The 70,540-nt window shown below is 39.0% G+C and overlaps 6 protein-coding genes and 2 long non-coding RNA genes across 11 annotated transcripts; 7 read left to right on the top strand and 1 right to left on the bottom strand.

The window, feature by feature from the left end:
* Window positions 1-3,320: 3,320 nt before the first annotated feature.
* On the top strand, window positions 3,321-17,794 carry LOC122001586 (RRP12-like protein). The gene is made up of 18 exons (XM_042556417.1): window positions 3,321-3,906; window positions 5,323-5,869; window positions 7,242-7,523; window positions 7,832-7,923; window positions 10,271-10,478; window positions 10,561-10,742; window positions 10,823-11,059; window positions 11,607-11,797; window positions 12,816-12,909; window positions 13,002-13,058; window positions 13,143-13,277; window positions 13,614-13,679; window positions 14,645-14,758; window positions 15,896-16,057; window positions 16,131-16,259; window positions 16,356-16,457; window positions 16,968-17,047; window positions 17,131-17,794. The coding sequence occupies exons 1-18, from the start codon at window positions 3,382-3,384 to the stop codon at window positions 17,399-17,401; spliced, it is 3,474 nt and encodes a 1,157-aa protein (XP_042412351.1). The 5' UTR covers window positions 3,321-3,381; the 3' UTR covers window positions 17,402-17,794.
* Window positions 17,795-22,589: 4,795 nt separating this feature from the next.
* LOC122001591 lies at window positions 22,590-25,673 on the bottom strand. 2 transcript variants are annotated; one of them, XM_042556424.1, is made up of 3 exons: window positions 25,535-25,643; window positions 25,398-25,475; window positions 22,590-22,883 (listed from the first exon to the last, which is right to left on the bottom strand). In XM_042556424.1, exons 1-3 carry the CDS (start codon window positions 25,623-25,625, stop codon window positions 22,729-22,731), a joined length of 324 nt encoding a protein of 107 aa, XP_042412358.1. In that variant the 5' UTR covers window positions 25,626-25,643; the 3' UTR covers window positions 22,590-22,728. The 2 variants fall into 2 exon arrangements, 1 of the variants encoding a protein (XP_042412358.1); XR_006117404.1 differs by lacking the exon at window positions 22,590-22,883 and having other exon boundaries at window positions 24,589-25,450; window positions 25,535-25,673.
* Window positions 25,674-25,751: 78 nt separating this feature from the next.
* Window positions 25,752-30,319, top strand: LOC122001590 (protein N-terminal glutamine amidohydrolase-like). Of its 2 annotated transcripts, XM_042556421.1 has the most exons (6): window positions 25,752-25,884; window positions 26,824-26,929; window positions 29,152-29,229; window positions 29,344-29,462; window positions 29,737-29,861; window positions 29,930-30,319. In XM_042556421.1, the coding sequence occupies exons 1-6, from the start codon at window positions 25,775-25,777 to the stop codon at window positions 30,085-30,087; spliced, it is 696 nt and encodes a 231-aa protein (XP_042412355.1). In that variant the 5' UTR covers window positions 25,752-25,774; the 3' UTR covers window positions 30,088-30,319. The 2 variants fall into 2 exon arrangements, with proteins under 2 accessions (XP_042412355.1, XP_042412357.1); XM_042556423.1 differs by lacking the exon at window positions 26,824-26,929 and having other exon boundaries at window positions 25,771-25,891.
* A 103-nt stretch (window positions 30,320-30,422) lies between these two features.
* On the top strand, window positions 30,423-32,802 carry LOC122001589. Of its 2 annotated transcripts, none has more exons than XM_042556420.1 (2): window positions 30,423-31,290; window positions 32,669-32,802. In XM_042556420.1, exons 1-2 carry the CDS (start codon window positions 30,690-30,692, stop codon window positions 32,701-32,703), a joined length of 636 nt encoding a protein of 211 aa, XP_042412354.1. In that variant the 5' UTR covers window positions 30,423-30,689; the 3' UTR covers window positions 32,704-32,802. The 2 variants fall into 2 exon arrangements, with proteins under 2 accessions (XP_042412354.1, XP_042412353.1); XM_042556419.1 differs by lacking the exon at window positions 32,669-32,802 and adding an exon at window positions 31,634-32,656 and having other exon boundaries at window positions 30,443-31,290.
* A 138-nt stretch (window positions 32,803-32,940) lies between these two features.
* On the top strand, window positions 32,941-33,972 carry LOC121999448 (protein spotted leaf 11-like). The gene has a single exon (XM_042554132.1). It carries the CDS (start codon window positions 32,941-32,943, stop codon window positions 33,970-33,972), a length of 1,032 nt encoding a protein of 343 aa, XP_042410066.1.
* A 329-nt stretch (window positions 33,973-34,301) lies between these two features.
* LOC122001588 (AT-hook motif nuclear-localized protein 17-like) lies at window positions 34,302-36,087 on the top strand. The gene is made up of 2 exons (XM_042556418.1): window positions 34,302-34,910; window positions 34,985-36,087. Exons 1-2 carry the CDS (start codon window positions 34,888-34,890, stop codon window positions 35,868-35,870), a joined length of 909 nt encoding a protein of 302 aa, XP_042412352.1. The 5' UTR covers window positions 34,302-34,887; the 3' UTR covers window positions 35,871-36,087.
* Window positions 36,088-48,546: 12,459 nt separating this feature from the next.
* LOC122001592 lies at window positions 48,547-50,068 on the top strand. Its single transcript, XR_006117405.1, has 4 exons — window positions 48,547-48,621; window positions 49,251-49,357; window positions 49,429-49,499; window positions 49,688-50,068. It is a non-coding gene; the product is annotated as an uncharacterized LOC122001592 (long non-coding RNA).
* Window positions 50,069-50,764: 696 nt separating this feature from the next.
* LOC122001593 lies at window positions 50,765-51,910 on the top strand. The gene is made up of 3 exons (XR_006117406.1): window positions 50,765-51,133; window positions 51,289-51,617; window positions 51,808-51,910. It is a non-coding gene; the product is annotated as an uncharacterized LOC122001593 (long non-coding RNA).
* Window positions 51,911-70,540: the final 18,630 nt, after the last annotated feature.

The raw sequence follows: 70,540 nt of genomic DNA on the forward strand, positions 1-70,540 counted from the left end.
AAATAATTCCAAGATTTATTAGTAATTCCACAAGCGAAACAATCAGTGATCTAGAGTTCGAGACTCAGCTGCGACGTATTATTATGAATTTTTCTCCTCATTAATTTTCTCTGGTTGTTTTATATATAATAATATAGTTCTTTTTAGTCCCACATCTTAGAATTGACAACACTATGATTAAAGAATTTTCTATAAATATTTTAGACACACAATATTAAAAAATATACTTTTCTTAGTTTTTTTACTAAGATAAGTATAATATTAAATTAAATTAAATTTTTTCATAGGAAGCCGACACTCGAAAATCCAAATAATTCAAATTTTCAAAGACCCAAATAATTAAAATTTTTATCCTAATGAGTCTACTAATGACTCTACTTTAGTATTTTAATGTTAAAATATTTTAATTAATATAATTTCATTATAGCATATGCAAGAAAATAGTTTTTATATAAATCCGAAAACTTATCTTTTGACTCTGCCTAAATTTTTAAATGTTTTTTAAAAAATTTAAAATTATTTTAAAATTATTTTTGGAAAATCAGAGACTTAATTCTTAAAAATTATTTTATTTGTGAATTAATTTCAATAAAAATCCACAACTTTAAAATGTCTGTGTACAACCCTAAAGTTTAGGGGGAGGTTTTATTTTAAATTGTCATACTTTTTTTTTTGTAATTTAATTAAATCAGTTTAAATGCAATATTAAATTTTAATTGTATTTTATTGATTTGTTTAATCCTAGTCTTTACTCATGTTGATGTACAATAAAAAGAGAGAAATTGTAAGTATCCCAGGTTAGTTTTAATGTGATCAATCGAGTTAAGTTATGTTATGTATTATTTTGATATCTTGTGTCTAAGTGTACAGGAACTTAGAAACACAGGAAGTCGAACGGAAGATGTAACAAGCGAGAAGGGTGACACAGAAAATAAGTTGACATACTCAATGTATTTGAGGGAGGAAAAGCGGTGGAAGAGTACACCAGTGGACAAAAAGGACGCGTGTAGAGCGTTTGAGGGATGAGAAGAAACCACCTGCTCGAGAAGAAGGTCGGAGTTGGGTTCAGGTAATCTCAACTTTGGATAACTAGAGCATCACCCAAAGAAGTGCGAGGAAGTGTTAACTGATTGGAAGTTAATTGGGATGCCCTAAAAGAGCTTGGAGGTGCCCTAAAGATTTCAATTATTACTTTTATATTAATTATTTGTGCTCAATTATTATTGTATCCTTGCTAAGTTAAAAAACAAGAGATTCTTCTAATTTATTTTCAGAGTTATTCATCCCCCTCTAGCCGGCCTACACGAAACCTGCAAAATGTGTACTCAAATGGTGAATATTTATTTATCCAATAAATAGTACATTTCATAAGGCGATTGTCTTGCAACACCTCTCAAATATAATATCCTGGGAGGTCAACTCTTAACTTTAACTATTCAAGACAGTTACGATTTATGGTTTGGAACCATCGGTTCACGATTAGTACACATTTCGCCACGATTCACGGTTCGCCATAGTTTAAGATTATTATATTAAAAAAATTATATATATATATATTTTAAAAAGATTTATACTTATTTAAGTTGTTTACATATTCTCTTAGGGTATAAGAAAATCAAAGTCGATATAGTTCTCTTATATTTTTATCCTTTTACCTTATGAAGTGACGTTGTTAATAAGTTATTAGCTAGATTTTTTTTTTTGTTAATAAAGATTGTGTGGAAATAATGAAATAAACTCCTTGTTTATAGAATTATAGTATCCATACAAAAAATGATCTCAACTGTTAAAAAAATTATTTACTTTCTTCTCTTATAAAAGAAAATTATAGTTAATTATTAAATAATTAACTAATACATATAAATATTAATTTGATGTAGTCTAGTTGAGTAGGGTACTTTACCATTTAAGTGAAGATCGGGGTTTAATATCCCACCAATACAATTCTTTTAAATTTATTAAAAATATTCATCTATAAATAAATAAATAAGAAAAACCAGTTAACCGACAGTTCACGGTTAATTGGACCATTAAATTGTAATCGATTCGGTTGGGGGGTTGGTTGGTTACGATTCAAGCTCAACAACCGGGTCAATGAATAACCAACCCATTGACTCAATTTAGGCACGACAACCAAGTCAATGGGTCACCGATCCGTTGACCTGGTTACAAGCTCGAGTCGGATTTGATTCAGACCTAGCCCTAGGGCAGATCTACCTTTCCCTCCCCTCCCAAATTATTTACTTCTTTTATCTATTTTCTTTCGCCTTTCTCTTCCCTTCTTTGGAGGAAAGTTTTACACAATTGTTTTATTTTCCATTTTCAATAAGTCTTTAGAGTACACATAGAGTTAGTCTTTGTTTCAATTTAAGAATGCTTGTGAGAGCATCCATATTAACTTCCTTAAACATAAAATTTACTTTAAATTTTACATTTTATGTAAAAAAAATCTTTGCATGTACTATATCCATTTTCTAAATTTAGATTTTATGAATAGTAATTATCTAAATTTAAATAATGAAATTCATTCCATAAATATTAAAATATCATTTAATTTGAGAAAGAAAAAATATAATGAATGAATTGAGTAATAAAAAATAGATATTACATAGAGAGAACAAAATAATAAAAAAAAGGGAAGAAAGAAGAAAATATAAAAAATAAAGATAATGAAAATTTTTGGATAGTTGATTTAGTGTGTAATGAAAAATGATTATCTAATTTTAATAAAGTGGATGATTTACTCTAAATTTTAGAGATATTATAGAGAAATTAATATGGATACTCTAATGGACCTCGTTTTGGATTGCCAAGTGTAGCTCAATAATATTTGGGGTCGTGCTGGGTTTGGTTTGAACTCAATAAAATTTTATCATTTAAATTTTTTATAAAATGTTTAAAAGTAAATATTATCTTATTATTTTATTAAGAATCTAGATCTTTTAATAATTAATTTTGATAATATTTAAAATTAAATTATGTTAATATTTTTTTTTATATTGTAAATAATTTGAAGGCTTAGTAATTTTTCTATTTATTTTATATAAAAAATATATATTATTATGATTCTCTTTAATTCCATCTTTTAGGATTTGTAACACGAAGAATACCTTGGGACTTACAACATTAAAAAGCATACTTTTTTTATTTTTTTTATTTAAGATAAATTATTTTTTTTTTTATAAGCGAGAGTACGTTGCTATTAAGATAAATATTTAATTTATTATTTGATTTAAAAAAAAACAAATAATGAAATAAGCTAAAAAAAAATAAATAAATTTGAACACATTAACGAGAACGTCGTTAGGTTTAAACCCTAGTCCGTTGCCGCCGTATTGCCTTGTTTCGTTTCTCGTCGTCGTTCCTCTTCCCGCTACAGCGATGCCGAAGCATGCGGCGGAGGAGGGCGGTGAAGAAGAGGAGTCATCGCAACCAGCCCTCAGGTTCACACCGGGATCTGACGTGTGCAAGGCTCTCATGGATCGCTACGGCAAGTCCTCCGCCCCGCAGCACCGCCACCTCTGCGCCTCCGCCGCCGCCATCCGTTCAATTCTCCAAGAGGAGGGACTTCCCCTCACCCCTACGCTCTACTTCGCCGCCGTCATCACGGCCATGCGCGATGCCGACGCATCGGACCATGGCGCTGTCGCTACTTTCTCTGCGTTCCTCGCTATCCTTCTCCCGTTCGTGCCTTCCGAGTCCCTTCCACCGTGTAAGACCAAAGACGCCGCCGGTGTCCTTGCTGCTCGCCTTCAGGATTCGGCTACTGAGCTTCCCACTGGGGCTGTGCGGTCAATAGTCAAGTCTCTGGGTGTTTTGGTGCTTCAGATGGATTTGGAGGACTGGTTTTCTTTCAAATTGCCTTTGCAAGTGCTTGTGGCGCTCACTGTCGATAAACGGCCAAAGGTACCTTTTTTTTCGAGTATTTTAGACGCCTGAGCTAATTTCAGTCCAAGAAACAACTGCTTAATTATTATTCCGCTCCCATTCTTGCAAAAACCTTTATCCAACAGCTGACTTGGAATCCCTCTCTTGCTTTCTCTTACTTTTCCTTCTCCTCAATTCAAACATGGCTTAAGGAGTTTTTATGCAATCATTCCAGATTTTCCAAGTTGATTTCCCAAATTAACTTCTACAGCTATTTTCTATTGTTTGTGGAGTTGAATATGTTTCAATTCTGAGAGTAGTATGAATTTTATACTTATTCAAAAAGAAAGGTGAATGACAAAAATGCACATTGATATTATCATTAAAATTAAAAAAGGAATTTTGATTTTTCACTAGGTATCTGAAGTGAGTAGCATGTTTCCTAGGAGGTATCATACTGATATAAGTTTGCCTAATGCAAGCAATTTATGATGTTACCATACTCTATTGTTTATAATATCAAATTAGCATGGGCGACACATCTTGTTGCAGCTGTTGATTGGCATGTAGAACTCTCCGAGACAAACGAAACTTGTATGCAATGACTCAAAGGGTTCACACAAGGATGATAACTACTGCAGGAGGTTTCTGCAAAATTTAGATTATGCGGAGGAATGGAGGAAGGGAAATAGGCTGTGCCAAAGTTTTGATTTTTTTGTGTGTGTGTGTGTTGGGGAGAGGTACTTTGATCAATCTGTGAGTTCTTTCATGGGTACACTATAGACACAGCTCCTCCTTCTCCGCCTAGTTCTCTTTTTTCCCTGCTTACTGTTGGCACTCAGCTGAAACACCACCATTGGCTCCTGATGTCTTGTTCCGTCTAGGGATTGAAACCCAGCTAGGAATGAGATTTCAAACACCATATTCTACAATTGTGACTTTCATATAAGACGAATTTGGTTTGTATTGGGATTATTTAAACTCAACTGTGTTTGTAATTTAGCTCTTCTTCTGTACTCATGCTAATTGGATCCATATATAAGCCACTAAAATGATTTTATGATCACGTTCAGTGATGTTTGAGGGCTCTAGATGGATATTGTAAACAAATGTCAGTTATGTATTAATCATGTAATTAATGTAACTATACTAGTTTGAATTTATATAATCGATGGTCCTTGATATACATTTTGCAAAATAATTGTCCTTTATAGGCAGAGTAAAATTTTAATGTTTATATTGCTGAACTCATCATCCCTCCAGTGATTTTAGATGCTTTCAATTAAGTCTGAAGAAATAAATTGAGCTCATGATCAATCATGCTTCATTGCTTGCTTAATTCTGCTTTTTTGCTTGAGTTATATTTGTATATTTTGTCATTTTGATTTTTACATGAATTATTTGTAAGTGACTATTCTTGTTTGCCAAGAGATATGCCTTTTCTTTATGATCTAGGTGCGGAGATCTGCCCAAGTATCTGTTGAGAAGGTATTTGAAGTATTCAAGAGCTTTGGCATCATCAAAAAGTCGAGCAAGGTTATGTTATCTTTGTACAAGAAATACATATCTTTGGCTGCAGAAATGTGTACTACTGAAATGTCTGGTGTGACTGATTTGAAAGAGCTACCCAAAAGTGAACATCCGGAAATCATCCATATGCTTATAGTCCTTAAACTTATTGTCCCGTACCTATCTGAGAAAGTAAGGATGGAGATCTTTTCTGATGCTCAGAGGTTCTTGAGTTGTGCTTCCTCGTCGCTTACAAGACATGTCATTGAACTTGTTGATTCTTTAATACAACAAACAGAAGCTAATATTCTTTTGACTGAATCAGACAAAATCATATTTGCTTTTACATCTTATTTATCTTCTACTGAGAAGAATCCTGACGAGACAATAGTTTCTCGATTGAAGTTGTTGAGAAATTTGTTGAACAAGCTCCATACTTTTCAACCCACCATATGGATCAGCAAACTTCCTCTGGTCTTCATGTCAGTTAAAGGTACACTTATTCACAATTGTAATTTCCACTCCTTATTCTGGTTTTGATTTGTAGTTCAATCATGATCTAACATCAAAATTAGATAATTAAGGGTGTGCTGAGGAAGATAGTTATTGCATTTTCTACTTTATAGTTCATATTAAGGGCATTCAAATTTAATTTAATTTAATGTTTTTACCTTTTCCTTGTTCCTTTATTGTGATCGTGTTGAAAGCATCAGCTTCACTTGTTAGCAATTTTGGATCATTATGATATTTGAACTGTTAGTTTTCTGGTAACCCTTTCTTCCATTATACTTATATTACGGAGCTTCTCGATCTCTATTATGCTCGGGGTAAATAGCCATAAAATGCATCAATCATTTATGTGCTAATTCACTAGATATTTTTGTTAGTTGAAGATGTTTCTACAATATTTAGCTTCATTTTGTGGTTCAATTGGGATTTATATTTCTCATTGTGATTGATGTAAAACCTTGATCCTTGTATAAGTGATTAGACAATAGTTTCAATTTGGATTAAAGTTTCAGTATGTGGTAAGCCTCTGCCCAATGTGAATCATGATATATAGATTGATAAAGTGTCATTCAAGTTCAAGAGGGGTCCGCTGAGTGGATACTGACTTGTAAAGATAATTGGGGTACATGGTGGGTGCATGCTTGTACCTTAAAAGTTGGACGGAGTTTCTTTCTCATTTTTCACTGGGTTGCTTTCAAAACTCCAGTTTTTCCTGCCTTTTTGTGGTATATAATCATGATGATTTCATTGAATGCCTATTCGAGTATGATACTATGGAAAGCAATATTTTATTTCTGTTTCATTAAAAGGTATTTAATAATACTTCATCATGATGCAATATAAGTAATGCAAAACATTATATTGGCAATCTTGCCCATCGGTTATACTCTTGATTATATTATTCATTGTTCATACTTGATAACTAATTACCCCTCTCAGGGTTTCTAAAGTCAAATTTATTGACTATTGCATGTGTCTTAAATTTTAAGGGCTGGGCCATCTCTTGTCTTAATATAGAAAAGTCTCTTATACACCATTGGATCTTTTTAATTCTGATTTGCATGTTCACAATTTTAGTATTCATAGCTCATAGCACTGAATTACCCACCGACAATCACCTAAAGTCAAATTTATTGACTATCACTTTTTATTATAAACATTAATCGTTGGGCAAAAATCTCATATAAACCATTCTCTTTTTTATCCTGATTTGCATGCACATAGTATTGGTGAGGTTTCATTGTATACTTGCTTAATCAACTTTCTATGGATTTTTTGTCTATATATAACTTTTGCAGGAAGTTCCTTTTTTTTTCTCTTAAACTTATTTTCAATCCTTTTTGGAGCCTTTGCAGAATATCTGGATGCTGATGACGATATATCAGAAGTTGTTGCTGAAATCTTGAAAGACTTGATTAATGTTCAGATTGATTTAAGCCTTTCATTGCCTACTGCAAACCAATCATGTGATAATATTGAACATAGCAATTATCAAAAAAAGAAAAGAATTGAACATAGCAGCCCGGAGATAAGTGCAATTGTAAATATCATTTCAAGCATAAAAAGTTTGCTTGATGCTTGCACTTCTCCCACTGGACATATGCTTGGTGTAATTTCAGTTTTGTTTCTTAAACTTGGTATGTTCTTTTATTGATTTTCCCCAACACTTTCATTCAAATTCATGGCTCCTGCTTTTGACTACAAATTAATTGGTTAAAGTTTATTCATTTATATTTCCTTCTGACTACTGATAATAATTTTCAACACACGTAAATTAAACTGTTCATGATTATATGAAGACATTGTCCTCTATATTCATTTTGACCCTATGTTGTTTGTATCACATGCATTACAATGATTTTCCTTCCATTTTAACTGATAATGCATAAATAGATAATTGTGTCAAACAATATTCATGCTAATTGTTTTCCATGATTCACTATAGGTAAGATGTCAAACCTATTTATGACGGATATATTGCTTAAATTATCACGGTATGCAAGGAAAGCTGATGCAAACTCACCTTCAATGGAATCTGTAAGTTCAAATGATGCTTCCCTAAATTCAATATTAAGTTTCAAATTGCTGCTTCAGACAAACAATTTCCTTTTTAAAGTATATTCTCTTTTCATTCAGGCAGCCACTAGTAAACATGTTAGTTTTCATTTTTTGATGTTGAAAAATAGATGTGAGATGTATGCATATTCATGTTTATCTTTACCCGTAAACAGGTCATCTTATAAGAAGTCTTAATGCACGGGTGTTTCCTCTTGGTTAAGATAGATATTAAACATCTTTGATGGTATGGTTTTGATATTAGCATTTCATGAATTTGAATCATATATGATTATTGTTTACATTGAAACCCTGGGCTAGATGTTTCAGGGCAGTAAGCACATTATATCAAACAATCATCTAGTCACTCCACTTCATTGTATTTCATGTGATAATTTAACACCCATGCAAAGGGCCATTGTGCTGGGTGAAAGCTCCCATGATTTACCTTTCTTCCGCATGGGGTAGTCCTGGATGGGCGCCCGGGGTGAGGGTTATCACCTTTGCTGCAATGTGATAATTTGGCAGATTGCATGACACCTTTGATTGAATGACCTAGATGTTGTGAACTGCAAGAATTTTACAGATCAGATTGATGGAAAATTAATTTAACAAAGTTAAGACTGGTGGATCATTTGATTTACGCTGAAGTTACAGAAACTTCTATTCTTTTTTAGCAATTTTTGTTTTTTGCTTTTTTACTGTTGGTAGGTCATGTGTAGCTTAATTTAATAGAACCAGAAACTTCCAGAGTTAATAAATCTCAAGGGGTACTGAAAAAATTTAGCGGAAAAAGGAAAATTAATGTCATGCATTCATGGGTGCACTTTTTCTAGGCACCCTCTTTTGGTGGAGCCAGAAGCCTCCATGATTGGTACGGGAAGCACTTTTGAATTTAACTAGGTCAACACTCTCTTTCTGTTAGAAACTAATCATGCTTATTTTCGCATTTAAAGTTATTTTGAATTGACTTGAATAATGATGTCAAAAATCATCTCAGAAAATAGATCAACAAGCCAAGTTTCAACTTATATCATGAATCAGAGATATAAGCAAATCATAATTCTTGAATCAACAACGCAAATCATAAATCAAGTAATCTAGATTCAAATTAATAACGATAACTCAAGTTATAAAGCACAAATCATCAACTCATCTCCTGGCCAAAATACAGATTATCAACAAATAACTTACACAGATTCAATCAACTCACATTTCATCTATGGACCAAGAAATCAATCATTAAAGAATTTAACAAAACATGAAACTCATGGATAAGTCCAATATTGACAGCAAAAGAATGCAGATTCATATTCAAATGATCGCCATCACTGCATAAAAATAATGCTCACCATCTAGCTTTCAAATGCTCCTGTCTTTCGCTTTGACTCATCCAATCATCCGCAGAAATACAAAGTATTATGTTTTTCAACAAGAGGCAAACACTAGAGGCTCACAGTATTTCAAGGCTCTATACTTTGTGACAGTTACTGCTGCAGGCAGTTCTGATGAATAAGAGCTCGCATGCTCCTACTTGCTATGAACACATTGACTACAGTACTGAATTTTCTAGTTTTAGCTGAACACACTAATCAAATTGACAGGCACAAGGCACAAGCTCATATCCATCAATGTTTATTAAACACTGTCAGTTAATGCCAAAATGAGAGTTTGTCAACGAATCAACCAACACCTCCACAAGTCAAGATGACACCTTGTTCACACAATTTCACATGACTAAGGAATGCACCTCAACAATTATTTGATGCCTCAACCATTCAAACAAAATAGTTATGAGATCAATCAACAAGCAATGCTTTACAGGATAAAAGTAAAACATTAACTCACGTCCCAAATATCTCAAGATTCATAGGACATTACCTCTTCCTAATGAAGCAACAGGTCTTCTTTCTCAAGCCACCCTGGTAGTGCTGCTGTTTCAAAGAGCAAGAAATGGAGCTTTGTTGGTGGTTTTGCCAGTAGTTCATCTGTTTCAAAGCTTGTGTTGATGATCTTCAGAACAGTTTGGTATTGCCTGTTTCGTGCAATACAGATTGCAGATTTTGATATATGCACTTGTCCAAAACTGTGCACATTTTGTACTCCTTTTTTTTCTCTCATATCGTCTCTGATGCCGAAAATAATAAGACTTTTTCACATCTCAAATTAATCTGTCGTAATAAGTTTAATTGTAGTTAAGTGGAGATTTGTTTTGAGTTGTTCTTGATTAAAATTTAATCTACAATACTTTAGAATAATTTTCTGCTAATTGTAAGGTCTTGTGTAAATTTCAGCGCTGCTTAATCTGTTTTCTTTATTTTGAATTCAGCTTTGCGAATGTATTGGATCTGCTGTGACTGCTTTAGGTCACGAGGTGTTTATATCAATTCCATTATCTTTCAATGAAAATAAATTTACAATTTCAAATATTTGGATGATACCTATACTAAAGAAAAATATGCGTGGAGCATCATTACAGTTCTTCATGGAACACATATTCCCACTTGTTAAATGTGTGCAACAAGCTTGTGCTGAAGGTATTTACTAAACCTATACTAATTAACTCCAATACTTACACTTCACAATTGTTTTACCTTGCCTTCTGTTTTTATTCTTTAGTCACCAGTACAAGATTACAACAGAGGCTCAAAACATATGTACGCCAATTGTGGGATTTGCTTCCTGCTTTTTGTCATTATCCAACTGATACTTCTGAAAGCTTTGATTCCCTTGCCAAGACACTTCTAGATCTTATAAAAAATGATTCCTCTTTGCATGAAGTCATATCAATAAGCCTGCAGGTACAGCTATTATCGATATTGTTTGATTGCTTGACCTTTTAGCTAATTACTGCCTTTCCTTCACTGTTGTGCTAATGCAGACACTTGTGATGGAGAATTTAGGTGTTCTTCAGGCAAAGCAAGATATGAATCAGCATGCCATGGTGGATAGTCTTGGATTGAAAAGTTCCAACAAGTCACAAAGCTTCGCTATTGAGTATACAAAGGAAACTGCATCGAAAAACATAGAGGCTTTGACATCCAATTCTATGGTTTTGATTCAGACTCTTGCAGATGTTTTCTTTGGTGCTCCTCCTGAAAAGCATGCTGTTCTGAAGGTGTTCAATCCATCTTAACAATACTATTTCTTGGGTTTCAAAGTTTTTGCCAGGAAGACACAATGTTTCATTTATACAGGGATGGCTTTTTAAATTCTGTGATCTAATTACTTCTATTGTCTTCAAGTTTGACAGCCTTTTTGTTCTCATTTGTCATTTAATTTTGTGGGAGAAAGAAAATGATAACGGTTTTGTTGTTAGGGTAAAGGAGATAGGTAAGCTAGAGGAGGTAGATGGTAACGCGTTCCTAAGTGGCCTGTGAGAACTAATAATCTTGTGTGAGAAATTTATTTATCTATATAACTGAGGGATGACAAGAAAATTATGCTGTCAGAAAAAAAAGTTATCTTCACATATACTTGTAACTTTATATATGTTTCTTCAATACAAATCTGTAGTTCTATTTTTTTTTTAAGTTGTGTTTGATATTGAAATAGACTTTAAAATATGTTGCACGGGTTATATGCTCCTTCAGCAGCCTTATGCATTTGTTTCACTTTTTTATAGAGTTATATGCACTGAGTTATCCTGGGTTTATTTTTTGCAGGATGCGATAGAGTCATTGTCTTCACTTGTCAGGAGTGATGATCTTCATAAATTTTTCCTATCATTGTTGAAAAAGTTTGATCAATTTAATACATTAGAGAAATCTAATAAACTCTGTGAGAATGACACTGAAAATGCTGACAAAAAGGAAGAGAATAAGGAAACAAGTACAACAGAGAAAATCCAAGAAAGGTATCTGTCTATATTTTAATATATTAACAAATTTATCTAACATTTTATTTTTCTTTTCATTTCATTTTTTTTCAATTTTTTTTTATGTTTGTGAATGAGCATTGAAACTTCTAACAACGAGATGTCATTGATAACATGATTAATGTCAATGGTAGGGATGTTTATGTTTGTAATGAACAATCTAAGGTTATGCCAATTCAATGATTATTGTGGTGGAACTTTGTTTTCATAGCTGAGAACCACCAAATTGAACCATATTGTGCTGGGCTTGAGTTTATATTGGATTATGTAAATGGCTTGAAGGTATGTGTGCTAACACATACGCATGACAATCTCTTTGGCACTTTATGTGCCATTAATCTCCAAGTGACAGAGTTATGCTGCAACGTTCATGCTGTTATTTACATAATACAAGAATCATATATATAGAATGGAAACACCAGTGCATCTACAACATACAAATCTGCCTTGAGAGTATACATATTGCATATTGAAAGTGGAAATGTAAATAACTATCCGTATACTTTTCACAGGGCTCAAAACCATTTTGAAATGCATATGTAAACACCAATGACGAAGTAATATCATGTGTTGTACCAGGTAAATGGTGGCATAGAAGTAAATCCATGTATCTATAAATTCTTAAAGTGTGTTGTATCCATAAATCACGGTCTAGCACACCGATCAACTTTCAAAGATATAGAAACTCTTAAGCATTCTCCTCCCACAATCATGGAGGTAAGAGAAAGAATTCAACAAAAAATTGAGTAAATGCTGCAAATATGATTATATCTATGTAAGAGAAATAGAGAATACAACATTGATCAGTTAGTCATTGACAACCATAGAAGTATTGCAATGCAGCCAGTGTTCTGGAATTTCAATCGGGCATGAACGTTTTAAGAAAAACTATATGTTATTTGTTAACGAAGCTAACAATTTATTTCTACAATTTTTTATCATGCAGCTACTAATTTGGAAAGCGTTGTTATTACTGATAAACCTGTTTTTGTTGCAGGTGCTTGGTAGTTAAACTTGTGTCCTCGTTCATTCAAGCCTCTAATGGGGATCTGGTTAACTTGATATTTGATTTTATCAAGTCATCGTTATTGGTATAGTCAAGCAACTTGTCTATTTTGGGCGACAAATTAATAACCTTCTGTGCATAGTGCAGTTTAAATTTATAAATTGCCTTTGTTCTCAGGCTACAGATACCACAAATAAAGCAGATGAGCTTTTTGCTTTGAGAAAAATTATTGAGGTCAGCAGATATAGTGATGTCAATTGACATTCTTGCATTGGTCTCTCTTTCCTTATTTACCTGCTTGTTTCTCTTTTCATGCAGAAGCATAATTGGTTTTGTGCTGCTCGGACTGATGATTTGATTCATCTACTCCACAGTTTAGAAAACCTTGGAGATTATAAGGCTGAAACATGTCGAATATCTTGCTACCATTTATTATTGGTTCACATAATAAAAGTGAGAACTCCTCCAAGACCCTTCTGGTTTTTTGTTTCAATTTGGTTTTTCCATTTAGTATTTTAACTGTTAGTTTTTTTTATTATTTTTTTGCATCATATAAAATTTGAATGAATAATTAGAGACTAGAGTTTATCATATGCTGAAACTGCTGAAACCAGTCCCTATTATACGACCAACTTTTACATTTTGTCATACTTTGCGATGATTTCTGTTCTTATAAGATCAAGTGTAACAAAGACCAATCTTTTGTGGGAAAAAACTTCATATGTCAACTTGTATAATTTTTTTTTGACTTATCAGCTTATCCTCTTTTGTTTTTAAATTCTTTTGCAGATGAATGTGGAGGAAAGTAATGCAAAAGCCTTTCTAATTTTGAATGATATCATACTCATCCTAAAGGTTGTTTACTGTCTTTGCCTCAATCACTTCCTATTTGCCCATTTTTTTATTTCTTGGCTTTAGGGGTTGACATGGGTTTTCCTCATTTTCATTAATATTGGGGAAGTGTGATCATGCTTGGTTGGCTTCGCCTCTGTGAATTGAATAACTCTCTACATTGTATTCCTTAACTTTTAGCCTATGGAAAAGGCAATGTTTAATTCTGATATCATATTTTGTAGCATATGAAAAATGGTGTTTTAAAACTGTTAGGATGAGGAACAGTGAGCTTTATTAACAAAATGGTGAACAGTTGTGATATTGATGATTTCTCTTTACTATTTTTTTTGTCACAAGATATAGTAGTTCATAAAATTTTTGTCTTAACCAAGCACTTGTTAATTGGAATTATTGATTTATAATATATTGTTATATACACACTGGGTTTTTTCCATCTGTATATTGATTATTTGATTGTCATATGCCTCATCAGTTACAAGCAATTCAAACAGATTCAAATCATTTCATGACTTCTAGATGAAACTTTTTGTGCTGCAGGAAGTACTATTTACATAAAGCTAGAGTATAATAGATTATAATGTTGAGGGTATATTCTCCAATAATTAGGAGATTCAATAGAGGGTACAGTGCCAGGAAATTACTAAGGGTTTTCAAAGGCGTTCAAAGAAGATAGGTAGATGCTATACTGATAACTTTGTTCAATTATAACAAATATAGGTAGGAAGCATAGAGGGAGCTCAAAGAAGGATTTCAGTTAATGCAATAAGAAGCAGTTTATGTGGCTTGTTAATACTGAAGGTCTTAAATAGCTCTAATCTCTATTAATGAAAATCATTTATTTAAGCTAACATCATATAGTGTGAAATATGGCTGCTTGTTGTTGCAAAAATACATTGAGCTATTAGTTATTAGTATAGTTGTTTTTAGTCTTTTTCTGGGCTCATTGATTTACATATGTCATGCAGTCAAAGAAAGCATCCAGAAAACTAGCATACGATGTGTTATTGGCAACTAGTAGTAGCCTGAAGGATTGCCATTCTGATAATTCACAATCAGATCTTAGGCGGCTATTTGTCATGGTAAGTTTGCAAACAATAGGTACTCTGTTCTAATGATAATGCTTACATCCAAGATCACTAATGTCTTTTATATTCATTTTGCATGATTGTATAGATCTTAAATAATCCATTTATTTTTGGTCAATCTAAATTGTTTGGTTGTCAACTTCTATAAGAATTTTCCTCTGTGGTTCTAGGACATATGATCAGCTCACTACACTGATATAATTTAGACCAGTTGAAAAACCTTGCAAAAGTTCATATTCTTTTACTCGCTGTGTATTATCCAAGATCACACTTGCATTTTTTTTTAACTATCTTTATTTTGTACAACTTTTTAAAGCACTTCTTTATGAGAAATCATTATAAAGGAGAATTTCTATACTATAATCTGGGTGGGGAGCATGTTTTGATTTTGTAACAAACTGAACAATAATACATCATCTAAAATCTAAAGTCTTCTACTGTAGGAAGTTAAACTTCGAAAATTTAAGCTTATGCTTGTTCCAGCTTTGGATTAATCTGCATCAGTTCTTCCCTGATTACTAGTCATAAATACCCAATAGCTTGGGCTAATAACAGTTTGAAAGTACTATTTTATATTGAATTAGTTGTGGTGCATGTAGATTCTGGCTCAGCGCACAAAATGGAATGTCATTTAAGGGTTAACATCTTTATTTTTTTTCTGAGTTCCAAAGCACTTTAGATGGACCGCTTAATTGCATTTCACCATATGGGTCCCATTTCGATCTTTTGCCCTTGGATCATGAGCCAGGCTGTTTACTACAGAATGAATTGAGGATTGTATCTATTGTTTGCTCTTTACTGAACTCTTGCAATTTCACAAGCATAGTAATTCGATCTAGGATCTGCACCATCTAATTATCCGTTTTAAATTATCCATGTGACACTCTTTAAATTGTCCATGCAGTAATTGCATACATGCCAAAAAAAAATCAGAACTTAACAATATTCAGTCTAGAAAAATTATGTTTATATTTGAGCTTATCAGAAATTAAAGGTCACAGGGAAATTTTATCAAACACTATTAAGAGCTTGTCTTCTTATTGCATGCTCAGTGGCATATAAGAGTAATATCTCGTTACTTTAATACTTTTACATGGTTAATTTAACTCTGCCTGATAAAATTGTTTTCAGGTAATGGGCTATCTCTCTAGTGAATCTACTCACATCATGAGTGGTGCAGTATCTGCTCTTTCATTGCTTATATACAACGATGCTGAGTTTTGTCTGTCTGTGCCGAACCTGATACCTTCTGTTCTGTTCTTGCTTCAAAGCAACTCAAATGAAGTTATTAAAGTAAGTTTTTAGCTTCTTGGTCCCTTGTTTGCTAAATGTTTTTGATCTCTGCTTCTATGCATGACATATACAGGCAGCGTTAGGCTTTGTCAAAGTGTTGGTTTCGTCTGTGAAATTAGAGAACCTTAATAATTTAGTTCCTGATATCCTGAAAGGAATATTGCCATGGTCAGAAGTTACTAAATATCATTTCAGATCAAAGGTATGTTTTCAGTACTATTTTACATATTAAATTTCTTTTCTCCTTTGGTGTTCTCTGGGTGATTAACAGATTCAGCGTCTCTTCAAATGATCACAGGTTGTAGTTATACTTGACATTCTCATCAGAAAGTGTGGTCTTGAGGCAGTTGATCGTAACTCACCCAAAAAATATAAGATTTTCTTGAAATCCATTCATCAGGTAAATTAGCTGGCATATTAATATCTAGGAAGTCATAATTGTTTTTCAGCTCTTTAATTCTAGCAAGGTGACAATGAATTTTTTAGTATAATTCTGAAAACGTCCATGGATACATTAATAAAACCAGATAACATCCTTTGTCTAGGCTTAGTGCGATCGTCTACCTTTTTCAGTTGGGCTTTGGCAGTTTTTTATGATAAAAAAAGAGAATATAGGTACGGATGATAGTGTAAAGTGGAAGGTATTTAGAGGTAGAGAAAGAACAAATTGAACGTTACTAGCGATATCACCTATCATAGAGCTCAATGGACGGAGAAGATTTATAGATGGTTCTACCATAGATGGTTTATAAGATGAAATGGGATCGTCTGTATTCAATATCATTACTGCATGAAGTGTTAATTGTTTTTGAAAGTAATCTAAAGCTTTTCATAGGGGTAATGCCTAAATATATTGAAGTAGGCTGTGTTCAAAGTTGTGTGCATCATCTCATTTTGCGTGTAATTACAGGCCCGTAAGAACAAGAAGAAACATAGTGGTTCAGCTAAAGATGAAGCTAAATCTAATTCGAAAGATCTTGCCTACAAACGGTTTGAACTTTCTCTGCCTTGAGAATCTCTAGATTTTCTTTACTTGATTGTATACTTGTTCATGGTGTGTTGATTTCATTCAGAGGAAAGAAAAGGACTCGTAATGAAATAGAAGAGAAGGGTCCTGGGTTAGGTAGCAAGAGCGAAAGAGGAAGGGAGAAGAAACAAAGGACTAATGCTTACATTGCAAACAGGGCTCAGAAGCCTGTAGATAGAAGTAGACATCGACATGCTCCTGACCGCACGACAATGGACAAGAACAGGACGATTAGTAAGAAAAATTTCAATCAGAAAACAAAGGAAGTTCCTAGAGTACAGGCCAAAAGAAAATCACAAATACGAAGAACAGGATAATGTAGCAGAGGCAGTAGCTCTGTACATCTATCTGTTAGTGTCCATGGACGCAAAAGATGAATCGAACCAAACACAAATGTGACAAAAGGGTGAGTTAGATTTCTCAATCGAAGGGTTGAGACTATGGATGCCATGTCAAGTGCTTTTGGTATAGTTCACTGAAACTATGCCAGTTTTATTATGTTACATTGTTCATGTTGGGTACAAATGTTTCGTTCGTGGATCCACCGTATCCATCTCTGAAGAATCAGAAGCATGCCAAATCTGTAACGGAAGCAAGGATTGTAGTGTTTTGGCTCCCAGATGTATAAACTGAATTTAGTTTATTTACTCTGTTTATGTATTCGTTGAATGGATAATTTAAATATTCATTCTTTATAATTTGCACCTTAAAAACATGAAAAGCTAATTATATTTTGTTAATTCTAAAAAATTAACAAACAGTCCCCTTCCATCCTGTTTTCAAAACATCGCTTTAAAGTGCACCGGCGTCAAAATAAGGTGCAAAAGAATGCTGCAATTCCAAGATGAACAAACGAGAACTGTAACAGCATAATAACATGGAACAAGCACTCAAGCTGCATTTTGGCTCAATCCTCGAACTTACAACGTAGTACGTAGTTGAGAACAATAATCATCTAAATGTTCACTTCATTTTCAATAATACCCACCCATAAAGGCTCGGTGTAGGTTGTCTTCAAGTTATTCTGTAGTGCTTGCCATGAAGTTGTTAGGGTTTTGGTTAGCAAGGTAAATTATGCTATGAAGTTGTTTGAAGTGTCAATCGTGAGATGAGTTTCTACACCACAACGGGTTTGTAATCCAGAGCTTTTCTTATGTTCAGCCGAATAGAAGACTCCTTGATGATCAAATATGCACACTCTTCCAGTATACTCTTGATCAATTAACAATCAGATATCTTTAATGGAGAAGAGAGCATTTAGTCCCCCCCAAAAAAACAATATTGACTCTGATCCCTCAATGATCAATTTTTGCAATAAATTCTGATTTAAAATACTTTCCGACATAAAGTGAAGACTTTAAACGATTAAACATCTCATAACCAGAACTGATGGAGCATGTTTCGTGGTTTGTAAAGTTCTTTGTTAGCACTGCTGACATGAACAACCATTTGCATGCTGCTAATTAGTTCACTGGTTTGCGTTTGCATAAACCTTGTAATTAGCGTGAGCAGAAGTTCCGAGTAGATTAATCAAAAGCATCGTAGTGATTTAAAGGTAGCAAGTCAATCAGTTTATCTGTGATTATTGTGAAGAAATCAAATCCTACTAGAGAAAAAGGGCAAAACCGAATAACTGGGTCTCATTGCTAAAGGAATTGCACAAAATAAAAAGAAGTTGAACATCTTTTTGATAATTCATTTATGGCTATTTGGATTACTGTTACTTGTGTCAAGGATATTACTGTCACTTGGACCTTATTTTTAGGAAAACAACTTATAATCTAATCAACTTGTTCATTCTCCAGGAGTTTTAATTCCAAGATCATAGTAATTCATTTATCTAAAACCTGTAAACCCTTCTAGTAGTACACATGTAGAATATCTTATCTTCCTATATTATCCTTATTTTATCTTAGCTTATCTTTATCTCTAGTAAACATATAACTATAATATATGTTCCTGTAATTCATTAGATAATAAGATATAATATAGTTTAGTTCTGAGTTTCTTCCTATTTTTAGTACTTTATGGTATGAGAACAATAAAGGCATTTTTTGAGGAAACTTATTTTTTAGGAGTGAGCAGGATGAATGATTCTGATGTATCTTCAGACGTTGGTCAATCAAACCCCATTCCCACTGCTTTCGATAATTCTTTACCCTTCTAAATTACTAGATTTAAGCTCAATTATCTTCAATAGTCCAGATTTGTCCAATTTATCATTCGAGGGAAGAGCTATTTCAGCTATCTAGATGGTTCTATTCCCAAGCTATCTTGAACCGACCATTCCTTTGCTACTTGGGACATCTAGAACTCCATGGTAATGACATGGGTCTTACACTCGATGCATGACACCATTGCTGTGATTTCTCTCCTCTATCTGACGGTGAAAGCAATATGGGACGCAGTTAACTTGGCCTATTCAGATTTGGAGGACTCTTCACAAATGTTTGATGTGTGACATCGTTCCAAAAATCTGCATCAAGATGACTGTATAGTCACTCAATATTTCAATTCTCTAACCAAACTCTGGCAATAATTACTCATCCGACTTGGACTGATATGGGCAACAATGAGATCTATCATAAATTACTTGCAAAAGAATGGACCTACGATTTTTTGACCGGACTCAATCCTATTCTCAATGATGTTCGTGGTCGCTTCCTAAGCATTAAACCACTTCCGAGTCTTGATGCTATTTTTTTTCGGAGGTTCGTTGTGAAGAACAACGTCGCCGCATCATGTTTGGTGGCTCCTCCACGCCCTCTGCTTCGTCCATAAATTCCGATGCATCTGCCATGGTTGCTTGATACCCCAACTTTCCATTATTCCAAAGGCTAGTAGTCGCCCGTGATTTACCTCCTCCGTGTTGGCCTTGGGACAGGTTGGCGGAGGCGATGGGGACGAGCGTATTCGCCTTTTGCCACCTTGATACCCCAACTCTCATGACACTTGTAAACCTCTTTGGTATGATCATTGTAACCATCCCCATCACACCAAAGAAACCTGTTGGAAGCTTCACGGTAAGCCCACATATTGGGTCCCACGCAACCAATGCAAGAGCGACAGATCCAAGCCTCTAGTTGCAGCAAATCCAATGCAGCATCCTCATCGACTTTGACCTTCACCCAGGCCCAACTCGATCACATTGGTCAAATGTTATCATCCTCTACATCCTTGATGACTCATGGTATTTCCTCCTCTATTATGAATGAGTCAGTCACATCGGGTGCGCCTTGGATTATTGATTCGGGTGCTTTTAAGCATATGTCGAGTATTTATACTATTTTTTCCTCATACAATCGATATTTGTGTACCCGTACTGTTACTTTAGCGGATGGATATGTTTCACCAGTAGTGGGAATTGATACTGTGACTCTTAGTCCCAATCTTTTGCTGCATAAAGTTTTATTTGTTTCGAAGTTGTCATATAACTTACTCTCAATTAGCAAACTAACTTGGAATTTAGATTGTGTGGCTAATTTTTCCCAAAACTCGTGTATTTTTCAGGATCAGAATTCAAGGAGGATGATTGGACGTGCTGCTGAGGTGGCTGGATTGTACTACTTTCTATGTGCTAACTCTTAGTTTGCTGTTATCAAGTTGTTCGCAGTTCAATCTCTTCTCACCGCCACCACCAAATAAAGCTACTCCATCACCGCCTTGGCCATCATAGCTTCTCTTATATACGTCGCTTATTTTCTTCGTTGTTTCTTCCTTCAGATCACTTTGTGTGTGAAATCTGGCAATTAGCTAAACACACTAAGGTTCCTTTTTCAATTTATTCATATCATGCTTCGAAACTTTTTTCCCTTGTTCATAGTGACCTATGGGGTCCTTCCTGAATTTCTTCAATATCAAATAAAGGGTGATTTATTTTCTTTATTGATGACCATTCTAAGGTTTGTTGGATAATTCTTTTACGTGAAAATTCTAAAGTTGAACATATATTTGAGTAATTTTATAACATGATTATCACGCAATTTAACTTTCGTATCTAAATTGTTCAAACTGATAATGAAACCGAATTTTTTAATTCCTTGCTAAATGATTTTTCTTCAAAAAGAGGTATTATTTATCAAAGCTCTTGTGTCGATACACCACAACAAAATGATGATTTTAAAGGAAAAATTATCTTTTTTTAGAAGTTAATCGCACACTACTTTTTACTAGCAATCTACATAAACATTTTTGGAGGATGTTATTTTAACTTCTTGCTATTTGATAAATCGGTTACCATTTTGGGTGTTAAAATTTAAAACCCCAATTTTCACTCTTCAAGAATATTTTCAAAATCTCATATATTTTCTGATCTTCATTTACATATATTTGGATGCTCGATTTTCATTCATATTCATAATCATCTTAGGTCTAAATTAAATCCTAGAAGTCACAAGTGCATTTCTATTGGATACTCTTTCACTAAAAAAAGGTTATAGATGTTATTCTCCTTCAAAGAGAAAATATTTATCTCTAGAAATGTCACCTTTTATTAACATCAATCCTTTTATTCGAAGCCTTCTACCTAGGGGAGTCTCTGATTAAAAATTTGGTCATACCGTATATTTCTTTGACTAATTGGGAATATTTTTGGGAAACAAATCCACCTCTTAATTGAGCTCGGGGGAAATCTTAACTCCACAAAATAAGGAATCTATCTTATTTCCACGAGACCTAGAAATTCAAAATTCAAGATTACCCTCCATCTGCAAATCCAGAAATTCTAAGTCAGGAAAATCTATAATCATCTCAAATATCATCCTGTATCACTCCAGTACCCAAAATTTTCAAACCCGTTGAATTTTTTCTAGTGACTTACGGCAGAAGAAAGCACATAGAAACCAAGTCTGATCTAATATCTCTAGCGCCCCACTCGTCTGGCTCAAGTTCTGGGCCTAATGATACTAAGCTGTCACAATTGAATATGTCAATCACACTTCGTAAAGGTGCTCGTCCATGTACTCAACATCCCGTCTCAGATTTTTTAGGATACTCTCATCTATCTGGACATATGCGTTCTTGGTAACAAATCTCTTAGAAACAACAGAACCAGCCAATATTGACGAGACTCTTAAACACAAACATTGACGTACAACGGTCTATGAAGAGAGCAAAGCCATAGAAAACAATGATACATGGGACATAGTCAATCGACTAGCAAGAAAGAACTCGTTTGGCTGTAATAATAACAAAACCAACCAATATTGACAAGACTCTTAAACACAAACATTGACATATAGCGGTCTTTGAAGAGATCAAAGCCTTGAAAAACAAGGACACATGGGATATAGTCAATCAACCAATGAGAAGGAACCCGATTGGCTGCAGATGAGTCTTCACAATTAAGTGCAAGGGTTAACGATGGTCGCTCTTGCCATGGAAGAAGGATAAGAGAGAAGGTTCGCGATTAACCAGGCCGTTTATATAGTTCGTGGGGAAAAAACAAAGAGTTTATTCTTTTTCCTTTTTCTCTACCAATTGATAAAATGCCGCATTACATCTAACTTTCAAAAAGAAAGTAACTGCTATAATATATTTCAAAAAGGTCTACAAAGTCATTTTCTGAAATCATTACACACACAAAAAATAAAATAAAATAATAATAATAATAATAATAATAATAATAATAATAATAATAACAAAACTAGTTTTGACAACAGTGTTCAAGCTTTTCTTCCTGTGTCTTGGAAGGAGCAGAAGCATTTGTTTCAAGTTTCAGAATGCTAAGCTGACCACCCTCCTTGCTAGCAGCCGTTGCAGCCTTGATCTCATTGCAGTGGTTTATGAACTTGCTCAGTTCTTGTTACATGAATTGTTTAATCGATAACCATCAGAAATATGTAAAAAGAAATCATGATTGATTAAATCATAAGCTCTGCATCTTCAATAAGGAGTTTAAACATTAAAAACCTGAGAACAAGTAAAATTCTAATCCTAGATCTTGATCAATTGGAGAGCTTTACGCCTTTACATCTTGATATTTGTAGAAATATGGGTTCTTGGATAGCATAGCATGGAATCAATTGGAGAGCTTTACACCTCACAAGATTGTGGTGATGAGTTCATTTCCGAATAAAAAGAAACAGAGACAAGCATTGTCGGTTATCATCACAATTTCAGAAAGGTCAAGGATCGCAGAAGGAGATGAAGAATGAAATATCCTCCAAACATATGAGTGTTAGAGGTGGAGATGAGCCTAGCCATTAGTGTAGGTGGCAAAACATGGGGAGAGGCATGCTCGAACACGTCGAGTTTCGACCCCAAAACCTCATGTGGCAACACCCTATGTCTTAACCACCGCATAACCCCGAGAGGACTAATGTGCCTGCTCAACATTGTGGCAAAAAAAGGCGAAACGCTCGCCCCCAGCGCTCCCGCCGTACCCGACCCAAGGTCATCACGAGGGAGATAAATCGCAGCATCCGAGCGAGCATGTAATGGACAGGGTGTAATACGGGGATAGGAGATTTATTCCCCAGCTGTCCCGAGGATCGACCCTGTGACCTCATTGTGGCAACACCCGTCACATACCAACTCGGATGACCCGCGGGGTCTAATGTGCCTGCTCAACATGAAACTATAGCTGGTAGCCTGGTCATGCATATTTGGCCATAAAATACTTGTTTTCGAACCATTAGCCATGTTGTCTACTGGCTGCAGCATTGAATACTTCTAAAACTATTAAAATTTAGTTCCTTTCTACTGGTTGAATTAGGTCTACTGAGGAGCACATGTTCAAGAGCACTGCTTGCAGCTCACATGTCTCATCAGACATATCAATTGGAGAGCTTTACACCTCACAAGATTGTGGTGATGACTTCAGAAAGGTCAAGGATCGCATAAGGAGATGAAGGATGAAATATCCTCCAAACATATGAGAGTGGAAGGTGTGGAGATGAGCCTAGCTGAGCCGGTGGCAAAACATGGGGAGAGGCATGCTCGAACACGTCGAGTTTCGACCCCAAAACCTCATGTGGCAACACCCTATGTCTTAACCACCGCATAACCCCGAGAGGACTAATGTGCCTGCTCAACATTGTGGCAAAAAAAGGCGAAACGCTCGCCCCCAGCGCTCCCGCCGTACCCGACCCAAGGTCATCACGAGGGAGATAAATCGCAGCATCCGAGCGAGCATGTAATGGACAGGGTGTAATACGGGGATAGGAGATTTATTCCCCAGCTGTCCCGAGGATCGACCCTGTGACCTCATTGTGGCAACACCCGTCACATACCAACTCGGATGACCCGCGGGGTCTAATGTGCCTGCTCAACATGAAACTATAGCTGGGTAGCCAGGTCATGCATATTTGGCCATAAAATATCTGTTTTCGAACCTTTAGCCATGTTGTCTACTGGCTGCAGCATTGAATACTTCTAAAACTATTAAAATTTAGTTCCTTTCTACTGGTTGAATTAGGTCTACTGAGGAGCACATGTTCAAGAGCACTGCTTGCAGCTCACATGTCTCATCAGACATATATTCCTACAGGAGCACATTGGTTGGCCTCAACAAAAAGATGAGGTGTAAACAAAAGCATTACATGTTCAGCTAGAAGCCTCAAATACCCAGAGATCCTCACACGAGGTCAATGCATCGAATAAATGCCTAAAAAACTATTCTTTTCGAACAATGTATATTGGCAGGCTACTTCGATGGCAATGTAAGGGTAATTCGGTGCATGAACTCCTGTCAATGTGAGATTTATTGTACTCAGCCTTATCCTATTTTACAAGAGACTGTTTTCGATAATCAATCGAACCTATGATCTTTAGGTCATACAACCTCAACTTTACCATTGGACCAATGCTACTTCGATGGCAATGTAAATACCATATTCAAGCACTCCTTTATCCACGAATGGAAAAGGCAAAACAAATATTATAAGCCCGTAAAATTCTCTTTATATCTTCCTTACCTTTGACTATACAATTCAAGGTAATGGAAAAGGGAGCTTCAATCTTCAATGCTTCGTCTTCTTGTTGTCATTCTATCTTTTTGTTTGGGTAATGGAAAAGGGCAACTGATGAGATCAGTATTCCATCAACAAGGAAACTCTGAAGTTTATGGTGGCTGAAACCTTTATTAGGGTTCCGGGAAGTCGTTTTACTGGAAAACCTTGAGACCTAATCAACAAACTGAAGGCGCAATAGGTTTTGAAGAAACAAGAGATCAAAGAGCTAAGATCGACGAAAGACAGATTCCATGTTATCAGATCAAGCAGAAAAGAGAATTTTGCGATCAAATATCCTTGCAATGTAGGAAACAACCAAAACCGAAGCTAGCATAATCGGGAGAAAGATGAGAGTACTAACTCGGTCCGCTTCCATCTCCTTGGATATCTTGGACGGCTTCAAGAACTTCTTCCCTGGACCATGGCGAGGCCAAGTTAACTGTACGCAACAACAAATTAAAGCAAGCACGCACGCAAGGAGAAGGGATCACTGGAAACCTTTCCGGGTTTGAGAAGTCTTCCCATGGCGATTGGGAGGGATGGTTCTCCTCTTCTGCAAGCCCTTGAACAGATTTCCCTTCTGCGTCATCTTCCGCTCGCACCGATCCCCGACGGTTACTGCGGCGGCCGCTGCCTCCTAAATACCACATCGGCCCAATTGCGGACCGGCCCATCAGAAGTTTCGATAAAAGGCCCGCTTGCTGACCGTGCACGATTTCGCAGATTCGCCGGGCGATCATGGCGATGGTCGATGACGTTGCATCGGAAAGCGAAGGGACGTCGTCGTCAGTCCTTCCTAGCGAGCGTCTTCTCGGTGTTTCTTCCTTCACGCACACCCCTTGCTATTGGTACGATGTAGGGCTTCGATGCCTGAATCATGCTTATCAATCGCTGATTGAACGATTTTTCTATACATAAACTCATAATTGCTCAGTCTATTATTGAACCTTGTTGTTTAGCTGTAGGTTTTGGGCATCGATGCAAATTTGCCATTTTCTTCGTTATATTGAAGTAACTAACGAAAGAGGGAGGCGAAGTTAGAAGAGCTGCATTCATTAGAGTCGAAGGTGTAGGGTAGATCGATACTAACAAAAACATTTATCAATCTATTAAAATATGGTTGATACTACTAATGATATTGCTCGCATTGAGCTCAATGGAAGATAAAATTCATATAGTCGACACTAAATAGTTGGTAGCACACCTTTATGATGATGACTCGATTAGCCAAAGAAGCTATGACGGCCAAGATTCAATTTTCTCTCATCATTCTCTCAAGTAGTACAATTAACCAGTACTTCCTTTAGCTGTTGGATGTTGCTTTGAGTCGCAAACTTCAATATGGCTAGTGGTACTGATTGCTTGGGAATATGATTTTCTACAATCACTATCTTGAAGTCCTCATTGCATTTTTGGCATTAGGAAGTTTGGGATATATTCTGGTTCATCTACTTTGTTTTCAGAAACTAGAGAAGCAATGAAGTTTCCAGTACATTTGCATGTAAAATGTTTAGTTGTCGTGTGTATAATAAATAAATATCTAAGCTTCAATGGTTTTAATGATGGAAAAATGAGTGATATATTGTTTTTATGTTCTTGAATGCTTCTCCATCTTCTCTAGAAATCTCTATAAAAGGAAGATAATAAATGTTAGCAAGTTATATAATTTAATAACAGTATCCTGCCGAGTTTCTCTCTAGATAGTAGAGGCGCTTATGTTGATCTTCATATCTTTTCAACTTTCGGTATTAAAATGTCAAACATCTTTTCTAATGTTGTTTTAATAGTGAGGAGAATGTATATCTACTCTGTAAGAAACTATGTAATGTTGGGGTTGCTGATCCAGTAGGTGCTGATCTTTTTGTTGTCTTCATATCCAATGAGAAGAAAATGGTACTCTTCTATGTTTTACTCTTTTAATTTTTCATAGTTATTTATGTGCTCATAACACAATCATCTTATATATTAAACACTTTCTGATTACATTGTGACGTGATGAATCACTATTTAGGTGCCCCAATAAGTTTTGTTTTGGCTCTTCTATATTCCATATCAACATTCTATCGTAATTCATAATGCATTAGAAACTTTTGCTCCTAGTAATCTTTAAGATCCTTTTCTTGCAACCATGTCATGTGGGATTTAGTTAATCTTGTAAAGGTTATAGCTGTTGTCAAATAAAGTTTGGTATCAAGCGCCATGATCAAAAAAGGAGGAAAAAAAAAGATATGTATGGTATTTTGAAGCTTTTACAAAATGAATTGTTAACACTAAGAATCCTTTTTCTTGCCCTGAGAAATATAACTGTATCACATAAGATTCTCTTGCAAATTGAGAGTTCAGTTGTAGAAGCGAGAGTGGACTATGTGAAGCTCAACCGAAGATTGGTGGAAGATGGCTACTTCCTTTGGTGGCAAAAGGCGAATACGCTCGCCCCCAGCGCCCTCGCCAACCCGTCCCAAGGCCAACACGGAGAAGGTAAATCACAAGATGGCTACTTCCTTGTTTGAGAGGAAGGGAGTTGCTTGAGCGACAGGGGCGTAGCGAAGGTTGAGACCGCGCAGGGATCAAGAATGTAGCTATTGGTTAGGTCATGATAGCCTCTCTTTCCCATATAGTTTAGGTTGACCTCCAGAAATAGGCCAATAAATGAAATAGGCCAATAAATAAAGGCTAGGAGAATTAGTCAAACAAATGCTAGGGAATGTGTCAAAGGCTAGACCCTACCTCTCTGCCGCCTACAATTCCACTTAGTAAAAAGATGAGGGTATTCATGAAGATCATTGGGCGGTATGCTTACAAGATAAAGAAAAAGACTTACAGGGCGAGGGACCCCTTGCTATTAGATAGAAACTATTCCATATTTAGGTAATATCCTAGTTAGAATCATTTATAAGCTGGAGATACCCTCACTAGAAATAGGATTTGCTATGTTTGGCACTATGGCAAGTAAGAGTACTGAATATGAACTTCAAATGGCTGGAGAGGAACTCACATGGGATGGAAGGAAGAAAGGATATTTACCAACACTACTGAAAGAGCACGGACTCGGTTTTGGAGCTCTCGCTCGGGCTACTAATCTCCTCTTCTCCGACTCATAAGAACCACAACAGGCACTCGTAACCGTCCCTAACCTCTGGAAATGCTCTCTGTTGGAGCCATACCTCACCCTACACACCAGAATAGACACGAGCGAGCAGAAGTTTAATCAAATGCCTTATTATCAGCACAACGTGCTTTTATTCCTCACCGGAAATGAGGTTTCTAGTCTGATAACGCACTTTTGTTTTTCCACTGGATGTTGCCTTCTTCATCTACGTGAATCCCTTGAGCTATTAACTGGAACACTATCGCTATTCATAGCTATTAACTGGAACGAGAAAGAGGTTCAATAAAGCTCAACATATGCCTAACGGTTGAATAAAGTAAAAAGAAAGGCCATTCACTCTTATCCTATTGGTCGATCCCTCAACTATTCTTGTAGTCGGCCCTCTCCTTAACTATAAAACGAGCCTATCGGTTCTACCCTCAGCGGATTACAGTATTGCGTGAATGGCTTTGGGCCATTCACTTTTACCCTATTGGTCGACCCCTCAACTATTCTTGTAGTCGGCCCTCTCCTTATCAATCGAGCCTATCGGAAATACCCTCACTTTTCGGTCGGGCGGGCCATCTAAAGAAGCCCTTATCAGTCGAGCTATCTGACGATATGCTATCAGCCTGCTAGAAATACTGATTTAATCATCTCCAACCTCCTACGGTAATAGAAAAATCTTGCAGACCTATGATCTCACATTTGTATCGGTAGCTATTATTAATTTATCTTACTCATGAGAACTATCTATGATTCGAGAGAAGGAACTTTTTTTTTACTTTTCAATATGGCATAGATTTTCTGTAAATTTATACTGCAAGTGACTGATATACAAGTAAAGATATTACAAGTTAAGACGACACCTAATAGCTAATTACTTGATTTATATATTATTCACCTGCCATGCCAATCATCGTAAACTATCTTAACAAGTTTTTATCTTCTAATTAACTGCTTCCCTGTTGCATTAACGGGAGATAAAACAATTCTAAAGTGGACTTGTTCACTATCTCCTCTCAAGGTTCCTCTTTGGCATCAAAAGGCTAGTAAAAGAAGTGATGGGGTGGTATTGTGGGATTATCATGTAATCTGTATACAGGTCAGTGCTGAAATTTTTTCGGTGAATTGAGATTACTCTTTTGTATATATTTTTTCGAATCTTTTTGATATGTATTATGAAAAATCCTTTTTCCTGTTCAATGATGAGCCATAGAAAAGAAGAGGCGAGGCATTTGATTTGGTGTGGGATCTGGATTCTGATCTTCCATTCCCTTCTCCACTTACGGTGTACTTTCCTGAAGCCATTAAACCAGTCAACTCTCCTTATAGCAGGTGATTTCTTTGGTTCATCAAATAGGCATTTTCTGTTAGTTCTCTGGCACGATAAATGAAACAATAATTCTGCTATAAGATCGATACATATATACATTTTCCTCGACAAGCCCCTTGCTTACAAAATCACTTCTGCACACACTACTACTCATCTCACAACTGAAACATACAGATAAAATGGCTGATGTGGTATGCTTGATCTGCAGGGAAGCTATTCTAGTGATGCATTGGCGATCTCAATCACACCCTAAGAACTAACTTGATTACCTTGCAGGCTTTTCCGAGTAGTTCATGCTCCGAGATTTCTTCGTTGCTTTGCATCAGACAGAAGTCACATGAGAGATGGTCTAGGGAATTGGCTTGCCTTGCCTCCGACATACAAACCTATTACTAGTGAAGGTATTTCGTGATGCATAAACAAACCTTTCTATTTTGGGTGATAATTTTCTACTCGTTGTATACTGTAGATGGAACTACTAACAACCTAGACAAATACATCCAAATGAGAACAGCCGATGTGCCGGCAAACGCACAGGATTCGCTCCATGGCATGCTCTTGAACGAATATGGTGTGGTGGTGAGTGAAACTATGTTCGAGTGGTTCTTTGCTCAAATCCATCAATGACAACTTTTGCAAATCTTTACAAGGAAAGCAATGGATCGACATTGTCCTCATTGAGCCAGGTTTGTCGTTAACTAGATCGGCTCGATGTCTAATGACTGAAAGCCTTGAGTTATATTGTATAGGAATTTTTATAGTTCTGGCTACTTGTAAAATGCTCTTCAAATGTTAAGGATTGTCATTTTGCTCTCTGAGCTTGAGGAACCATTAAATTTTCATCATTTGTCGTTGGGCACGTGTCTTTATCTCATTGGTAGATACTCCATTCCGGTGGCTGTGATTGGATGCTGCATGCTTGGCTCCAAAGAATATGAGATAAAATGCGAAAAATTAAACGGCAAGCTTTTTATCTCCGGAATGCTCGTCTCTTTATTGGTTTGGGGTGTGGGGTCCACTGCCGGGTTATTATAATGACCAATGGGAATCCGGGTGCAAAATTTGACGGCATGCTGAAAGCGCAGCGTTTCCCCCCTTCATATCGCGTTTCTTCTTTTCGTTAAAACAGATTTCCTGCGCCTCTCCGACGTTTCACGGCGAAAATTTTCCGAGCTGAAGGCCGAGGCGAGGCCACAGGCGGAGCAGGCAGCGCCGGCGCCGGCGGCTCGATGGGGCATAAATCCTCACGGTTTCTTCCCTCAACTACCTCACTCTCCCCCGCTTCCGCCGCCACCCCCCAATACAACCCCTTCCCCGCCCCTCCCACTGTCGAGATACCTAAATCCACGTCAGCCTTCCCACAATCACTTTTAGAATTCCTCACGAGCTCTCTCCGATGGATTCTACCACCCCGGGTACCTGATCCCGCCCTCGTGACCTCTCCAGCTCCGATCTGGCCGCTTCCACGGCCTCGGCGGATTTCATCGGATCGAGGCTGCTCGGTTCCTCTTTTTCGACCATACGTCGCCTCGGTGCCCTGGCATGGTGGTGTGCGGGGGTTCCTCTCTCAGCTGTTCCCTCGGTACGGCCACTACTGCGGCCCCAACTGGTCCAGCGGCAAGGACGGCGGTTCTATGCTGTGGGATCAGCGCCCCATCGATTGGATCGACTTCTGCTGCTATTGTCATGATATCGGCTACGACACGTACGATCAGGCAAAATTGCTGAAGGCGGACCTCGCCTTCCTGGAATGCCTGGAGCAGCCGAGGATGGCTTCGAAAGGTGGTGGTGCTCCAGCAGCAATTATCTACCGATCTATGTGCATTGCAGGCAAGATTCAAAATTTAGTATCCCCTTTCCCTTTTTTTTTTTGTTTCTATTTTTTATTCACCTGTTCTATACTGTATGCTCATGTAGGTTCTTATGTACTGTATGCTCGTGTAGGTTCTTATTGCACTTGGATACTGTGCTATCCCTTTTAACAATGATAATTCTAAGGGCATTCCTTTCTTTAGTACTCAAGTACCATGAAATTCAGTAGAATAATAGTCAAACCTTCTTAACAATGGTGGTTATACAAGCATCTTAACATAATTTTCTTACTGTAGTCAATTGGGTTTGGATCTGATTGATTAGGGGTCATGATATGGGATTTGGTTTTGCTTGCTTGCAGGGCTGAGGACTGTATTGATACCTTATAGGATGCACCTAGTTAGACTGCAATCTGGACCATCATTCATGGATGTGTTCAACAACTTCATAAGTAAATGGAGTTCATCTGTCAATAATGAGGCTACAAAGCCGGACAGGAATGTTGTGAAACCCAAAGGGATATTTTGATGCTGTGAACCATCTTGCTCATTTGTTTTCTCATTTGTGCAGTTGTAGCGACTGAATACATGCTTATGTGTATTGTGAATTCAGTTGGCATATTGATGCTACATGCTTCGGTAGTCTAGCCTCTTTTTGGCACAATTTTGAGAAAGCATGTTCAATTGTACCTTTACCTTGATGCACTCTTAACTTATACACCGAGAAATGTTTGTTACTTCACACATAGTCACTAACAAGTTAGCGAACCATTTATCTAATTATCTGAATTGATTTTTGATACTGTATAGGATAGACAATGACAAACACACACAAGAGATGGACTAACACTCATTGGTGTGTATCCATGATTAACAAGGGAGGTTCAATAGATCCAATCACCTTCAGTTTCTTCTGCATTGTGACAATTTGTTATTGTAGGTTTATGTTCCACTTAATTCCTACTGCATAACAAGTCATGTGTCCAACCATTTAAAGTCGAATACATCGATCTTATCCTCTATTGAACTCTATGCAATGCTCCATTACTCTTGATCTCTGAATTACATCGAATAGTGTTTTATTTGATCTCTCCTCGACTTGTGATCTAGTGGATTTAACTTGTTTAAGTATAGTATCTACTTTCGAATGCATAGGATTTGGTCATCTAATAAACTCTTTGTTATGCTTGAATATGAATGAGTTTTCAGGACAATGTAAGTAGTAAATTGAATCGCATAAATATTTTTCATGGTATTTGTTGTCATTTTTGGCATCTTGACAATCAAATTCAACTCTTGTTATATCATAAACTCTCTGTTTGTAGAGATTTTTTTACAGTAAAAAAAATATATAATTGGTTGATAAGAGATTATGACAATCAAATTCAACTTTGTAGCTTCCTGTTTGTGCTGTCATTGTTTGAAAGTGTGAAACGTCGTGGAATGGTCAAAAAGAGCTTCTCTCCTTGCGCAATCGGCTTCGCCGTCGGTGGTTGGTAAGTGCATGACCGAGAAATTTCCTCCATCCGTGGGCCCATTCCTTTAATCAACCCCCACGCGTCGGTTTCCGGTTGGATTCCGCTTCGGAATCCATCGCCGGCCTGATAAAGGAAGCAGACGAACCTTCGCGATGTTTTCCCAGATCTGATTTGGGCTCCTGCGGCGATCCATGGAGGTGAAGCATCGCGCGGCGCGATCGCTCGTCCACCGCCTCGCCTCCGCCCCTGTCCGGTCGGGCGCCTTCGGTGAAGCCGCCGCCGAAATCCGACGACTCTCCAAGGACGACCCTGAGATGCGATCGCCCCTCGCTGAGTCTGGCGCGGTCCCGCTCCTCGGGTCCGCGCTCCTTGAGTTTGACTCCTCGGCGGCCGAGGCCCAGGAGAACGCCTCCGCCGCGCTGCTCAACCTCTCGATCTCCGCCCGCGAGGCTGTGATGTCCACCCCTGGCATCCTCGACGCTCTCGCCGCCGCCCTTCGCCTCCCCTGCCCTTCCACCGCACAGAACGCTGCCGCCACCGTCTACAGCCTCCTCTCCGTTGACGAGTACCGGCCCATCATCGGGTCCAAGCGGTCGGTCATCGCGGCCCTCTTGGATCTCTTCCGCGGCCTCGGGGTCACGCCGACCCGGTCCATCAAGGACGCACTCAAGGCGATCTTCCTCCTCGCTCTCTACCCGCTCAATCGCGCCACTCTCGTCGAGATGGGCGCCGTCCCGCCGCTCTTCGCGCTGGTGGTGAAGGACGGGCGGCGTGGGGTTGTGGAGGACGCTACCGCGGTGATCTCCCAAGTGGCCGGATGCTACGAGAGTGTGGAGGCGTTCCGGAGGGTGGCCGGCGTCGCCATACTGGTGGAGTTGGTGGACGCGGCGACGGGGGCGAGCGGGAGGGCTAGGGAGAACGCGGCGGCTGCGCTGCTGAACCTGGTGATGAGCGGCGGGGACAAGGCGGTGGGCGACATCATGGAGTCGGAGGGGGCGGAATCGCTGGTGCGTGAACTCGCCGAGGGCGTCGGCGGCGAGGTGAGCGCTAGGGGGAAAAGCAAGGCGGCGGACCTGCTCCGTGTCCTTCAGCGCTCGCGCGGCAGCCACCTGGTGCACGGCCTTCAGGAGGACACCGAGACCAGCACCGACTCAGCGCCGCAATCGCTACTCTTCTCTTCCTCCTCCTACAGTAATTCCTCATTCCATAGCTCAATTAATTAACTGATTTAGCTGCGTTTCTGCGATTTTGTTCTTGTGTTTGTTAATGTTGCTGTTCTTCGTGCACCAAATAGTAAGGAAACTAATTATATAAACAAAACAGAACTTTGCAAATTGGTAGGTTATGAATGTAAATATAATGTAACACAATTGATATTGAATATATAGCAGCCACTCAGGCATTGATAACTTGTTGCAATCAGTTCTTGTTACCGAGAAATATTCATGATTGGATAAATCTTATTTCTTTGTTAAGCTTTTTTTGCTACATTGAGTAATATTTTCTTGCTCTATTGTTTACACCCTTTACTATAGATTTTCTCTTGAGTGCCCGCTTATAATCAGATTTAAGTGAAGTCTGTGATAATTGTGCCTGTTACGTTTCAAATAAAACTTTCGGTCTCATAATATTAGGGAATACCTGACCATTAATCTCAAGTTGTTTTCCGATTGCTGGTGTGTGATCTTGAAGTGGAGCTTTATGCAGAAGGGTCTTTGAAGTTTGGCATCAATAGAGTTGAATTCAATGAATGAGGTATAACTTTGAAAATGGATTCTTTATTTCATAGAGTTTTGTGATCCCAAACAAGAACTGGCAGACATACATAGACCATAGTGTGCGTTCTTGATCGTTAACAATCTTGAGACCCATGATGAGAAGTAGATAACGTAGGGGTTCTTGATTGTGGACCTGGCATTCACAATAATATTGTAAATTATAGTAAAATCGAATGCACACTTGTTTGATCTTTTTTAATGTAAAAGAGTGTCGTTCTTTCATCTTTGTCTTATCCATTTCACCACGCTATCTTTCCATAAGAGTCCGAATCCCATTGGCCGACCTCGACTACACGACCGAACCCTACTCACCTCCTTATCCTGCACCGTCACCTCGTGATCCGTGCATACCACATCACGATGGATCATATTCATCGGCACAGGTTAGTTTTCCTAATCTCGAGGTGCAGCGTAACACTGATACCTTTTATTAAGGCGTCTGATGGGACTCCGACAGTCACTCTCTTCGCCGGTCCGACTTGCCCATGGCCGGTTCAGCGCGCGCTCCCGGCGTCATGATCGGCCTCTCCCAGTCCGCCTCCGACGGCGACGACGACGATGTCACGTCATGGCCGCGGGCGGTGGCCCCGGACGAGACCTCCCCCGGGTCGTCCGCCGTTCGGAAGCCCCGAGGTCGCCCTCCGGGCTCAAAGAATAAGCCCAAGCAGCCGGTGGTGGTCTCCAGGAGCAGAGCGTCGCCCTTGCACCCCGTGGTCCTCCAGTTCGACGGCGGCTTCGACATCGTCTCCGGCTTGTCCGATTACGTCCGCCGCAACCGCGTGGGCGTCTCCGTCCTCAGCGCCTCCGGCGTCGTGTCCGGCGTCTCGCTGCGCCATGCTTCGGTAGCGGTAGCCCACGGCCTCCAGGCCGTCTTCACCCTGCAGGGGCGCTTCGACATACTCTCCTTCTCCGGCACGCTGTTCCCTCCGTCGGCCACGGCATTCCCTCCAGGGCATTTCTTCTCCGGCACGCTATTCCCTCCGGGAGTGCCGCAGCCTCCGCCGCTGACGGTTTCGCTGGCAAGTTCTCGCGGGCAGGTGATCGCCGGGGCCGTGATGGGATCGATGTCGGCGGCGGGACCCGTACTCATTATGGCTGCCACATTCTCCAACCCGGAGTTCCTCCGGCTCCCGATCTCCGACGACGACAACGAGGCGGCAGTCGTGGACGACGACGACAGCGGCGCAGATCCGGTGACTCCCCTGGCAACGTCTTTACCCTCCAACCTCACCGATCTCAACGCCTTACCCGTACGGCCATCTCGCAACAGCATCGTCTTCCTGGCTCAACCCTCCTCCGTCCGGCCTCCGCCGCACGCCCACCCTCCGCCGCCCCATTATTAACTCCATCAGATATCACCACCGGCTGTAAAAATAGAACGACTCCTCTCCTTAATTTCTTGGGAACAACTGCCGTTTCCCAAGATTTTGTTTCTTTCTTCAGTTCATTCTTTTCCTCTTTCTCATGCAGCAAATGAATGCATGACCAGCTTCTTACGTTGTGGATATAATTGCATGCAGGCAGGCAAACCATTGTGATCCCTATTGTTTTGGGTTGACAGATGATCAGATTCGTTTTTTTCTCTGCTGCTTTCCATTGGTCAAAGGGATCAAGATTTTAATTCTTTCATTCAATAGTTGTTGTGGATGGCACTTTCATGAGCTAATATGCATTTAGTTTATAAAGATAACTATGTTAGTCTACGGTAACAATACCTCATTAGGGTTATAGTTGCACTAGTTTTATGTGTTTAAGGGGTATCGTGAAACATAGAACCATTAGTTCTATGTTATTAGGGTTGTAATTGCAGTAGTTCTATGTTCCAAGGGGTATCTTATCCGGTAGTTTGAAATAAGAAATGTCATCTAAAAGGTGTATTTGTACCAATTTTATGAATTAGTATTTAGTCTACTAAGTGCATTATAACTCCATACTAATAAAAAGTCATTAGGGTTATAGTTGCATTAGTTCTACTTAATTTGTGAAAAATCTTAAACGCGATATCTAGTTAAAAAGCCCTACTCTTATGATAAAAGGCACTCTTACTAATACCCAGTGAATAACACGCCCCCCGGACCCCCAAAATTGGGTTTAATATAAAGAAAATTGATTGATGTGATAATTAAAATTAAAAAGGGGTCAATTCTTGAGTCGAATCGATGTCATGTCGAAATAAATTCAGTGTCACCGTCGAATGCTCTGGCCAAACAGACTAAAAGGTCGATTAGATATGCTAGACACATTACTTGACTGAATCGAACTATATATTCATGTATAGCGGTCGAGTGTAAAATAAACTTCCGACATAAAGTCTGAAACCCGGTCGGCTCAAAGGCCGATCGGACCTTAGGGGCTTAGCTCCTCACTTCTCGAAATGTAAGGCTCTCAATTTACATCCGTTCGACTCCAGCGCTGGTCGGATTTACAGGGTTCAGCTCCCCACTTCTCCAAATGCAAGGCTCTCAACTTATATCGGTTCGGCCTCAGATCCGGTCGGACCTCCAGGGCTCAGCTTTCCACTCATGGGCATGACCCTCAGTTTTCATCCGCTCGACCCCAGGATCGATTGGACATCTGGAGCCCAGTTTCCCACATGAGCATAATTCTTAGTCTACAGTCAGTCGGCTCAGAGCCGGTCGGACTCTCTCTATAAGACAATATTGTCAGAGAATCATAACAATCTATCAGGGAATATGTTATTACTTTAACATATGCATGTAATGGAACCTTCCTCCGCTTATAGGAAGGCTGTCGTACATACTCCACCGTCCGGCATACTCTGACACCAGACATTCTCTGCCGCCTTATTAATGTGGAGGTTATGAGAGGCAGTATAAAAAGGGGTCTTCTCTGTTAGCCAGATATGCACATGAATGCATTCGCATCCGCACTCTCGCACATTTACACTGTTGTACTACTGTTCATCGTCTTCTCCATTTCGCTCGGATATTATTTTGACTTGAGCGTCGCAGTACCTGTGCCGTTGACTTCTTCCCTGGTTCTCACTCTAATGTCCCCGTTGGTTCTGTCTGTGATGTGCGCAGGTCTGCAACTCTTATCTCCAGGATCGCTTAGCGTCATTTTCTTCAAGTTCAGAGTCTTCTCTTGATTAACATACAAGCCACCTCGACACCGCCCTATAGCTAATGTTGTAGGTCCTCGGTTGGCCGATAAAAGGAGGTGAATTGCCCTGAAAAAGAAAACAGAGGCTTGATTAAGACAACCACTTTATTAGAATAAACTAAAATGCATAAATTAAAAGAGGCTACCGATTTTTACTTAGTTACAACCAGGGAAGTTGTTAATCCAAGACGTTGAAAACACTAATCAAATTCTCCTTTTGTTGTAGGCGGAATAGCCTCTTACAAGCGTCGAAAGCACAGAACTTGGAAATAGAGTTGTAGTTCGAAGTACAGAAAGTATTATTCTAAACTATTGAAACTAGGCCTCTATGTATAGCCTATTGGTCTAATCTGACCATTTGTTGACGTGGCAGATCCGGGCGTCTGTGTGTGGATAAAACTTTATCCACGTTGCAACTGCTCGCAACTGCTCGCAACGACAGGTGTTGATAAAACTTATCTGGTCTGGGCACCTAGAACAGCTCTGGGCGCCCGGATCGCCTTCGATAAGGGCACGTCGAGGAGGCGCCTTGGGTGCCCAGGGCGGTCCAGACGCCCAGACTAGTTCGTGTAGGACTGTAAATACGTTAGAGCCTTAGAGGAGGGGTGAATAGCATTTTTCACTTTTTTGGAAATCAAGAGTACACAACGGAAAAGAACATAGAAGAAAAACGAATGCTAACATAGGTTATTTTACTTAGTTTGGAGTTTTCGATGACTCTTAATCTAAAGTCCGCACTCACTGAGTGTTTTCGTTGGGCAATCACTATAATCACGAAGTAATTACAAAATTTAAGTACAATTGCAAGAATTAAATTATACCGACAATACAACTTTGAAAACTTGAGCGCAGGTTGTCGGTGCAGCTTTTAGGTATCCCGGAGAACTTTTCGGAATGCGTGGGTACGAAAGTTGTAGCAACTAATGTTCTAAAGCTACTAGTCGAAGACTTTTATATAGGCCTATTGTGGGCGCCTAGAGTCCCTCCCGGACGCTTGGACCGTGCTAACATGGCGAGCTCTCGTCGAAATTTGATCCATCAAATTTATCCACTTCCGGGCACCCGGACTCTCTTTGGGAGCCTGGACCGTTAACGTGTGTTTGGCCAGTATCACGCTCCAACTCAGCTTTTGGGTAACTTTTGTGGTCCGAGTGTTTGGACCAACTCCGGGCGCCCAGACTGCTCAGGTGCCTAGCCTGGCACTTGCGGGCTAAGTTGGTCTGGGCGCCCAAACCTTCTTTTTCAGCCTTCGCTTCCCTGCCAAAAAGGATTAGTCCAGGTATAAAAATTATCTTGTAAAACAGAATTAGTACATTAAAAATATGATAGTGGTAGTAATTAGATCTTGTATTCTCGAGACCAGGATCTAGTCAAGGTCTCAAGTTAGGTTTCCCAAGTAAACCTAAGCTGGACCGACGCCTATAGTTCCCTCAACCAGGAATGCACCCTCACTGGATCTCTCCTCCAGTTGCTTACCTCTACTTACCAGCTACAGTCACTTGACTTTGTCTTTGAGCCACCAGGTCTTCCTGTCAGTTGTCAGGTCCCGCAAATTCAACTGGACTTCGAGCGGTTGTCAGGTCTCGCGAACCTAACTAGACTTCCTGCCAAATATCAGGTTCGGTGAACCTATCTGGACTTCGTACCAGCTATTTTATCCTGGTGTCAAGTCCTTCAGACCAGTCAATTCCTACACACTTGGTAGAAAGGTTAGATAAACAACACATCTAACTTTAACTTATTTGTCATACATCAAAACCTGATTATTAGTACAACTTACACCAATAGTCCAGGCGCTCGGACCATTCCAGGCGCTTGGACTAGTCCAGGCGCCCAGATAGTCAACTTCTTGTTGACTTTTCAGTTTTTCCTCTGTTCGCTTGAGTGATTTCGACCATCCGGAATATGACTTACCGGAACTCATTTTCTGGCCTTCTTCTCGAGTAAGTTTCTGCTCCGGCTTCTCATCCCTCGGAAATGTTGTGCGCCTCTTTCTCTTTCGCCAAAGTACTCTTCCGCAGCAACTCGTCCCTCGGACGCACCAAGCCCGTCGACTCTCTCCTGTGTCATCCTTCTCGCTAGCTGCGTCTTTCACTCGACTTCTTGTGCTCCTAAGTTCCTACACACTTAGACAGAAGACATCAAATACACATAGGACCTAACTCTAACTCGGTTGACCACATTAAAATTATTTCATGTATCTACAATCCTCTCATTTTTGATGTACATCAACCCAAGTTAGAGTTAGGGTAAAAGACAGTTTCAATAAAATTACAATTAAAACTGGAATTTTGTAAACTATAAAATTACAAACATAACCTCCCCTAAACTTAAGTTCTCATCTCTCATTCTCTCCATTTGATCACATCAAAAATAAAGTCTGAGAAAAACAAAGTTAAAAAATTTTAAAAAAAATTCTAAGGGTTAAGGCAACAGAATTTAAAGTAAAAAAATTTACAAAATATTTTTCTAAAAATTTGAATTTCCATGATTTTATAATTACATTTGTAAATTTAATTTAAACATAAGTTTAACATTTCAAAATTTTTTTGATTTTTTTTAAAAAATTTAACAGAAGTATATGAATATGCAAAAAAAAAAAAAAAATCATGAAAATTTTAGAAATATTTTAATACAAACAAATTAGTTTGCACAGAAATATAGCTTTTACAAGTTAAATTTTTTTAAAAAAAATTTTATTCAAAATAAATCTCTTATTTTTTTTAAATATTTAGAACATAATGCACAACTAGCAAAAAAATTAAATTTTTTAAAAATAAGTTTTCAAGACTTTTTAATTTTAAAAATAATATTTTCAGAAAATAATTCATAGAAAATTCATTATTTATCACAAATTTATAATAAAATATTTTCAAATAGAAATTCAATGATTCTATCATTAAAACAAATTTGGATAAGTATTTAGAATAAATACTTTAACCAGTCATGATTATTTTTAAAAATAAATATTTAAAAAATAGTTTTATTAACTTAAAAATTAAGTGGATTTTTCTCTTTATTTAAAATATAATGATAATTATTTAAAAAATTAAATTTTTTTAAATGCATATTCATAGAATTTTAAATTTTAGATTATGTTTTTTCAATTAAAAATCCATTAAAAAAATTTTAATCCAAGAAAAAAATTCTAAAAAATTAATACTGATGGATTTTTCATTCAAGCAATGGAGGAAAAAAAATTCAGCAATAAATGTTACTAATAGACATACGAACTTAATTTTGCAAGTAAAATTAATATTTCTAAACAAAAATATTTATTTATACTAAGCAATATTTTGGGATTCAAAATAAATTTTTACCTATAGAATTAACAAGAAATTTCTTTGGAACATATTTTTACGATACTTTTCTGATTTGACCCTTATGATATTTAAGATACTAATTTAGGATTCCATAATTTTTCCATGTATTTTGATTAGCACATGCAATTTTTTTTTATTTTTTAATTTGGTCATTCAATTTTTTATTTTCATTCTTTAATTTATCATACATTTCTAAAGGACATGTATTTGCTAAAATGATTTTCAATTCTAAAATTTTCTTTTTAAAATGATTATTTTTAGATTTTAGTTTATATAAGGATCTACTAATGGATTTAATACATGAATATAATTAGTCAGGAGGTAGTAAACATATCTCACTTATCAAATTCGTTCTGAAGTTTGTTTTTTCCTTCTCGCCACAGTTTTTTTTCTGAGGAGTCTCTCCCTTCGTCTATGCTCTCCTGGTGATTTGTAATCAGTGCAAGTTCAGCGTACTCCTCCAGATCTGATTCTGATGATGACTCGTCCTAAGTCGCCTTAGGGTTTTGTGCTTTGTTGAGCTTGGACCTTTCTTGTTGTCCTTCTTCTTCAACTTTGGGCAGTCCTCTTTGATGTGCCCCTCTTCATTGCAGTTGTAACATCTTATCTTCCTTGCTCTTCTTTCCTTTGCCTGCACATGAATAAATTTATCAAATCTAAAGGATTTCTTAAATTTCCTTAGCATATATGTTGATTCGTCATCGTCGAGGGAAGTGTCAGCGTCTGTTTTGTCCTTCTTAGCTTTTAGGGCAATGTTATTAGATTTTTCTATTTTTTGATTATCTACACAACGAGACTCATGAAGTTCAAAAGTTTAAATTAAATTTTCTAGAGTACTTGCCTCGAGATCCTTAGAGATGTAGTAAGCATCTACTAAGGCTGACTACTCTTGAGTTTTTGGAAAAATGTTAAGTGTGTACCTTAAAGAGTCATGATTTGTTACCTTTTCTCTGAGGTTGTTGAGCTGGGTGATCAGATGTTTGATCCTTGCATGGAGTTGGGCTACCTTTTTTCCCTTATTCATCCGGAGGTTCGTCAGTTGACTTCAGAGGATGTCCTGCTTTGCTAGTTTGGCTTCCGAAGTATCTTCGTGAAGCTCTAGGAATCTTTTCCAGAGATCTTTGGCAGAGTCATAACTTCCGATCCAGTTGACCTCCTAGGGCGGAAGAACACTAAGCAGATGGAACTCTGCTTTTCCATTCACCATGAAGTCGGCTTGTTCCTTCTTCGCCAATGTGTACTCTTCTTTCTCGGCCCCGTGCTGATCCGTAGGTGTTACAAAATCATATTTTATAATTAATAAGATTTCAAAATCAGTCTTGAAGAATACCTCCATGCGCTTTGTCCACATTGCGAAGTCTCCCTCAAATTTCGATGGGTAGATGCTGGATCCAGCCATTTCTTTTGCTTCAGATGGCGGTTAGTTCTTCTGAAGCGAACCTTGCTCTGATACCACTTTAGGTCCTTTGCAGCAAGAGGGGATGAATTGCCTTGAAAAAGTAAATAGACCTTTCTCGAAACTTACACTTGTTTAAGATAACCAGTTTATCAGAATAAACTAAAATGTATAAATTAAAGAGACTACCGATTTTTACTTGGTTACAACAGGGGAGGTTGTTAATTCAAGCCGTTGAAAACACTAATCAAATTCTACTTTTGTCGTAGGCGAAAAAGCCTCTTACAAGCATTGGAAGCATAGAACTTGAAAACAGAGATATAGTTCAAGTATAGAAAGTATTGTTCTGAACTACTGGGATCAGAGTTCTATTTATAGCATGTTGGTCAAATCTGACCATTGTTGATGTGGCAGCTCCCGGCGCCTGGAAGGGCTCTGGGCTCCTAAGTGTGGATAAAACTTTATCCATGTCACAACGATTCGCAATGGCTGGTGTTGATAAAACTTATCTGGTTCGGGTGCCTGGAATAACTCTAGGCGCTCGGACCGCCTTCGACAGGTCCGTCGAGGAGGTGCCCTGGGCTACCTAGGGCGGTCCAGGTGTGTAACGACCCGCCTCCTACTGGTCTATGGCTGCGAGACCGAACCGTTACATTATGCTGTACTAAACTATAAGATGCGAAAATCTATGCTGATTAAAATCTTACTCTGCTAATGACTATTACAACCTGTAAGATTAGGTTCAAAGACCTTTCCATTGTCATACATACACTAGGGAAGGAACCCAAACTTTCTATTTGCTCAAAAGACTGAAATGAGACCCTCCCAGCTGAAATCAGACACTCCAATCGATTGACTGATCGATTGGAGTCATCTGATCGATCCACTGATCGATTCAGCGTGCTATTGTGCACGGAAGAATTTATGGATCGATCGGCTGATCGATCAAGCTATGACAAATCGATCCAGTGATCGATTCAGCGTGCTACTGTGCACAGAAGAAGTTATGGATCGATCGGCTGATCGATCCAGCTATACCAATCGATCCAGTGATCGATTCAAAAGCTCTCTGTTCGCGAGGCTAATTCCCCGATCGATCCAGTGATCGATTCCAGAGCTTACTGTTCGCGGAAATCAGCTCTCAATCGATCAACCGATCGATTGAGGTCCCTCCAATCGATCGGTCGATCGATTGGAGTTTCTGATTTCGCTGCAGAACTCTGATTTCAGAGCTCGATCATACACAGCTCAATATAATAAACCTAAAATGCCTAGAGAACATGGTAATAGGTGTTCACTAACATTATGCATGATTTACTACTCATCGTTAAGCTAGCTAGTGTCCTAGGCATGACATAAACATGGTTTTACAATTCAGAATTCTTAAACATCCCAAAAGTGCATAAACATAAAAAGAACAAAAGGTTCTAATTCTATAAATTTGCTAGTTCCCAAGGGTCTTCGTTCCAAGTTCCTGCCCACACACATCTTTGTAGCATTGACCTCCAACCTCCGCTAGTCCATCTTTCCTTTACCTTTATCTGCAGTATAAGGAAAAGAAAAGTATCTGTAAGCTTGGGAGCTTAGTAAGAAACCATCTACCTCACAAAATATGCATACGATGTAATTTATGCTTTTAAAACATGCTATTTGAAATATATGCTGAACATTGCTAAACATGGATTCTAAAACATGGCATAATCACATACGATACATGACAATCATAGCTAAGCATAGAACTATCATATAAATCCATAAGGAACTAAACTGAAGTGAAAGCTAAGCCACACTACTGCTAACTGATGCTAAGCTGTTCTGTATTCACATAAACTATATTGTGAAGGTTTGAAAACCATTTATCATAAATAGATGAAAATACATAATCATACTACTGATGAGCCCGACAACTGTACTTGCTGTGCGTGCATCTCTAACTAGACCCGGGGTTACAAGTCTCGAATTTAGTAGAGTTACTAGGTTATCTAAACCTAGGGACGACTATGGAAGCCCAACCCAAGGACAACTGAAGTCCAGTACAGTACCACTGAAAAGTAAAATACTGATTTGTAGCTAATATACCTTATCTTGCTCTTACTAGGTTATCTGAACCTAGAACTGGGTTATCTGAACCTAGAGGCGACTGTGGGAACCTACCCATTGGATCGTAGTCCCATAAAAGCTATAGCAAGACTAATATGCTATTTTAGATGCTTCTATTGCATTTATTGAGCTATTAAAACACCTACTATAGCATTTTACTGATCTAAACATTCTATCAAATACTTGGTGTGCACTAAACCACACCCTACGTACTAAAAATCTGCACACAACTGAACTGATGCAGAAAAACATGCGAATAGCTACTTATACTGTAGGTGAGGGGTTTCTTACCTCCTGCTCGAAGTTTCTTATAGATCTAAACGCTAGGTTTCCCGGAGAAGAGACCTCTTCGACAATCTCCTCGCGTCTACGTGCCCTTCTCGCAGAGAGGAACGTTCTCGTGCTGGAGTCGTCGCCGGAAAGTGTTCTTGAAGCCTTTGGGATGGAACCCTAACCCTTGGGGCTTGGTGCGCCGAGAGAAGAAGAGAAGGGAGAGGCGGCGTGAGGGTGAGGAGAGGAAGAATCCCGATCCAAAATAAACCCACTTAATTATTTCCCTATTTATATTAAGTGGGTAATTCGGCCCAACTCTAACATAAATATAATTGATTCCCTTTTCTTTCAGCACGACCCTGCTGGGTTAACTTGGTTACTAGAGTCACCCTATAAGACATAGAGTTTACTAGGTCTCGGGTTCAATTCCCGCTTAGGCTATTTTACATTTTTATTTGTTTTTGCTACTTCCGCTACTCTAAAAATTTCTGTAAAAATATCCTAAAATTCCAGAAAAATACTAGGATATTTATAAAAGTCTTTTGAGAATTTTTGGGCGTTACAATCCCCCATACTTTATAAAAAGTTCGTCCTCGAACTTAGAATAACTCTGGGTACTTCTGTCTCATACTGACTTCTGTCTCCCAAGTTGCCTCTTCTGCTGTGTGATTTTACCAAATAACTTTCACTAATGGTACTTCCTTGTTCCGTAATTTCTTAACTGCTCGGTCTATTATCTGAATAGGCCGACTGTCATAGCTGAGGTCTTCGCGGACTTGTACCGACTGGGGCTCAATCACCTGGGTGGCATCTGGGATATGCTTCTTCAGCATAGAGACATGAAATACATTATGGATAGCTGACATCTCCTGGGGTAGCTCTAGCTCATATGCTACTTTGCCAACTCTCCTTGTGATGAAGTATGGTCCCACATATCTGGGACTTAGTTTGTCCTTCTTTCCAAAACGCATTACTCCCTTCATGGGAGCTACTCTGAGGAATACTGTATCCCCAACTGAAAATTCTAAGGGTCTGCGCCGTGTATCAGCATAGCTTTTCTGGCGGCTCTGAGCTATCTCTATCCTCTGACGGATCTGCTGTATAGCTGCTGTGGTATCTGCTACTAGATCTGTCTGAAGTTCTAGTTCCTTCTGTTCACCACTCTCATACCAGCAGATTGGAGATCTACACCTCCGCCCGTAAAGAGCCTCGTAAGGTGCCATACCGATAATGGCCTGATAGCTGTTGTTGTATGTAAATTCTGCTAAACTCAGATATTTGCACCAACTTCCTTTAAAGTCTAGGGCACACGCTCGGAGCATATCTTCGAGTATCTGATTCACCCGCTCCGTCTGACCATCTGTTTGAGGATGGAAAGCTGTGCTAAATTTTAACTTAGTGCCCAACGCTGACTGTACGCACTCCCAGAAGTGTGATGTGAATCTGCTGTCTCTGTCTGAAATGATGGTCCGTGGGACTCCATGTAATCTAACAATCTCCTTGAGATACAACTGAGCTAGCTGTTCCATGGAGTAGGATATCCTGATAGCTAAGAAGTGGGCTGATTTAGTCAATCTATCGACTATTACCCAGATGGCATCAAAACCATTCGTGGTTCTGGGTAATCCCACTATGAAATCCATGGAAATATCCTCCCACTTCCATTCTGGGATCTGGATAGGCTGCAGAACTCCTCCTGGTCTCTGGTGTTCTGCCTTGACCCTCTGACAGGTCAGACAGGTACTGACATATCTAGCGATGTCTCTTTTCATCCCCAGCCACCAAAAATGTTTCTTTAGGTCCTGATACATCTTGGTGGAGCCAGGATGCATCGCATAAGGAGTCCTGTGAGCCTCGTCTAGGATCTTCCTCCGTAGTTCCTCCTGATCTGGAACACAAAGTCTGTCACCAAAATGTAGTACCCCACTTTCGGACACTCTGAATTCTCCACTTTCTGATTCTGCTAACCCTTGCTTGATTTTCTGAATTTCAGGGTCCTGCTCCTGAGCTGTCTGGATGTCACCAAGCAAGGTGGATTCTAACGTCATAGTAGAGAGCTGTCCCACTATAAGTTTGAGACTGAAATCTGTGATCTCCCTCTATAGGGGCGGTGACATGGCTGCTAGGGATAGTAAGGTGGTATTGGACTTCCTGCTAAGTGCATCTGCCACCTTATTGGCTTTTCCTGGGTGGTAGAGGATGTCTATGTCGTAGTCTTTGACCAGTTCGAGCCATCTGCGCTGTCGCATATTCAGATCCTTCTGAGTGAAGAAATACTTCAGACTCTGATGATCTGTATACACTTTACGCTGAGCTCCATACAAATAATGTCTCCAAATTTTGAGGGCGAACACGACTGCTGCAAGATCAAGATCATGAGTAGGATAGTTCCTCTCATAGTCTTTGAGTTGTCTGGAGGCGTAGGCGATCACCTTGCACTACAAGAAAAAGCCTCATAGACATCGGTGGAACAACAACAGTTTTAAGTAAAAACCGATGTATTTGAGTATTTTACACCGGGTTTTCCAAAAACCGGTGTCTATAAGCGCAGATTTTCGCTCATAGACATCGATTTTTTAGCCGATGTCGATGAGCGCCTTTTTTTTTGTTAATAGACATCGGTTTTAACAGCGGTTTTTAAAACCCGATGTTAATGAACCAAAAAATAATAATTTAATGTTTCCACCAGCCAAAATTTATAACACTTCACAAAGTTCCCTCCAAACCTAAACCAATATCGCGCCCCTTCTCTCAGCCTAAACCTAAACCTAAACCTCCGACCATCTCTCTCAGCCTCATCTCCCTCTTCCCTTTCCTGGATCTCTTCCCCTTCCTGGATCGACGCCCCTTAGGATCAAAACCACCTGCTTCGATCCTAAGCAAAATCGCAGTATAAATCGTTCCATTCTGCCTCCTCATCCGATCCTCTCTTCCTCCTCCTCCTCCTTCCTCTCTTCGCTCTTCCCGGCTAAGGTAGGGGCCGACAAGATCCGAACAACTAGAGGACGCCCACGACCACCATGGCACGGTTGGTCGGCAACATGAGGGAATCCGAAGGAAGAGAGAACAACACCGAGATCTCTGATCTTGTGTAAAGGGGTCTCCTTCTTCTGAAGCAGAGAGATCGAGTGCAGTACAAGAATAACGAAGTATGTCTGCCTGTTAAAACCCTAAAATTGCAGGCATAAAGGCTCTCCGTGCTTCATTTTCTCCTTCTCGGCCTCTTCGCTCGCTGGGTACACGGTCAAAACCTCTCGTTTCCTCTTTTCATTCTTCTTAATCGTCTGATTGCTAAAGGTTGAGGATGGGGTTTGGGGTTAACCTCTCTATAAAGCGCCGAAGCCTTTTCTTTTCCCCCGACTTTCTCCTTCTCGCGACTTCGGACTTCACGCGACCGAGACCGGCGATTTCTTCTTCTCTCGGTGGCGCCGGCGAAGAGCGGACCTTGGAGCGTTGAGAGGAAGAGAAGTTAGTTACAGCCGAACCTTCTTTCTCCCTGATCCCTTCCTCCCTTCTCTGATCTCGGCGAACAACGGCGACGGATCTCGATCGGTGGATTTCGCCGGCTGTCGGGAGGGAACCAAGTGCATCGGCGTTGGATCAGGCCAGCATCGATTGTTTGGAGGAGGTAACAACCATTGTTCCTTCCCGATCTCTGTCCCTGTTCGTCGGCAAGAACAAGTCGTTGCCCTAACTTTGATCTTGGAGGTAAGGGTTTGGTTTTGGTTGTGAATTCGAACCTTGATCCTTTCTAGTGTTGATTCAGGTGGTTCTTTCTGGGAAGCATAGACTGGTATTTTGGTCCTGGCCACCACAGCTCTGTTGGATCGATCTCTTCTTTGTATCAGTGATCGTCTCCGGTGATTGAAGGGTGCAGAGGTAATGAGGTCGATCTGTTGTTGTTGTTAACAGGTTGTTTTGATGACTTCTTGTTATTCTTTCTTCTTGATCCGGCTAGTGAAGATGCACTATGTAATGTTCTATTTGTAGGGGATTGAGGTACGGTTTAGTTCTTGTTCCTTACCCTTGTGCGATCATTAGTTGCAGTAGATGTTACCTAATGAATCCTGTGTGTTTTGAGCTGGATCCACGACAGAGTCAATAAGAATTTGTTTGTTCTGGTGTTGGAGGTTAAGGGTATGATGTGTTACTAGTTAACAAGGATAAGAGTTGTTATATTGGGTAATTGAATGTTGTAAATAAAGATTAACCTGAATCTGAAATGGTTTCAGTGACATTTAGGTTTCATGTTAGGTGATTATGGAAGATTGTAACCTTGAAGATCTAATGGGAATTTAGATATTGGATGGTTTAGGTTAGAATATAAATTTAATATGGTTATGTTAAAAGAAGGGAGCCGTACCTATGGTTAGCGTTTCTTTTGTATGTTCATTTCCTCCAGGTTTTTGTAATTTAATTTCCACCCTCTAGGGTTTTTTTTTTAATTCAGTTTTCGATGCCTAATTCCACCCTGCTTCTTTCTGACATACATTTACACATTGTTTCAGAGGATGCGATGTGCTTATTTTAGATACTGGATTGGGAAGTGCAGAGAATCAAGCAAGGGTCAAGGAGTTGCTTCATGTGGAGGAATCAAAACTAGAGGAGGATGAGGGTAAGTGTTTTTACTCATAATATTATTTTAGTTTATGTTCAGATCAGTTGGCACTCGATTCTGTGCTTTAGGAAATACCACTCCAGCAGTGAGATGGGTTCGAGATGATAAATATGATTGCATCCGATTAAAGCATTGCAAGGTGAGCTATATTCACTGTGTATCCCCCCTTCAGAGTACATATGTATCTGTATAGTAATTAATTTCAATATAGGCACATCAAATTACCTTAATTGTTTCTAGACATAGACTTAATCCTTTGGATTACTTTATTTTAATTGGTAGAGTATTTGCCACTACCTTTCTATTATTCATTCTTTTGCTTTGCAGGTTGTGACAAAAATTGATTGGCATCGGAAAGGAGACTATTTCACTACTGTCGTTCCTAGTGATATCCTAATTATGAATTTTAGTTGTACTTATTTTTAGTCATTCCTAGTGCCTATTTTATATCTCAGTTTTGTTTCTTTCTTTTTTCTAATACACATTGACAAATTGGAAATATATAAAAATCATGACATTATACCTAGTTACCTAGCCTTTGAGGCTGGAATCAGGATGAAACCTAAAGTGCCCTGAAAAGTTTAGGCATACCAAATTCTCTCAGTTTAATGACAGAGGTCAGTTGTGTTGCAAACTTTGTTGTTTTCCTTGTTTTTCATTTACCGCGTCTAGATTAAGAAACTATGGCTTTCTAACTCAAATAAAAATTGCAATTCCTGCCTATCTTAGACCTAACATTAACTTATTAATTGAACATGTGTTTTAGATTGTAAATTTCATCCGAGGCAGCCGTGGCTATTCACAGCTGGAGCAGATTCTGTCATTAAACTATATTGCCACTAATGATAGATTCTCCAGGAAACTTTGAAGAATCTCCTCGAGTGAAGATACGTGAGTACTTGCTGATCCTACATGAATACGGTAGCAAGTTCATGTTCTTTGCTTGATAATTTATTCTTTTTTGACCAATTCATTTCCGCAAACCCCTTACTTGTAAGCACCAACTAGTATCCTTATTGTCAAGAATTAATTTTATCAACGACTTATAAGTTTGGTATGCATATTTCTTATGATGTTGAACCTTGACTTTGAGACACATGATGGCTTTGTTTTATTTTTTTTGTTGAATTTTCTATCCTGTAAGTTTCAACTCCACTAGTATCATGTTTCCATAGATGATGCTGTCTTAGATGTTGGAGTCGTGACTCATTCTTTATACTGATGTTTCTGTGTGGAATTTTCCCAGTTGTCCTGTTCATTTTTTGATGTTTCTGTGTGTGTTGTAGCTGAATTTGGTTGTAGCTTCTGCAAGCTTTCTTCACTTTCTTCCCTCCACTATCTGTTAACAACTTTGATCTTTACAATTCAGTTATAAGAACAAACAATATGACCAAAGGCTGACAGCTTTGCTTCATCCTTTTTACATTTCAGTATGTGGATGAAAGCAAATATGTACTGATGTACCTAAATGGATTTACAAAAATATCTTTGAAATGTTTTGTCATACAGATATGGCATCTAGTATAATTTTTTCCAACTTGATTGTTGCATTATCATATAATGAGATTAGGTGCACAGCTTGCAGTCAGTTTATTGTTTTTGCTAAAGATCATTGCTAGTAGGCCGACAAAAGACAGGTCTAAAATGAAGCCTAAGAAAACATGCTTAAGATGATATTTTAAGATTTTCTAAACATTGGATCGTTGCGGAAGGTTGTGATTGGCACGGCAAGTGTTCTAAAATGAAGCCAAAGAAAATGGGGGAGAAAATAAGGTTCGACTTGAGGAATTTATGCAATAAAGCAGTTTTATATTTGATTCCTTCTTTAATTATATTGTGTGTGTTCCTAAGCTGCAACCTATTAATAATTTTAGTTTTATAATGTTCTTTGCCACTACCTTTCTATTATTCATTCTTTTGCTTTGCAGGTTGTGACAAAAATTGATTGGCATCGGAAAGGAGACTATTTCACTACTGTCGTTCCTAGTGATATCCTAATTATGAATTTTAGTTGTACTTATTTTTAGTCATTCCTAGTGCCTATTTTATTCCTAGTCACCTTATTTCAATGACAAGAACAAGGGTTCTCATGGCCAATATGTGTCTATTAATGGGATTTTCAATGTCTTGCTTACCACGCTAATCCTACTTCTGATTGGATTTGCAGCTTCAAGATATCAAACTCTACACCTTCTATATGGAGCTAGATTTGCAAAAGCCATATCCAACTCGAGGAAGTGACTTATTGACATGGGAGGTAGGTGTACCTCTTTAGTTCCGCTTTTAACCAAATATCCCTATAAAGATTCATTTGTGTGCTCTTAACATATCTATTCCTACAACGTTGTTATCTAGGATTAGCATTTATTTTGTTAAATGTGATTTATGCACCTATAATTATTCTGGTGAAGTTTGCATTCTATTAAACTAGATTATGACCTTTGCAGAGAACTTATTGGTAACCAAGGACTTTGTGAAGATAGCAAATATTGGCCTTGCTCGTGAAGTTCATTCGAAGCCACCATTCATAGAATAGGTTTCAACACGCTGGTAAGCATGTTTATGACAATCACTTGTGATCTTATATTTTTTATTTGATACATGTACACATTTGTTTTAGTTATTTGACATATGGTGGATTTATGTATTTTTACAGTTTACAAATCTCAAGTACTCCAGAGTTGAAATTGATGAAGTGCAGTTCGAGTGGGCTGAATGCATGCTAGATTACATTTGAAGTGCGGTTCTACCTTGATGTGTTAAAAGAATGTTCTACCTTGATTTTGATATCTATTAGCTAGCTTTTGATGTAAAAAGAATGTTTAAGTATTTTATGGATATTGTTGTAAGAAGATTATTTATATAATTTGTGAATATTTGTGTATTTTATGGATATTATTGAATGAAGAATATTTGTACAAATTGTGAATATTTGTGTATTTTTTTTTGTTATTATCGGTTTTAAAATCAAATCTGTGCTGTTAAAAAATATACATATTACATCGGTTTTCCACCGATGTAAAACCGGTGTTATAAAGTAATATTACATCGGTCATTTACCGCTGCCAAAACTGGTGTTATTAACATACAATATTACATCGGTTTTACACCGTTGATGAAACAGTGTCGTTAAGTGATACTACACCGGTTAATAGCCGATTCGAAAACCGGTGTCGTTAAGTCATACTACACCGGTTTTAACCCGATGTCTAAAATGGCAGACTTTTAACATCGGCTTCATAGACATCGGTCGAAAATCAAATAGACACCGGTGGAAAATCGATGTCTATGAAGGTTTTTGTTGTAGTGTTGCCTTCTTGCATCAGTACTGCTCCTAGTCCCAACTTAGAGGCATCACTATAAATGTCAAAACTATCGGTGTCTTCTGGTAGAGCCAAAATGGGAGCACTGGTCAATCTCCTCTTTAGTTCACTGAAGCTGTTCTCACAGTCCTCTGTCCACTGAAATTTTCTGTTCTTTCTGGTAAGAGCTGTCAGTGGGGAGGCTATCCTGGAGAAGTCCTCTACGAATTTTCTGTAATAGCCCGCTAGTCCTAGGAAGCTTCTAATTTCACTGGCGTTCTTGGGTCTTTTCCAGTTACTCACCGCTTCTATCTTACTAGGGTCTACCATAATACCATCCTTGGAGATGATGTGACCCAAAAAGGCTACCTGATCGAGCCAGAATTCACATTTCGTGAACTTGGCGTACAGCTGGTTCTGCTGAAGAATCTACAATACTATTTTCAGGTGCGTTGCATGTTCTTCCTGAGTTCTGGAATAGATAAGAATGTCGTCGATGAACACGATGACAAACTTATCCAAGTATTTCCTGAATACTCAGTTCATGAGGTCCATGAAAGTAGCTGGAGCATTCGTCACGCCAAAGGGCATAACTACGAACTCGTAGTGTCCGTATCTGGTCCTGAAAGCCGTCTTGGGTATATCACCTTCTTTAACTTTCACTTGGTGATATCCCGATCTGAGGTCTATTTTAGAGAACACTGCTGCTCCCTTTAACTGATCGAACAGGTCATCTATTCTGGGAAGAGGATACATGTTCTTAATCGTGACTTGATTTAGTGCTCTGTAATCTATACACATGCGCATGCTCCCGTCCTTCTTCTTCACAAACAATACAGGGGCTCCCCATGTCGAGTGACTAGAGTGTATGAAGCCCTTGTCGAGCAGCTCCTGTAGTTGCTCATGAAGTTCCTTCAATTCGGCTGGAGCCATGCGATAGGGTGCTTTGGAGATGGGATTTGTACCGGGTATGAGCTCTATCTTAAATTCTATCTCCCTGTCTGGTGCTAGGCCTGGTAGCTCATCAGATAAGACTGCTGGGTAGTCACATACGACTCGGACCTCCTCTAGCTTTCGGTCCTTGTCCTGGCTGGTACTGACTACGTGTGCTAAGAATCCCGTACATCCTGAATCTAGTAATTTCTGTGCTTTCAAAGCTGAGAGAAATTTCTTGGCTTTTCTCTTTGGTTCTCCGATGAACCCAAACTGCACTCCTGCTTCGAGTTGGAATACAACTCTCTGTTTACGACACTCTATGAAGGCGCCGTACTTCATCAGAAAGTCCATTCCTAAGATGACGTCGTAGTCAGCCATATCTAATACTATCAGATCACAAAAGAGTTCTCTGTCTGCTATAATGACTGGCACTACTCAGAGCCAGTGCGTGGACACCATAATCTCTCCCGAAGGTAGCGTCGTCAAGAACTGACTACTGAGTACCTCTGGAGGTATTGCCAACTTTTCAGGGAATGCCCTGGATATATAAGAATGGGTTGCCCTAGTATCGAATAAGACAGTTGCACTTTGCTGTAAAATACTAATCTGACCTGTAACAATTGTCAAAGAATTCGCTACGTCCTCTCTGGTGAGTGAGTAGATCCTCGCATTCGTCGTGGCTGAGGGGGCTTCTAGTTTGCCCTGGCTGATGTGTGGACCGTCTAGAGTAGCCTGCATCTGATGCAACTGTGCTGGCTTGACTTCGTACTGAATCGGCTGTGGTGGAGGCAAGCTGGTCTTGTTTGGGCATTGTTTAGCCATATGCCCTTCCTGGCCACATTCGAAACATCCTCGAGTGCCCTTGCGACAAATTCCCGGGTGAAATTTTCCACAAGTGGAACACTTGGGATAGCTGGGTTGTTTACTAGCTGGTCCTCCTTTTGGGTAACTCCCTGGTTTGCGTTTGTTGCTGGAGTTCCCTTTCCAGTTAGAGTCGTGGGAGCTTTGGCCCTGGTGTTTCTGAGTACCTGAGCCTTCTTGGCCCTTCGACTCTGAGAGGACTTGCTTCTGCTGCTTGATACTGTTCTGGTAATGCTCGGTGATTAAAGCACTGCTCACTAGTTCTTCTGTGGTTTGCGGCCTACGGACACCGCTGGCCACATTCATTGCTATTTCCAGCCTTAACATCTTGAGCATCAACCGGACTCGTTCCCTTTCAGTGCTGACTAGTTCTGGGCATAGACGAGCCAGTCTGTTGAATTTCCTCACAACCTCCTCAACTGAAAGGTTGCCCTGACAAAACTCAGTGAACTCGTCGTAGTGGCGGTTTGTGACTCGCATGTGGAAGAACTCCTCGAAGAATTCCCTTTCGAAGTCAGCCCATGTCATCTGATTCATTGGGCGCTTCGCTTTGATTTTCTCCCACCACATACGTGCGTCTCCTGTCAGACAGAAAGAGGCACACTTCACCTTCTCATGTTCTGGCCAATCCAGAAGCTCCATCGTACTCTCCAGTATTTTGAACCAGGCTTGAGCATCCCATGGTTCACTGGTGCCTGAGAAATTCTCCGGCTTAACTTTCTGCCACTGGATCAGATAGGCTTCTCTCTGTGTTCCTGCTGCTGGGGCCACTGGTGCTACAGGTTGGACTGGTGGAACCTCTATCACTACTAGAGTTGCCAAGTTAGGCTCTGGAGTGACAGTGGGAGTGTTCTACTGATTAGCCCTTAAAGTGGCTATTTCCTGTTGCTGTTCAGCTAATTGCTGCTGTAACTGAGCCACTACTGCTGTAAGGTCTGGAGGAGGCATTGAACTGCCTGCCTCATGCTGGGGCTCAGTAGCTGGTGCCCTTCTAGTTGGGCGTCCTCGTGCCATTTCTAGAGACATAGAGGACATACATAACTAATACAATCATAATTGCGTAACTATTGTTATCATGTTAAATACTATCATAAACACGCATGCTTTAGTTATCTCTAAACATGAAAACAAGAAACATAAGTAAAATGAGAGATGTTCTTACTTGGAAGCTGCAGGTTCAATGCTGATGTGTGTGTAGGAAGTATGAAACTTTGCTCTGATACCACTCTGTAACGACCCGCCTCCTACTGGTCTATGGCTGCGAGACCGAACCATTACATTATGCTGTACTAAACTATAAGATGCGGAAATCTGTGCTGATTAAAATCTTACTCTGCTAATGACTATTACAGCCTGTAAGATTAGGTTCAAAGACCTTTCCATTGACATACATACACTAGGGAAGGAACCCAAACTTTCTATTTGCTCAAAAGACTGAAATGAGACCCTCCCAGCTGAAATCAGACACTCCAATCGATCGACTGATCGATTGGAGTCATCTGATCGATCCACTGATCGATTCAGCGTGCTACTGTGCACGGAAGAATTTATGGATCGATCGGCTGATCAATCCAGCTGTGACTAATCGATCCAGTGATCGATTCAGCGTGCTACTGTGCACGGAAGAAGTTATGGATCGATCGGCTGATCGATCCAGCTATATCAATCGATCCACTGATCGATTCAAAAGCTCTCTGTTCGCGAGGCTAATTCCCCGATCGATCCAATGATCGATTCCAGAGCTTACTGTTCGCGGAAATCAGCTCTCAATCGATCAACCGATCGATTGGAGGTCCCTCCAATCGATCGGTCGATTGATTGGAGTTTCTGATTTCGCTGCAGAACTCTAATTTCAGAGCTCGATCATACACAACTCAATATAATAAACCTAAAATGCCTAGAGAACATGGTAATAGGTGTTCACTAACATTATGCATGATTTACTACTCATCGTTAAGCTAGCTAGTGTCCTAGGCATGACATAAACATGGTTTTACAATTCAGAATTCTTAAACATCCCAAAAGTGCATAAACATAAAAAGAACAAAAGGTTCTAATTCTATAAATTTGCTAGTTCCCAAGGGTCTTCGTTCCAAGTTCCTGCCCACACACATCTTTGTAGCATTGACCTCCAACCTCCGCTAGTCCATCTTTCCTTTACCTTTATCTGCAGTATAAGGAAAAGAAAAGTATCTGTAAGCTTGGGAGCTTAGTAAGAAACCATCTACCTCACAAAACATGCATACGATGCAATTTATGCTTTTAAAACATGCTATTTGAAATATATGCTGAACATTGCTAAACATGGATTCTAAAACATGGCATAATCACATACGATACATGGCAATCATAGCTAAGCATAAAACTATCATATAAATCCATAAGGAACTAAACTGAAGTGAAAGCTAAGCCACACTACTGCTAATTGATGCTAAGCTGCTCTGTATTCACATAAACTATATTGTGAAGGTTTGAAAACCATTTATCATAAATAGATGAAAATACATAATCATACTGCTGATGGGCCTGGCAACTGTACTTGCTGTGCGCGCATCTCTAACTAGACCCGGGGTTGCATGTCCCGAATTTAGCAGAGTTACTAGGTTATCTAAACCTAGGGACGACTATGGGAGCCCAACCCAAGGACAACTGAAGTCCAGTACAGTGCCACTGAAAAGTAAAATACTGATTTGTAGCTAATATACATTATCTTGCTCTTACTAGGTTATCTGAACCTAGAACTGGGTTATCTGAACCTAGAGGAAACTGTGGGAGCCCACCCATTGGACCGTAGTCCCATAAAAGCTATAGCAAGACTAATATGCTATTTTAGATGCTTCTATTGCATTTATTGAGCTATTAAAACGCCTACTGTAGCATTTTACTGATCTAAACATTCTATCAAATACTTGGTGTGTACTAAACCACACCCTACGTACTAAAAATCTGCACACAACTGAACTGATGTAGAAAAACATGCGAATAGCTACTTATACTACAGGTGAGGGGTTTCTTACCTCCTGCTCGAAGTTTCTTACAGATCTAAACGCTAGGTTTCCCGGAGAAGAGACCTCTTCGACAATCTCCTCGCGTCTACGTGCCCTTCTCGCAGAGAGGAACGTTCTCGTGCTGGAGTCGTCGCCGGAAAGTGTTCTTGAAGCCTTTGGGACGGAACCCTAGCCCTTGGGGCTTGGTGCGCCAAGAGAAGAAGAGGAGGGAGAGGCGGCGTGAGGGTGAGGAGAGGAAGAATCCCGATCCAAAATAAACCCTCACTTAATTATTTCCCTATTTATATTAAGTGGGTAATTCGGCCCAACTCTAACATAAATATAATTGATTCCCTTTTCTTTCAGCACGGCCCTGCTGGGTTCACTTGGTTACTAGAGTCACCCTATAAGGCATAGAGTTTGCTAGGTCTCGGGTTCAATTCCCGCTTAGGCTATTTTACATTTCTATTTGTTTTTGCTACTTCCGCTACTCTAAAAATTTCTGTAAAAATATTCTAAAATTCCAGAAAAATACTAGGATATTTATAAAAGTCTTTTGAGAATTTTCGGGCGTTACAAGGCGCCTGAACTGTCAACTTCTTGTTGACTGTCTGATTTCTTCTCTATTCGTTTGGGTGATTTCGGCCATCCAGAATAGGGCTCACCTGAATCCATTTTCCGACTTTCTCTTCGAGCAAGTTTCCGCTTCGGCTTCTCATCGCTCGAAAACGCCACACGCCTCCTTATCGTCCATCAACGTACTCTTCAGCAGCACCTCGTCCCTCGGACACACCGAGCCAGTCGACTCTCTCCTGTACCATCCTTCTCACTAGTTGCGTCTTTCACTCGACTCTTGTGCTTCTAAGTTCCTTCACACTTAGACACAAGACATCAAATACACACAGGACTCAACTCTAACTTGATTGACCACATCAAAAATATCTTGGGGTACCTACAAACACACCATCTCCTCCACTTTCAGATAAGATTAAATTTGACATCGTTTGTGGGAACTTTGCCTGAATATAAAATGCGGAGATGGATGAGACTAGATTATTCACCACAGTTATCCTATCACAAGAAGATCTGGAGTTGTTAATAACTGCTCGGGCACAAAAGTTAGTGCAACAACAGTAACAAGCAGCATCCGGGGATCTTTTACCAAATTACTCAACTGCATTGATGATGAGCCCTCATACCGAACGAGGGACCCAAGTGGAAGACCCAACTGGGTTTCAGTCGGTTCCTCCTCCACAAATGACTGCTTCATGCAAGCACCTGCATGGTTGATCAATCTTCCTCACATGCCTCCGTCTCCGATAGCATATCACCGGGTCGTGTTTCGTATGCCTTTTGAGGGTGTGGGTTGAGCGAAGAGGCCCTAAGGATCATCTTCTGAGAATGCACTCGCTTGGGTTATCCAAAGGGGGAAAGCTCCAATGGCTAGCAGCCCCCCCCCCCCCGAGTGAATAAGTATGACGTTCTCCTAAGAGATTTTAGGAGATAAGCTGCCAAGTCATTTCTAACCATTAGCGATCAGAGAGTATGGAGGAGCGACCAACCCAAAGGACCATCTACTCAAATTCGAGAATGCAGCCATCCTCCATCAATACATTGATGGAATTAAGGTCGAGTGTTCCTTACCACCTTCTTTGGCTTGGTACAGAGATGGTTTAATTAACTCTCGATTGAGTCCATTTGTTGTTTCAAGAACTTCCGCAAGACATTCCTCCACCACTTCGCCTGTAGTCGCCGTTATCACAAGACTACGTTGAGCCTCTTTTTCCTCAAGCAGGGGCTTAAGGTGGCACTGAGGGCATACATTAAAAGATTCAACAAAGTGGCCATGAATATCCCCTCGGTCACCCTGAAAATTTTAGTGAGTGTCTTCTCCCAAGGGTTCACTTATGGAGATTTCTTTGGATCCCTGATCAAGAAGATACCCAGGGACTTCAAACACCTACTTGAAAGAGAGACCAAATACATCGATGTAGAGGAAGCTAGATCTGTCAGAAAAGAAAGCAATACATCAACTCTTATCATCACTCAGACAGAGCACAAGGTTCTCCCTCCCTCCTCGTAAGGTGCAGGTTGACATCTGAGCCACCCACTCGACCTGGGAAGGGAGGAGAGAGCAGTATAGAAGGTGGAAGATGTCCTAGAATTGACTATCTCTCCAGGTCAGTTGCTTTCTGAAAATCACTGAAGTTTTTGTGATTACCATCATCAATTCCATCATCATACTACCAGTGAATACCATCAGTATGCCAAGAGGCACCATCAAATGGCGGAGTCAGAAGAGGTAAATTAAGGATCATCCTCGCTCCCCTCTCGAGGATCTCCTTCAAGAACATGGTGGGAAGAGCTTAACTGACACTCAGACTAAACATCCAATCGGCATCTCTGAGTAAAAGTAGATCGGCAAAAATCAAAATGAACAACATCCAACCGGCAAGGATAAATTTCAAGCTACTGTCCACTCGATAGCCCCGATCAACAACTCAACCATACCAAGTGGCTCACTCATCCCTATTTATCAGTTTGAAATCATCGACTCAGAATAGCTCGACAGATAAATCTAAATTTAAATTTTATATTTTAAAATTTAAATTGTATCCCTATTGTTAGCAAAGCGAAGAGTCCAAAAGTCAAGACATTTAGGTTATACACTATGCCTCCACTCGCCAAGGCATTCGGATTATACACTGCACCTCTAGACTCTCGTGTTGCCCGACGGAGTTATAAGAGAGCCTACACTTGCGCCTGTCCCAGACTCTTGTGTCGACCGACCAAGTTATAAGCAAGCATGCTCTCATGCTCATATTCCAAGGCATTCAAGTCATACACTATGCCTCCAAGCTTCAAGGCATTCAGTGTTGGTTGCTACTCGGAAAACCTAACGGTTCCATTGTACAAAAATTTTGTATAAAGGTTTGAACCTTTTCCTAGCTACCTGTTAGGATGTATACTAAAAGTCTAGCTTTTGGTATAAAACATTTATCTAGAAATAAGAATCACATTGGTCAAATGTCTACATTTGTGATAAATGCAGTTGTTCAATTAATTTATATTGTAGATAACATGGTGTGTGGTGTCACACACAGAAAATCATGTTATCAGTACCTTATAAATTATAAACAGTAGCTCACGACCATGATGGAAAGGAACAAACCATTAGAAGGTCGTAGTGTAATTAGGTGTTAGTTTATCTTAACTATATAATTACACTAGTACACTAAGAGTGTATTGAGTAGGATCATTAGAGGTCGTTTCTTTTATACTGACTTTATAAAGAAACAAAAACCTCAGTTATTATGGAAGTGTGTGCTCTTAATCCTAATATAATAACAAGCACATATATTTGATATTTATTTCTTTAATTTATCAATGGGTGAGATTTAGTTCGATAAATCAATAAAACCGATAAGTTGGGAAATGATATCACTTATAGTGTGTGTTGTTGATTATAGAAGGAAATTGTATCCTAGTAATCTAGGTTGAGAATGCCCCCAAGAGGAGTTCATAAGGATTGTCATGTTAAACCCTGCAGGTGGACTTAGTCCGACATGACGATGAAGTTGAGTGGTACTACTCTTGGAACTAGATATTAATTAAGTAAGTTGTCAGTAACTTACTTAATTAGTGGACATTTGTTATCTTAAACACAGGGAGACTAACACACTCATAATAAGAAGGAGCCCAAAATGTAATTTGGGATTGGTGCGGTAGTTCAATAATAGTTCTTTAGTGGAATGAATTATTATTGATGAAATTAAGTTGTGTGTTCGGGGCGAACACGGGATGCTTAATTTCATCAGGAGACCAAAACCAATTCCTCCTCTCGGTCCCTATCGTAGCCTCTTGTATATAGAGATTTATACCCACCACATACCCACCTTCTTACCCATCCAATGGGGCCGACCAAGCTAGCTTGGAACCCAAGCTAGGGCCGGCCAAGACCAAATGGATGAGCCATGTAGGTGGCCGGCCAAAGCTTGGGTCCCAAGCTTAGGTGGCTGGCCACTAGAATATTAAAAAGGATTTTTATTAAAATTATTTCTTATGTGGATATCATGATTTTAAAAGAGAGTTTAAAAATTAAAAATTATCTTTTATAGCTTTCTACAAAAGATTAAGAGAAGAGATTAATCTCTTTCCTTATTTGTAGTTTAAAAGGATGGTTTTAATTTTTGGTAAAAACTTTCCTTATTTGTAAATCATCTACATGTTTAAAAGAAAGTTTAAAATTTGAAATCTTTCCTTATTTGTTGATAAAGGAGGATTTTAAATTTTAAGAAAACTTTCCTTTTTAACCATGTTCATGATTTAAAAGAAAGTTTAAAAAATTAATAATTCTCTTTTATTAGTTTCTACAAAAGATTAAGAAAAGATTTGATATCTTTCCTTATTTGTAGATTAAAAGAGATTTTAATTTTTAGAGATAATTTTCTTTTTATCCACATGTTTAAAAGAAAGATTTTAATTTATTAAATTTCCTTTTTATAAACCAATCATGAAGGGATTAAATTATTGGAGAAATTTTGATAAATTTCCGGAAACAAATTAGGAAGGTTTTAATTCTTGATTGAATTAAATTTCCTTTGATTGGAGATTTGTTGTGTGGCCGACCATGTTGATTAAGAAGAGGAATTTGATTTTAATTAATTAAATTTTATTTTTCATGGCAAAGGAATTAAGGAAGTTTTTATTAAAGTTTCCTTATTTGCCAAAACCAAGGATTATAAAAGAGGAGGTAGAGGAGCCTTCATGGGTAGAACTTCTATTCTTTTTCTTTCCTCTTCCTCTTTTCCTTGGTGTGGTGGCCGGCCCTTCCCTTTCTCTTCTCTCCTCTTGTTGTGGCCGAAATCTATCATCTCTTGGAGCTTGGAGGATGTGGCCGGATCAAGGAAGGAGAAGAAGGAGAGAAAACATGCATCCCTTGGAGCTTGGTTGGTGGAAAATTCTTCATCCTTTGAAAGTTCTTGTGCTTGGCCGAAACTTGAAGGAAGAAGGAAGAAGGTGCCTAGGTGGTTCTCATCTCGGAAGATCGTTGCCCACACAACGTCCGAGGTTAGAAGAGAAATACGGTAGAAGATCAAGAGGTCTTTCTAAAAGGTATAACTAGTAATTTTTCTTTCCGCATCATACTAGTTATTTTTGGAAATAATACTAAATACAAGAGGCATACGATTCTAGTGTTTCGAATTTGTTTTCGATATAGTGTTCTTTTGTTTTTCTTTTCCTTGTGATTTGATTGTTCTTTTTGGTTAACCTAAAGTTATTTTAGGAAATTAAATATTAGCTTTCCATAAAAAGTTTTGTCTAGTCGGTGGTGGTTGCTCCCATATCCAAGAAGGTCATGTGCCTCGCCACGTCAGTACTGGGAACCAATTATGGAAATTAATATTTAATGGAATTAATAACTTAAGGTGATTTGGGTCGAACGTGTTAAGTTCCGTAGGAGATCCAAGCCAAAACCTAAAAGAACAAATAGATTAAGTTTTGGATCAAACGTGTTAAGTTCCGCAGGCGATCTAAAATTTAATTTAAAAGAACACATGGTAGTTAGGAAAAGGTTCAGACCTTTGTACAAAATTTTTATACAGTGGAACCACTAGGTTTTCCGAGTAGCAACCAACACTACCATGTGTTCTTTTAAATTAAACTTGGATCACCTGCGGAACTTAACACGTTTGATCCTAAGTTTAATTTATTTGTTCTTTTAGGTTTAGACTTGGATCTCCTGCGGAACTTAACACGTTCGATCCAAATCACCTAGTTCACGAAGACAATTAAATATCTATTTCCAAAATCGGCTTCTAGTACTGCATGACGAGGCACATGACCTTCTTGGATATGGGAGCAACCACCACCGACTAGACAAAGCCTTTTAAGGAAATTAAATATTTAACCTTCCCATAGTAACCCTAGGTTAACCTCTAAGAACAATCAAATCACAAGGAAAAGAAAAAAAAACAAAAGAACACAATTTTGAAAACTAATTCGAAAAACTAGAATCGCATGTCTCTTGTATTTGGTATTTTTACATGGAGATAAAACTAACATGATGCGGAAAACAATATTAGTTATACCTTTCTTAGTAGATAATGACCTCTTGATCTTCTACCGTATTCCTCTTCTAATCTCAGACGTTGTGTGAGCAATGATCTTTCGAGACGAGAACCACCTAGCACCTTCTTCTTCTTCCTTCAAGTTTCGGCCAAGCAAGACTTCTAAAGGATGAAGATCTTTTCCACCAACCAAACTCCAAGGGATGCAAACTTTCTCTCCTTCTTCTCCAAGCTAAGATCCGGCCACCAAATAAGACTCCAAGAGCATGAAGAGGTTCGGCCACAAAGATGGAGAGAAGAGAAAGGGAAGAGGCCGACCACACCAAGGAAGAAAAGAGGGAGAAAAATAATATAGGTTGTTCACCTTGAAGGCACCCAAACCCCCTCTTTTATAATCCTTAGCTTTGGTAAATAAGGAAATTTAATTACAATAAAATTTCCTTAACTTTCCTTGACATGAATTAATTAATAAAAATTAAATAAAATTTCCTAATAACCCATGTCATGACCGGCCACCTCATGGAAGAGCAAATAAGGCAATTTTCAATCACCCAATTAAAATTCCTTATTTGTTTCCGGAAATTTTAAAAAATAAAATTTCCTTTTAAAATCTCTTCATGATTGATAAAAAGAAATTTCTATAATTTTAATTTTTCAAAATGTGAATAATTTACAAAGAAGAAAAATAAAATATCCTTTCAATCTACAAATAAGGAAAGAGATTTAATCTCTTTTCTTAATCGTTTGTAGAAACTTATAAAAGAGATATTTTAATTTTTAATCTCTCTTTTAAATTATATCTTCCACATAAGAAAAATTTAAAATTAAAATTCTTTTTTATTTTAATAGGGCCGGTCACCTAAACTTGGGTTCAAGCTAGGGTCGGCCACCCATGGACCAAGGCTTGGCCGGCCCTAGCTTGGTTCTCAAGCTAGCTTGGCCGACCCCTACAACATGGGTATAAAGGTGAGTATAGGTGGGTATAGTACTCTATAACTAAGAGGCTACGATAGGGACCGAGAGGAGGAATTGGTTTTGGTCTCCCGATAAAATTAAGCATCCCGTGTTCGCCCCGAACACACAACTTAATTTTATCAATAATAATTCATTCTACTAGAGAACTATTATTGAACTACCGCACCAATCCCAAATTACATTTTTGGGCTCCTTCTTATTATGAGTGTGTTAGTCTCCCTGTGTTTAAGATGTCGAATGTCCACTAATTAAGTGAGTTACTGACAACTCATTTAATTAATATCTTAGTCCAAGAGTAGTACCACTCAACTTTATCGTCATGTTGGACTAAGTCCACCTACAGGGTTTAACATGACAATCCTTATGAGCTCCTCTTGGGGACATTATCAACCTAGATCACTAGGACACAGTTTCCTTCTATAATCAACAACACACACTATAAGTGATATCATTTCCCAACTTATCGGTCTTATTGATTTATCGAACTAAATCTCACCCATTGATAAATTAAAGAAATAAATATCAAATATATGTGCTTGTTATTATATTAGGATTAAGAGCACACACTTCCATAATAACTGAGGTCTTTGTTCCTTTATAAAGTCAGTATAAAAGAAACGAACTCTAATGGTCCTACTTAATGCACTCTTAGTGTACTAGTGTAATTATATAGTTAAGATAAAATAATTCCTAATTACACTACGACCTTCCAATGGTTTGTTCCTTTCCATCTTGGTCGTGAGCTACTGTTTATAATTTATAAGGTACTGATAACATTATCTTCTGTATGTGACATCACATACTATGTTATCTACAATATAAATTAATTGAACAACTACAAACAAATGTAGATAATTTTGACCAAATGTGATTCTTTATTCAAAATAAATGTCTACAAAAGCTTAGGCTTTCAGTATACACTCTAACATTCAGGTCATACACTGTGCCTTCACTCTTCAAGGCATTCGAGTCATACACCATGCTTTTAGACTCTCGTATAGCCCGACCGAGTTATAAGCAAACTTACTCTCAGCCAGTCCCAGACTCTAGTGCTGACCGGTCGAGTTATAAGCTAGTATGCCCTTGCACCCATATTCTAAGACATTCAGGTCATACACTATGCCTTCAAACTCTAAGGCATTCAGGTCATACACTGTGTCTCCACTCTCCAAGGCATTTGGGTCATACATCGTGCCTCTAGTCTCTCGTGTTGCCCGACTGAGTTATAAGCGAGCTTGCTCTCGTGCCTGTCCCAGACTCTCATGCCGACTAGCCGAGTTATAAGCAAGCATGCCCTCGCGCCCATGTTTCAAGGCATTCAGGCCATACACTATGCCTTCGAGCTCTAAGGCATTCAGGTCATACACTATGCCTCCACTCTCCAAGACATTTTCGAGTCATACACCATGCCTCCAGACTCTTGTGCTGTCCGGTTGAGTTATAAGCGAGCATGCCCTCGCGCCTATGTTTTAGACTCTTGTGTCACTCAATCGAGTTATAAGTGAGCATGCCCTCGACCCTATCCCAAACTCTCATGTCGTTTGGTCGAGTTATAAGTGAGTTTGTTCAAGTGCTTGTCCCAGACTCTTGTGTCGACTACTCGAGTTATAATCGAGCCTACTCTTGTACTTGTCCCAGACTTTTGTGCTAACTGGCCGAGTTATAAGTGAGCATGCCCTCACGCCTATGTTTTAAGGCATTCAGGTCATATACTGTGCCTCCAAGCTCCAAGGCATTCATGGTGCCTCCACTCTTTAAGGCATTCGGGTATTACACCATGTCTCCAGACTCTTGTACTGCCCGACCGAGTTATAAGTGAGCATACCCTCATGCCCATGTTCCAAGGTATTCAGGTCATACACTGTGCCTCCAAACTCTAAGGCATTCAAGTCATACACTGTGCCTCCATTCTCTAAGGCATTCAGGTCATACACCATGCTTCCAAACTCTCGTGCCTCCTGACCGAGTTATAAGCGAGTATGCCTTTGCACTTATGTTTTAGACTCTTGTGTCGCTTGATTGAGTTATAAGCGAGCATATTCTCGTGACTATCCCAGACTCTTATGTCGCTCAGCCGGGTTATAAGCGAGTCTTCCCTCATGCCTCATGCCGGTGTTCCAAATTCTCATGCCGCTCGATCGAGTTATAAGTAAGCATGACCTCACACCTGTCCCAGACTCTCGTGCCATCCAGTTGAGTTATAAGTGAGCATGCTCTCTTGCTTAAGTACTAGAATCTCATGCTAACAGACTGATTTATAAGCAAGTATGCTCTCATGCCTATCCCAGACTCTCGTTCCACTCAGCCAGATTATAAGCGAGTCTACCCTCGCGCAAGTTCCAGACTCTCGTGTTGCTCGGCCGAGTTATAAGCGAGTCTACCCTTGCGCCTGTGTTCCAAACTCTCATGTCGCTCAGCTGAGTTATAAGCAAGTATGCCCTTGCGCCTATCCCAAACTCTCGTGTCAATCGGATGTGTTATAAGCGAGTCTGCTCTTGCACCCAATTCCTAGACTCTCATGTCATATGACCGAGTTATAAGCGAGCCTGCTCTCGCGCCTAAGTTCCAAACTCTCATGCCAACCGACTGAGTTATAAGTGAGCAAACTATCTCACCTATGTCCTAGACTCTTGTATCATCTGATTGAGTTATAAGTGAGCATGCCCTCACACCTATGTTCCAGACTCTCTCGCCATCCGACCGAATTATAAGCGAGCCTGCCCTCGCACCTATGTTCCAGACTCTCATGTCGCTCGACCGAGTTATAAGTGGGCTTTCTCTCGCACTTGTTCTCAACTCTTATCACAATTGTGAACTATTTGAATGGGAAATGCTCCCAGCATAAAACTTGAACGGTAGAAATAGAACTAAGCGTCCAAGCTAATGACACTAAAGAATACAGTGTCTAGTCAGTCGAGCTTGCAACCTCCTTTGACTAGACTTGAAGGGAAGTCTAGTGATACAACGAGTAAGTTGAGACCCCCGAAGTTGGGTTCGACATTAAGAAAGTCGGTTGATGTGGTGGTCAAAGTCAAGAAGGGGTCAAGGAACATCGCTCGGCTGAACTGAACTCTATATTCAAATATAGCGATCGAGTACAAAATGAACCCCCGACATATAGTCCGACTGGATATATTGTCTGAGCGAATGTCGAATCCCCAACATAAACTCGAACAGTTCAAATGTCGATCGAACCTTAGGAGCTCATCTCTCCACTTCTCCAAATGCAAGACTCTTAATTTATATTCACTTGGCCCCAATGCCGATCGGACTTACGAGGCTTAGCTTTCCACTTCTCCAAATCTAAGTCTCTCAACTTACATTCGCTTGACCCCAGAGCCGGTCGGACCTCCAAGGCTTAGCTTTTCACTCTGGGGCATGATCCTCCGCTTACATTCGCTTGACCCCAGTGCCAGTCGGACGTCGAAGATCAGTTTCCCAAATGAGCATGTCTCCGAGTCTACAGTTGGTCAGCCCAGAGCATGTCAGACTCTTTCTAGGAGATAGCATTGTCAGAGAATCATAACAACTTATCAAGGAATATGCCATTACTCTGACATATGCATTCAATAGAGTCTTCCTCCACCTATAGGAAGGTTGTCGTATATATTCCACCACCCATATATTTTGACACCAAACATTCACTGTTTCCTCATTAATGCGGATATTATGACAGGTGGTATAAAAAGGGGACCCTCTCCTCTCCATTGCTCAGGTATGCACATGAATGCATACGCATCCGCACCCTTGCGCATTTATACTGTTGTTCTACTATTCATCATCTTCTCTATTTCACTTGGCTACTATTTTAACTTTTAGAGTCATAGTGCTTGTGCTAGGGACCCATTCTCTGGTTCTCGCTCTAACGTTTCCATTGGTTCCGTCTGTGGTGTACGTAGGTTCGCAACTCTTAACTCCAAGATTACTTAGTATCATCTTCTTTCAGCTCAAAGTCTTCTCTCAATCAACATACAAGCCACCTCAACATTGCCTCATAATCAGCACGTCATGTCCTCTGCTTTCAGACAGGATGAGTTACATTGTCGATGAAACAAATCTTCATAGGGTTTTTGAACAATTTCAAATTGTGAAAAATACATTAAATGTCTTGGTGAAACTAACTTTTCTCAGTATCTAGTTGTCCTTTAGTTCAAGGAAAGCATGTAGGAGGAGGTCTAAGTAATTGAAGTTGATTAGGGTAGAAGTCTCTCTAATTTTCAAACCCTAGAAAGATCACAAATTTACGAGACAAGGGAAGGAGAAGAGCAAGTCTCCAATGAGACATTCTCGCGTTTGTAATGGTTCAGAGAGAAGAGACACTGCAAAAAAAATACAAGATTACCGACGGAATTATCTGTCGGTATTCCGTCAGTAATAGCCATTTTCGACAGAATACCGACGGATAAACAAGCGTCAGTAGAAGATTTGTCGGAACGGCTTTTCCGACGGAATATGTGTTTCCGTTGTTAATATTTTAACGACAGAAATTTATTTCAGTTGGAAATGACGCCGGAAACACTGTTTGAACAACCAGAAATTTATTGACGGAAATATAATTTCCATTGGTAATTAACAAAAAAAAGTCGCATTTACTGATGGAAACTTGTGTTCCATCGGTAAAACAAAAAAAACAGATTGATTATATTTAAGCGCTCTGGCTTGTTTACAATTTTCCAAATATACAAAAACCATCATAGACAATGACAATCCACACATAAAAGCATACCAAATAAAATCTACACGCATACATCATATAACAATCACACAAACAATCACACTTGTAAAATTCACACATAAAAACATATTCCATACATCATATACCAATCCATTCTTTTTCTTCATATAATCCATAGAAGCACAAATAAACTAGCATTCTTACTAATAGAAATAATCATAATAATCTAAAATAAACAAAACTAAATAAGTCTGCAGAATACATATGCAAATATCTATATCAAAATCCAAATTTACATAATACATAACGTAATATAAAATACTCCAAATAATACAAGAACATGAGATAATAAAGAAAATCCTGTAGAAAGTCAAATATCAAATGATCATGTTGAGGTATAAATAAACATTTTGTATATATGTATAGCGAAGTTTATATGTAATAAAATGATACCTGAACATAAATAAACATATGATGATATGAAAAGCCAATATGTAAAATATGGCCGACCGTGACTCCTGAAACATATAGAAATAAAATATTTAGAAATAAGCTCATTATAATATCAAAATAGAATAAATATGTAGTTGTAGTTAAACAAACCTCAGAAAAAACTAATCATCACCATTTGATGGATCTTGAGTCTCCTGTGACTCAGAACAATATGATGTTTGGGTGAAATTAGCCACAATCGCTCGCATTTGGGTCATAAGAGCCTCATTACTCGCATCACATTCGACTCTCTTCTTCTCCTCAGCAACCCTTCACTGATCCATATCGGCTATCATCTGATCCATTGATTTCAATTGAGTGTGCAGTTCTTGATTTTCACGTCTTAAAGATTACATCTCACTAGAAGAAGAGGAACTAGCATGACCCACCGGATTGTTGGGTTTTTCGGGCCGCGAAAACCGCTTTTCGCGTCGCGGAAACCCCGAATCACCCAAAGTCGTAGATCCGTGCAAGGAAAAATTTCGAAAACACAAATACGAGTTTTATACTACGATCTACAGTAGATCTACAAAGGAAAAACCATTTTACCTTCGATGCGTGCCCTTGCAAAATCCCGCTCGTCCAAGGTACTTGTCGGATCTCCAAAGTATCAAGGTAGATACTTCTCTAGTGATATCCACACGAACAAGGAGTGTCTCTCACACTCAAAGGATGGAGAAGAGAGCCCCAAGTGTGCTAGCACTTTCTAGAGCTCTCGGATAGGATTTAAATGGAGGGAAAAAGAAAGAAGAAAGGAAACTCTTACACTCAAGAAGTAGTCTCCTCTTTTGTGACCTTCACCCTTTCTTTCTTCTCTTGGAATACAACTCAACCACCTTCTCTCCCTTCATGGAACCCACGACCAAAAGAGAGGAGAAAGC

Source organism: Zingiber officinale, chromosome 7A (genome assembly GCF_018446385.1).
Source record: "Zingiber officinale cultivar Zhangliang chromosome 7A, Zo_v1.1, whole genome shotgun sequence".
In the NCBI taxonomy this organism is placed as follows: Eukaryota; Viridiplantae; Streptophyta; class Magnoliopsida; order Zingiberales; family Zingiberaceae; genus Zingiber; species Zingiber officinale.

Excerpts from the sequence above, each read along its gene's own strand:
- LOC121999448 (XM_042554132.1), top strand. The coding sequence starts at position 32,941 with ATGGAGGTGAAGCATCGCGCGGCGCGATCGCTCGTCCACCGCCTCGCC.
- LOC122001589 (XM_042556419.1), top strand. The coding sequence starts at position 30,690 with ATGGGGCATAAATCCTCACGGTTTCTTCCCTCAACTACCTCACTCTCC. Across the intron at positions 31,291-31,633 it reads CCGATCTATGTGCATTGCAG|GGCTGAGGACTGTATTGATA; the intron begins GCAAGATTCAAA and ends GCTTGCTTGCAG.
- LOC122001591 (XM_042556424.1), bottom strand. The coding sequence starts at position 25,625 with ATGACGCAGAAGGGAAATCTGTTCAAGGGCTTGCAGAAGAGGAGAACC. Across the intron at positions 25,476-25,534 it reads GACTTCTCAAACCCGGAAAG|TTAACTTGGCCTCGCCATGG; the intron begins GTTTCCAGTGAT and ends TGTTGCGTACAG. Across the intron at positions 22,884-25,397 it reads AGGAGATGGAAGCGGACCGA|AACTGAGCAAGTTCATAAAC; the intron begins GTTAGTACTCTC and ends TCATGTAACAAG.
- LOC122001590 (XM_042556421.1), top strand. The coding sequence starts at position 25,775 with ATGGCGATGGTCGATGACGTTGCATCGGAAAGCGAAGGGACGTCGTCG. Across the intron at positions 29,463-29,736 it reads GTCAACTCTCCTTATAGCAG|GCTTTTCCGAGTAGTTCATG; the intron begins GTGATTTCTTTG and ends ATTACCTTGCAG. Across the intron at positions 29,862-29,929 it reads CAAACCTATTACTAGTGAAG|ATGGAACTACTAACAACCTA; the intron begins GTATTTCGTGAT and ends TGTATACTGTAG.
- LOC122001586 (XM_042556417.1), top strand. The coding sequence starts at position 3,382 with ATGCCGAAGCATGCGGCGGAGGAGGGCGGTGAAGAAGAGGAGTCATCG. Across the intron at positions 13,278-13,613 it reads TATTGGTTCACATAATAAAA|ATGAATGTGGAGGAAAGTAA; the intron begins GTGAGAACTCCT and ends ATTCTTTTGCAG. Across the intron at positions 16,458-16,967 it reads TCTTGAAATCCATTCATCAG|GCCCGTAAGAACAAGAAGAA; the intron begins GTAAATTAGCTG and ends GTGTAATTACAG.
- LOC122001588 (XM_042556418.1), top strand. The coding sequence starts at position 34,888 with ATGGATCATATTCATCGGCACAG. Across the intron at positions 34,911-34,984 it reads GATCATATTCATCGGCACAG|TCACTCTCTTCGCCGGTCCG; the intron begins GTTAGTTTTCCT and ends GGACTCCGACAG.